This window comes from Notamacropus eugenii, chromosome 7 (genome assembly GCF_028372415.1).
Source record: "Notamacropus eugenii isolate mMacEug1 chromosome 7, mMacEug1.pri_v2, whole genome shotgun sequence".
Classification (NCBI taxonomy): domain Eukaryota; kingdom Metazoa; phylum Chordata; class Mammalia; order Diprotodontia; family Macropodidae; genus Notamacropus; species Notamacropus eugenii.
This window is the reverse complement of record NC_092878.1, coordinates 171,032,818-171,104,906: the sequence shown is the minus strand read 5'-3', so window position 1 is coordinate 171,104,906 and position 72,089 is coordinate 171,032,818. Positions and strand designations below refer to the sequence as shown.

Sequence of the window (72,089 nt, the reverse complement as noted above, 5' to 3'; positions counted from 1 at the left end):
TAGAGTCAGAGGGAATTGTAGAAAAACACAGACTGTGGCCATATTCAAGTATTCTCCTCACCCTCTTGATTTCACTTGATTCTGTTGGGAATGCCTCCTTCAGGTCTTTACAGAGATGTTCTCACATACCTTTGCCCTACAGGGCCGGAAGGTTCATGTTAGGGTTAGGATGTTGTTCTTTTAAACTCTACTCATTTGGGAAATGGTTCATGACATATTGAACTAATTATCTATACAGTTACAGTCTTACCTCAGACAAGGACTCCCAGTGCCCACTCAGGGACAGGAGGGAGGCCTGTGGTGTCAGGATCATGAGACACAACTTCCTGGAGGGGCTGTGAAGACACTTTTCTAAACCAGCACGGGGAATCAATCAGATAATCAGTAGTAATAAATCAGTTAATAAATATTAATAAAGCTACTTACATACCAGGAACTGAGCCAAGCACTGAGGGCAGAGCACAAGGGAACCATCCTTGCCCTCAAGGAGTCTAATGAACTAAGAAAAGGGTCACTATAGAAACACATAATGTGAACTGGCATCACTGTGCAGGGAGCTGGATTACATCAGGGAGATCCTCTTCAGCCAGGAGTACCTATAGAATCAGGGTGCAAAGGGCTTCAAGTCTCTAACAATATCAGGGTTTGTTTCATGCATATTTGTGTGTATTTGATTTTCTGGGAAAATGCACTAAGTATCAGAAGTTCTTACCAATAGTTGGCCCTCATGAGATCTTAAATGTTTGATGAATACTCCATGAATGGATACACCAATAAATATCATGTGTATTTCTGTAAATGTAAAAGGAAAGAGGGGACAGAAAGAGAATGAAAATCATCATCTGTTTCCTTCTCCCTTTTCCCTAAACTACAGTCTTTAGTTAAAGCCTTATTGCCTTTCATGTAGGATCCTCAAACAACTTTTGTAGCTAAAATTTTTATTTTGCTTTCCTGCTTCATCCTCTTCCTCTCAATGAAAAAATAAAAACAAATACCTTGTACCTGATATGCGTAATCGAACAAGACAAGTACAATTGGCCATGTCCATAAATGTACATTTCATTTTGTATCTTGATTGAGACAGAGGGAGCATTGCAATAGTTTTCCAACGGAACTCCCCACCTCGAGTCTTTTCGCTCTCTATTTCATGATACTTCCTTGTTCAAAAACCTTCGCTACTTTCTAATGGTTGTAAAACAAAAGTCACTCATCTTTCTTTGGTCTCTGAATATGTCTACAATCATTCCTCCAGTTCCCTTTCCTATCTTGTTTCATTTTTATTCCCCTTCATATAATCTTCATGTATGTCAAAATGGCTTGTTAACTTTCCTCTATAGACTTTCCTGTCTCCATTCCTGTGGTCACCTTCTACAATTGGTGATTTCCTTCCCTAATTCCTCATTTTGGGGAAGCCTCAAGGTAGCCCTCTGTCCAATCCTTTCTTGATTCTGATTATGCCTCCCTAGATTTGACCACCATGCCCCTGCTGCCTTTTCACTTTCTAAGTGCTCTTAGTTCCTGTGGTCTTCTCATGCTGAAAATTCTCTCTGCCCCTTTGGTCCCTTTCTCCCATTGAAACCTCCATTTTGAGGAGGACCCCAAGATGACCACTATTTCTTCTCTTGACTCTATGTACTCCATCACCATGCCTCATCTACCTTATGACTTCAAAAGTTCTCCTCACCCAAGTAGCCTTCTTCTCCTTGAAGTTCCTTCTGTTTCCCAGTCTCTTCCATTGGTTAGTTCCTCCCAGAAGTTCCACTTTGAGGAGGGTTTTGGGCCAGCCATTCTTCATTCCTCTCCCAAATCTGCCTCTTATTTTCCACTCCCATTACTCTATTGAATAATCTCAGTATCCTAGTGGGGACCTTCCTGCCCCACTATGCAGCTTTTCAAATACTTTCTATATATCATATTTTCTAAAGCATATGTTTTTTTTTTTCAAAATTTGTCATCAGAAATTCTTCCTAAATTCCAAGATACAACTGGCAATTTCTCCCCTCTGCTTTAGTTATGATGTGACCTTTTATATGTAAATCCTATATCTTTTTTGTAACGTATCTTTTTGTATGGTGCATGGTGATGGCTTATACTCAATTCTTTCAAGTTGGCTAGCATTTTTTGTTTTTATTTTTTTGTCAAATAGTGTATCCTTATTGCAGAAGCTTGTGTCTGGGTTCTTGGAATACCTGAGTATTGTTTCTCTGATTAAAACTTCTACTTCTTTAACTTTTATCGGATAGCCATGATGATTGCTGATTTATAGTATAGTTTGAGATCTGGTCCTGCTAGATCTCTTTAACATTTTTTTTTTCATTTTTACCTTGACATTCTTGACCATTTGGGATTCCAGATTAACTTTCTTTTATTGTATTCAATCTATAAATAATCACTTGATATTTTCATTGGTTAGGTAAATGAATTTTTGTTGTATTTTCATCCATTTTGTATGACTTTAATTTTCTTATAAATAATATTTCTCCATTTATTCAGCTCTGTTTTTGTTTTTGAAACAATATATACTGAATAAACCTCTGGTAAGCACCTACTATGTGCCAGATACAGTGCTAAGCACTGGGGATACCAAAGGAGACAAAAGACAGTCGGTGCCTCAGGTAGGTTTCCATCGATTGGAGGAAACAATATGCAGATAAATCAATGCAAAGTAAACTACATATGTATAAGTAAGAAAGAAACTTTCTACAGAAGGTCAGATTTGAGTTAGAAGGTAAATAAAGGAATTCAAGGAAGCCAGGGAGGTCAGCAGTCAGAGTGGAGAAGAGTGTTACAGACAGGGGAGAGCCAGAGAAAGGACCTGAAGTAGAAAGATGGAGCATTCGGGTTGTGGAGCTGCCAGGAGATGAGTGCATGGGGTCAAAGAGTCTGCCTTGGAGACTAAGGCACAAGAGAACTGGAAAGGTCAGAGGGGACAAGGTCCTGAGTGGCTACAGCTTCCAAAAATACCATTTTGTATTTGCTCATGGAGGTATTAGAGAGTCACTAGTATTAATTGAGTAGGTGGGGGATGTGGTCAGGATATATGCTTTAGGAAAATCACTTTAGTGGCTGGATGGATTAGAGTGGGAAGGGATTTGAGTCAGGTAGATCCACCACCAACAGCTACTACAGTAATCAAAGTGTGAGGCGATGAGGGCTTACTCCAAAGTGATGGCAGTGTCTCAGGAAAGAAGGAGGAATATTAGAGGGATGCTGAAGAGGTAAAATCAATAGGCCTTGGCACCATGTTGGATATGAGGCAGGGGAAGAAAAGAGATAATGAGGCACCCAGGACGACTCCTAGGTTGTGACCCTGAGGGAATGGGAGGATGGTGGTGCCCTTTATAGCAATGGAGAAGGGGGGAGGTGTAGGGGAAAACATAACATGTTCTATTTAAGGTATCTACTGGCCATCCAGGTTGAGAGGTCTGAAAGTCAACAGGAGATGAGAGACTGGAGGTCATCAGAGATATTGAACTAGGACAGGTAGATTTGAGAATCATCAGCATAGAGATAGTCATTAAATGCATGGGAACTGATGAGATAACCAGGTAACATAGTACAGAAAGAGTAGAGAAGAGGACCCAAGACAGAACCCTGAGGGACACCTATAGTTAGAGAGCATGATGTGGAGGAGGATTTAGCAAAGAGGAAATGTCAGAGAGGTAGCAGAAAAACCAAGAGAGAATGGAGACTTGAAAGCCAAAAGAGAAGAAATTATCAAAGAGAAGAAAGTGAACAACAGTGTCAGAGGCTGTAGAGAGGTCAAGGAGCAGGAGGGTTTAGCAACTTCGACATCATAAGTGACTTGGAACAGTCTTGGTGCAATGATAAGGTCATCAGCCATATTGTAAGGGGTTAGAAGAGGAGAGGAGCAAAAGTAAAGGTGACTATCATACATGGTCTTTTCTAGGAGTTCAGATATGAAAGAGCCAAGGTGATACAGGATGATAGTTCACAGGGATGGAAGAATAAAGAAAGGGGTTTTCAACTTAGAGGAGACACAGGCATATTTATAGCAAATGAGCCAATAGAACCAATAAATAAAAGTGTGGGGATGACAGAGGGGATAATCTGTTGGAGGAGATAGGATGGAATGGGATCACTAGAATAAGAAGGTGGGTTATCCTAAGTAAGGAGTAAGACTACTGCATCATGTGAGATAGAAGTGTAGGAGGAGTTAGCTACAAGAGGCACCTAAGTGATAGGAGATGAGGAAGAGAGGAAAAATATGTATTAGTGGCAAATGACCTTAATATTTTCTGTAAAATATGAGGCAAGGTTCTCAGCCACGACAGTGAGCAAGTGGTTTTTGCTGTTGTTATATAATGCTTGAGTGCATTTTGGTAAGTAAACTACTACATATTTTATACATTCTGTAGTTAATTTACATAGAATTTCACTTTCTATTTCTCCCAATGGGTTTTCTTGTTAATACATACACGTGGTGTTGATTTATGTAAATTTATTTTATATCCTGTAGCTTTGCTGGAGCTCTTAGTTGTTTCAAATGATTGAATAAACTTTCTATGGTTTTGTAAGAAATCAACACATTATCTTCAAAAAGTGAAAACTGTGGGCAGGGTAAGAAACAAGATGGCGGCACCCTTCACCTCAGTGACATTGACTGACATTCTCCTCCAAAATTCTTTAAAATATTGTATCAAATAAAATTCTAGAACAACCTAGCTAAAAAGGGGGTGAGATATTTTTTATAGTCCAAGACAACTTAGGGGGTGAGAAGAAGAAGGGTAGGGCCTGGCTTGCAGCACACCCTGCTGTAACATGAGTGGTAGTCCTCAGAGGAGGATGAAACAGCAAGAGCAGAAGTTTTGGGTGCTTTCAGCTCAGAAACAATAAAGGGATTGAAAAATTGGGTAAAAAGAAATTATGGGAGAATGCTGAGCTGATACTGGACATAGGACCAGCATTTGCAAAAATATTTTTTCATATACATTTCTGGATCATAGTTCAAGGGCAGAGAGGAGTGCTTGAGTTCATTTAAAATGGAGTAGGAGCCATGGTACTAACAGAGTGGGAAGGAACACTAGAATTCACAGTCATAGGGAAGCGAACCGTCTGGTCTAGGTCCTTCTGGAGCCAAGAGGAGCAAAAGTACTTACAGCTGGGTCCTTTTCAGGAAAAGACCAAAAGAGAGGAAGCACACCTCTCCCTGCATTGCGCCACCTCTGAGGAACTGAAAACTTTCGGATGCTCAACAAGTAATTTGAAAACAGCTATCCAAAATAAATTTTGAAAAAATGATAAAGAGCAGACTAATGAATTGGGGATGCAAATAAAAAAACTGAAAAAAAGAATAACCTAAAACTAAAACAGAAACTAAATTGGATGTCTTAAAAATTAAAGGAGAGAATAATAAAATTACATGCACAAACCATTGAATTAATAAATACTGCTAGGAAGTGGTTTTATAAAAAAACAAAATGAACAATTTATATACTGGATTTTAAAAAGAGAAGAAAACAAAGTTTCTAGTATCAAAAATAAATAGGTTGAACATAACACTAACAAACATGAAATTAAATTAATTATAAGTAGTTATTTTGTCCAATTATAAATCAATAAATTTAACAATTTAAGTGAAATGGAAGAATATTTACAAAAATCCAAATTGCCTAGATTGACAGAAGAAAAATTAGAAAATCTAAATTGACTGATTTTTAGCAAAAGAAATTGAAAAAGCCATATATTGAGCTTTCTAAGTAAAGAGCACCAGAGCCAGACGGATGGACAAGTAAATTCCATGAAACAATTAAAGATTAACTAATTCCAATATTAAATATATTATTTGGAGTGATAGCAAAGAAGGGATCTTACAAATTCCTTTTATGAAACAAACATGCTATTCATATCTAAATCAGAAGAAAATTTTCAACCAACTTCATTAATAAATATGGATACAAAACTCCTAAATAAAATATTGGCTAGAAGATTGCAACAATATATTGCTAAGATTATCGTTATAATCCAGTAGGATTTATACTAGGAATGCAGGGGTGGTTTAATACAAAAAAAACTCAACATAATTTGATTGCATCAAAAATAAAAGTTAACAAATCATAAGATGATGTCAATAGATACAGAAAAAGCTTTTATAAAAATTCAACATTTATTCCTATTAAAAACACTTGAAAGTACTGGCATAAATGGATATTTCCTTCAAGTGATAAAAAGCATTTGCCTAAACCCATCAGCAAGCATTATTTGTAATGAGAGTAAAGTAGAAGTCATCCCGCTAAGATCAGATGTGAAAGAAGGATGCCCACTGTCACCAATATTATTCAATATTGTGTTGGAAATCCTACCAATAACAATAAGAGAAGAAAAATAAATAAAAAGAGTCACAATAGGGAATGAGGTGATAAAACTATCTCTTTCTGTAGATAATTTGGAATATTTGGAAATCTCAAAGACTCAATAGGAAACTGAGTTGAAAGAATGAATAATTTTAGCAAAGTAGCAGAATTTAAAGTAAATCCAAATTAATCATTAGTATTCCTGTGTATCACAATCAAAACCCTACAAGAAGAGACAGTAAAAGACAGATAAAAGATAGTAAAATAGCTCTAGACAATATGAAATACCTGGTAGTACACCTTCCAAAACAAATCACAAAGTACAGAAACAAAAGTATAAAAAATTTTTATACAAATAAAATCAGATTTAAATAATTGGAGAAATATTAATTTTTCATAGGGAGGCAGGGATAATATAATAAAAATGACAATTTATCTAAACAAATTTTTATATTCAACACCATACCAATTCATTTGCCAAAAGATTATTTTACTGAATTAGAAAGAAAACTAGAAATCATTTGGAAAAATTAGCATCCAGTATATCAAAGGAACTAACGAAAAAAATGTAAAGGAAGGAGGTTTAGCAGGACTGTTTCTTAAACTATATCATAAGACAGTAATTATCAAAACCATCTGGCACTGGCTAAGAAATAGGAAGGTATATCAGGGCAACAGAGCAGACGTACAGTTTACAGCACCAAATAAATATAATAACTGTGTATTTGACAAATATAAAGACTTAAGACTTTGGGGAAAGAATTCATTATTGGGTGAAAATTGTTGGAAAAACTGGAAAGCAGAATATAGACCAATATCTGACACCATCTACAAAGATAAGGTCAAAATGGACACATGACCCAGATGTAAAGAGAGATTGTAAGAACATTTCAAGAACACGGAACACCCAACCCCACCCCACTACTGCTAGAAGCTGTGTTCTGGAGGGGAGGTGCCTTCCCTGCTTCCTACAAACATGGCCGTGTCTCCCTATCCTGAGAAACCTCTCCCTCCATCCCCACCCAAAGTGCCCTCTCCAGGGTGAGCCATGACCTCTTAGTGCCCAAGCCCAAAGGCCTCTTCTCAGGGCTCCTTCTCCTCAGCCTCACTGCAGCCTCTGACACTGCCCCACCCTGGACACTACCTAGAGCACCCCCCTCTCCTGATTTTCCTCGGGCCCCTCTGACTGCCCCTTCTCAAGGAGTTCCTGGGGAACATGCTGGAAAGGCAGATGCAGGACAGACAGCAGAGAGCCTTCAGTGCCAGCCTGAGCCAAGAGGGAGCCATAGTAAGATCTGATAGAAAGTGGTGAGGTCAGCACTGCCTCAGCCCCCACCGACACTGTGGGCTCTCTGTCATCTCCATTCCATCTTGGGTGCTGGAGACAGGCGTCCATGGGCACTGCCACTGATCTCTTTACTTGTTGCAATCTCTGCTGCCTGGAAGAACCTGGCTGGAAGTTTATGCTTTTGTAACCAAAGCTTGGCCCACATTGTTCCCTGAGCTTACCCTAACCCACCCCAGCCCATGTGCTTGAGCCTTTGAAAAGCCTGGTCTCTGGTGTTGAGAAACCTGACAACAATGGCGCCTCCAGGCTTTTCTCCCCGGCAAGAGCAGCTGAGAGACTCTGACTGTGCATGAGGGGGAGGGTGGGGAGGGACTGAGAGCCTGGTGGAAATTAGGGACGTCAGAGCTCTCCAAACATCAAAAGGCCTGGCAGGCAGGTTCCAGGGGCTTCATCTTCCCTTCACATCAAAGCAGGTACAGAGGGAAGGAAAAGTGAATGAGGCACAAGCTATCTGTTGGATGCAAGCTGTCTCCAGAAACAACATACACACACACAAACACATACACTCACTCACTAAGGAGACCTCACAATGGTCCCTTTAGGCCCTCCCATCCCAGTGACCCAGGGAAGGAGACTGAGGAAGGACCCAACAGTCACTTCCAAGCGGCCCTGTGGATGGAGTGCTGGGCCTGGAGCCAAGAAGATCTAAGTTCAAATCCAGCCTCAGACACTTCCTAGCTGTGTGACCCTGACCAAGTCACTTAACCTCTGCCTGCTTTAGTTCCTCATCTGTAAAATTTGAATAATAATAGCATCTGCCTACCATGGCTGCTGTAAGGATCAAATGAGATCCTAATCATATAAGCACAGTGCCTGGCACATAGTAGGGTCTTTATAGATACTTGTTCTCCTCCCCATCATGTGGAGGCCCAAGCAGTTTCGGGCACCAGAGGAACAGGACAGCATTGGGAAAGATTCAAATTGTTTCTCTGCCACTTTGCGGTTCCCCAGTGAATCTTGAAGTCAAAGAAACAGACCTAGGGCAATGAACCCCATGGAAAATCAGAGACTTTTAGAAGGAAACAGAAGGGCCTTTGGAAACCATGCACCTGCCCTCCCCTCACATTACAGAGCAGGGAGAGGAGGATTTGAAGTACATAGCCCTCCCCCTCAGCCACACACTGGCCTAGGCACGGAAGTAGCATAGAATACTGACCCTCTGCTCTGTGGGCAGTGCCTGTAACCCAGCAAAATTCCCCTTATGGAGTGTGGGACATGACCTATAGTCTGAAACAGTTTGCCTGGAACATGCCCAAGCCTTGGAGAAATGAAAGGAATTCTGTAAACATAGAATTCCTTAATCAGGGTTACAGATAGCCCCAAAGTTAAAATAAATTCTTTTTAGCACACAAGATTCTAAAGCTTACACACGTGCAGAGACAATGCAAGGAGAGTAAGAAGGGAAGACTCTGCTCCTGCTAGAACTCTATTGGGCTGGGGAAGTCTACTACTAGTGGTCAGCATCCTCAGAAAAGGAAACAAGACTTCCTCTCTCAGGTCACCTGGGCAAATATGGGCACCTCACCAGGTGCCTCTGTGGCAAGTCACCATTAACTGCCAGGGAGAGGCAGAAGGGGAGGGAAAGGGAAGGGAGGGAGAGAAAGGAGAAAAGGAAGAGGGGGAGGAAGAGGGGTGGAGGAGAGGAAGGGAGAATAAGAGGGAGAGAGGGATGGGGAGGAGAGGGGAGAGAGGGAGAGAGGGAAAGAATGGGAGAGAGTAAGGGAAAAGGGGAGGGGGAGAGGTAAAAGAAGGAGAGGTTGCATGGGGATAGAGGGAAGGAGAAGAGGAAGGAGGGAGAGGGTGGGAGAAATGGAGGGGGAGAGAAATGGGGAGGGGAGGGAAGGGAAGAGAAGGAGATGGGGGAGAGGATGGATGGGGTAGAGGAAGAAGGAAGGTGGAGGAGAGGGATGGGGACAGGGAGGAGACAAGGGAGGCATTAAACCCTCTTCATCTCCCTTTGCTGCAGTCCCCAGGGAAGAGCAAAGGAAACCCTGATGAGGGGTTAGCTATGAAGGGTTGAGAGAGTCTGACCCAATCTTCCGAACAACTGGCCTGTTTCCCCAAACTCTTTCTCTGTTGATGCTCCTTCCGTCTTCAGCAGAAGTGCTGAAAACATCACCCTCACCCAGTGAGGCTCCAGTTCTTAGCCAGGACTTGGTCACTCTCATGGAGGTTTCCCAGGTCCCTTCCAGGGCTTCCTTTCCTCCCCACATCAGCAACCAGAAGTGTGACCCTTTGTCTAAGTCCTCACCCCCTTGGGAGGTATATCCTGGATGTCCTCACTTAGAAAACATTTCTCTGCCCAAAGGAGAGATGATTGTTTCTGACTTGGTGCAATGAAAATTCCCACCCTCAAAACATCAGGAACCAAGAAGGGGGGGGGGGGGGGGCGGTGCTGGTTCTGACCAACAATAAGGACCCTCCACATCAGCAGCACCTTGGACAAGATGGGGAAATGTACATGCTCTTGTCCCAAAATGGAAGAGGCTGGAGGTCTCTGCAGTCCCAGATCTTGTCCTAAAAGGAAGGGCAGGAAGATGAAGGGAACAGCTGGTTATAAGAGAGCCAAAGTGACTTTGACAACACCGAGTTCGACCAGGCCCACCTTGTTTCCTTTCTAGAAGCAGGGTCATTTGACTGGTTTCCAGGATTAGTGAAAATGCTGCCCCATAGAGAAAGGCTGACGCTTGAGGCCTTTCCAGAACCTCCCAGAGCCCCCACCCCCATGGCACAGCCTTTGGGGGCCACTGGTGAGAGATGAGGTGGCATCAGGACGAACATCTGGAGTCAGAATGCTAACATGGGCGATATATTCCTTTGAAATACTGGAATTCTTCTGGGGGATTGGAAACTGAATGATTTATAAGTAAAAGCAGGGCACAAGGCTTGTGATTCTGCTCCAGGGAAAAACAAGGCGAATATTCAGTAAAGTATTTATAATTTACATGAAAAAGAGACCCAGGAGAGTCATTCAGTCCATGTCCAGGAGTGGCAAATCTTTAGAAATTAAGTTGGTTTTTATTTTATCCCTTAAATAAGAGAGGCTCAGCAAAGGTGCTTGAGTAGTCTGGTTTCCACACATTTTATTGTCTTCTTTGGCTTTTCATTTGGGGTTTCAGAGCAGACTAGGGTGTGTGTGTGTGTGTGTGTGTGTGTGTGTATGTGTGTGTGTGTGTTCTTGTGCTGGGGATAAGTGAGGGAAGGTTCACAGACGGACTCAGTCAAGCACACTCAGTTAGAAGGGAAGATGTTGAGAGCCCTAACTCCTTGGGTGTCTCTGCCAAGTGATCATGTTCTGACTCTTGTGTGCTAAATTTTCAAAGACCAATCTTCAAACCATCCACCTAAGGTGGGTAGGATAAAGATTACTGTCTCCATTCTGTAAGTGACCAAACTTGAGTGAGCTAAGGGAAGTGATTTGAATTACCCTTGGTCACACAACTCATCAGTTAATTAGCCAATCAATAAACATTTATTTTGTGGTTCAGTTGTGTCTGACTTTGTGACCCCAAGGCCCACAGCACACCAGGTCTTTCTATTATCTTCCACTATCTCCCAAAGTCTGTCCAAGGTCATATTCATCGATTCCATGACACTCTCTATCCATCTCATTCTCTGCCTTCCCCTTTTCCTTTTGACTTCAATCTTTCCCAACATCAGGGCCTTTTCTAATGAGTCCTGTATTCTCATTATGCAGTCAAAATATTTCCATATCAGTTTCAGTTTCAAAATATTTCAGTTTTCAGTTTCAGTATTTGCTTTTCCAGTGAATAGTCCAAATTAATTTCTTTAAGCAACATCTGATTAGATCTCCTTCCTGTCCTTGCAAATATGTAGTATCCATTCCACCTCATAGCCAGAGTCAGGAATAGCCAGGTGGGAAACATTCCTTTTCAAAGGAACATAATGGGGAAATTGAGCCAGGAGGATCACATGCTACACTGAGCTTAGGATTATCTTTTCAGCTTTTCTAGGGGAAGATTTCTGCCTGTAACAGTCACATTTTTCTCTGAGTAGCTTGTAGCATTTCTCTCAGATGGTGGGTTATTGATCATTGACTATTAATGGATTTAGATAACTCAAAACACAATTTGTTATAGTCCCAAGAGCTTTAACTTCAGATGGGAAGTATCAGTGATCAATAATTTGCCAGGACTCACATCTCAAATTTAAAATTGTCCTTGTGCAAAAGTCAATCATGAGAGATCATTTCCATATATTTTTGAATTCTCACTAAAACAAATTCCTTGTTTAGGAACTCCATGACTCAAATCAGCTCCTTAGAACTGCTGGGGACTGTACTTTTTGACAAGCCCTGAGGACTGGTCTGAATGGGCAGAACTCTCCTTTACATACAATACACATAGTAATCAATTACCAGCTTTAGGTTTTAGCATTAAAAATAACTAGCAATCTTACAATTTTCATAAGTGATAGCGAAATTGCTTTAGCTGTAACAAAAACAATAAACTTCAGATGACATCAATTACATATCCAGATCATATAAAATAGTGTGTGTTCATCCCTCAATGCAGAAGAAGGCCATGCCATCAGAGAAATGATGACATGACTTGCACTTGACTTCGTTTTCAGTGAGGGAGGGCTGTGCAGGTCACCAGCCTCACTTCTCCTCCAGAGCCATCTCAATCCAGTGACCAGATATTCATCAGGATGACTGGAGATGACCCAGGATGAGGCAACTGGGGTTAAGTGACTTGCCCAAAGTCACAGCTAGTGAGTGTCAAGTGTCTGAGGTGAGATTTGAACTCAAGTCCTCCTGACTCCTGCACTGGTGCTCTATCCACCGAACCACCTAGCTGCCTCTCATATAAAATTATTGATTGAAGAATGGGTTGTCTTACCAAGTGCAGATGACTGGCTGGCTTCTTTATCTTGACCTATCCCCCTTCACCCTCTCCCCAGAGCTGTGACTGTGTGCTGAATCTGGATACTTCCAGTTGTAGCTGCTGCCCCTTCCCCTCCTTCCTTTTCTCAGGTGGGGGAAGAAAGTCCTAATCTGATCTGGGATGGGAGGAGTTAATAGAAAAGTTCCAGGGTTGTTTGCAGTCTTACTGGGAAGGGAGTGTGGGGGGGAGTGACCTAGATTGTAAGAAGGTGTTTCAAAACTGCTTAATAATCAATGACAAAACCTGTAGAATCTGCTATGATTCTAACTTTTCACTTCTGTGTCCACCCCTTAAAACTTTAGAATGGGACACTGAACCTTTCAGACCAACATTTATAAGATTGGTGCCCTTTCTTAGGATACCTGTAGCACAAACCAATGACTCTATTTCTCTGAAAGCATCTCTTTATGGCTTATCCAAGGAGACACACATACAAAGGAAATGAGAAAATTCACAGTAGATTTGGATATAATTGCTGTCAGTATCAAATTATTGCAACAAATTAGCAGGGGTTGGGGTTGAGTCCTGGGGTCTAACTAGGAGCCCGGGGCCTCCTGGGACTCCCCGCCGAGCAGGGGAGCCAATGCCTGGGGTCCAATGGGGAAGCAGCCCAAAGCCAGGGTCCAGATAAAGGAGGCAGGCAGAAGCATCCTAGGTGGGGTCCTGGGGTGGGGGGAGGGGCTGAGCTTCCAGGGGGCAGGACAGGGAGACAGGACTTATGGGTCCAGACAGGGCCAGAGTCGGGGGGTAGAGTTCTGACTCTGGTATCCAGGTGGAGTCGCTGGGGTGGGTGCTTGGGTGGGGGAAGGGGCAAGGACATGTGATACCCAGGTCTGCTGCAGGGCTGAAAGTGGTACTTTGGCCCCAGGGGCAAAGTCGGAAGGTTGGGGAGGACTTACTGAGGGTCCTGACAGGACTTGGGCGCACCTGGGGGGTAGGGAAGTGTCCAATGGCCAGGCCCTGGGGGGAAGCGTGCACCTAGCAGACCTGGCAGAAACCCACCAGGAGGCTTGTGTTTTGTCCTTCATTCTGCAGGAGGACCATGATATCAGGATGATGACAGGACTTGAAGTTGACTGATTTGCAGGAGGGAGGGCTGTGCAAGGTCACCAGCTTCACTTTCTCCTCCTGAGCAAGCTGGGTCCAGTGGCCTGATACTCATCAGAACGACTACAGATGGCCCAGGATGCAATGGGAGACCCTGGCCCTTTCAGGCTGAGGTCTCATCACACTCTCACTGACTGAGATACGCCCATTCAATGAGTGCCCTGCTGAAAGTTACTCAAGGGATGGCCTCTTTAATAAAGAAAATCAGACTGGGAGAGAAAGACCCTCAAGGTTCCTGGGTGAGAAACAATTACTATTTAGTTATGACATCCACTCTGTGCTAAGGTGGGTGGGGACTTGTCCAGTGTATGACTCCAGAGTGACCCACCAGAAGGTCAGAAGAGGAGAGAGCCAGGGGCTCACGCTTCTGGGAAGCAGTGATGTCAGCTCCCCAACTTCCCACCAGCCTACTCTGGGAGGGGCCTCCTAGTTCCAAGAGACCCGCCCCTCCAATCAGGACCCAGCAATCCCCTCCTCCTCAAGCCCTGCCCTCCATCAGGTGGCCTTGGCCTAACCCTAACCCACCTGGGCCAACCCTCATCTCTGGGGGCTGCCCCTCCCTCACAACTCCCTCCCTCCCCTAGTCTGCCCCTCCCCACCCCCATGCCTCCCTCTGAGCAGACTGCAAAGATCCCACTTGGGCACCAGACTAATTGAAAGGGGAGGGAAGATGGGGCACAGTCAGTGTAGACTGATCACAGGGAGATTTTCCTCATCTAAATGAGAATGAGCTCTCCCATTGGATCATTGGGGTCTTTGAGCCTCAGATCAGATCTTAATATAAAATAGACTTAACATTCGGCATTACGGTGATAGGTTAGGAGGCCAGAATTAAATGTAACTGGATCAGAATGGCTCCGTTCTGCTCTGAATGCAGGGATCAGAATGGCTCCGTTCTGCTCTGAATGCAGCCTAGCGTCACATGAACAGATTGATTTTCCTATGAGATAATGCAGCAATGCATTTCGCCAATCTGATGTCATTTGACAGGCAATGTTGTCTCATGTTCTAAATCTCTAACACTTCCTGTCACACTTCCACAGTCAGTTTTCAGACAGAGAAATTTAAGAAATGCAAATTAAAACAACATCATACTTATCATATTGGTTAACATGACAAAACAGGAAAATGATAAATGCTGGAGATATGGGAAAATTGGAACACTAATACATTGTTTGTGGAGTTGTAAACTGATCTAAAAAAAGAAAAGGACCCACATGTACAAAAATATTTATAGCACCTCTGTTTGTGGGGGCAAAGAATTGGAAACTGAGGGGATGCTCATCAACTGGGGAATAGATGAACAAGTTGTGGTATATGAATATGCAATTGGAGTTAAAAATCTTTCTCGCCTATTGATAGGGCTCAGGTATATTGAGGGAGGCTTGATTAAGGGAGGCTTGTTTCCTATGAAGGCCTACACTTTTGAAGGATTGCTAATTAGGCACTGGGTCAGCAGGGGTCATACCCTGTAGCTCTGAAAAGAGTACATGTACTCAGAAGGGAGGTTTTACTTTGGAGCTTAGTTTACTAAGGTCTATGTGCCAAATGAGACTCTGAGAAGTCACTAAGCACCTTTGAAAACCCAAAAGTTGGTGCTTCTCTCTGGTAGCTATGTATGTATGTATGTAACGGTTAGACAATTGGAAGGTTGGTCTCTGCATGTTGAATGTAATTAAAGTGATTGTTAACCCCTCAAAAGTTGCCTTTCCTTTTATAAATGCAGATCTAAGATCCTGTGATAACAGGCCCCCCTGTGTATGTTGGAGTGCTTATCTGGGAAGACCTGCATGAACTGATGGTGAGTGAGGTATTCTAGACAGTAACAGCAACATCCTTCCATGACTGACTTTGATGATCTAAGACAACTCCAAAAGACTCATGAAGAAAAATGCTATCCACATCTAAAGAAAAATCTATGCACTCTGAATATAGATCAAAGCAGAGTATTTTCTTTTTTTTTCTTATGTTTTTTCCCTTTTGTTCCGATTCTTCTTTCAGAATGACTAATGTGGAAATGTTTAATTTAATCATACATGTACAGCCCATAAAATTGCAGGCCCTCCTGGGGAAGGGGAGTGGAAAGAGGGGGGAGACATTTAGAACAGTTAATTCCTATACAATTTGGGAAAATTGTCAAAGAAGGAGTCCTACCAAATTCTTTTTATGATACAAATATGGTTTTGATACTTAAACCAGGAAGAATCAAAACAAAGAAAATTAAAAACCAATTTCTCTAATGAATATAGATGCAAAAATTTTAAATAAGATATTAGCCAAAAGAATACAGAAACTTATCATGAGAATAATACATTATGACCAGGTAGGATTTATACCAGGAATGCAGAGCTGGCTCAATATTAGAAAAACAATTAGCATTATTGATCATATCAACAACAAAACTAACAGAAAACACATGATTAGCTCAATAGATGCAAAAAAGGCTTTTGACAAAATACAATACCCATTCCTATTGAAAACACGGAAAACCATAGGAATAAATGGAACTTTCCATAAAATAATAAGTAATATCTACCTAAACCCATCAGCAAGCATTATTTGCAATGCAGGCAAGTTAGAGGCTTTTCCAATAAGATCAAGAATGAAACAAGGAAGTCCATGAACACCACTGTTATTCAGTGTGGTATTAGAAATTCTAGGTGTAGTAATAAGAAAAGAAAAAGAAATTGAAGGAATTAGAATAGGCAAATAAGAAACTAAGTTATCACTCTTTGCAGATGATATGATGATATACTTAAGAGAATCACAGAGAATAAAGTAAAAAAACTACTTGAAATAATAAACAACTTTGGCAAAGCTGCAGGTTACAAAAACAAAGCCCAACAGCAAGAGATAGAAAGAGAAATCCTATTTAAAGCTATGGTAGACACTACAAAACTTCTGTGAATCTACCTGCCAAAACAAATCCAGGGACTATATGAACACAATTACAAAGTATTTTATACACAAATAAAGTCAGATCTATGTTAGTGGGAAAACATCAGTTGCTCAGGGGTTGGCCGAGCTAATGTAATAAAAATGGCAATTCTACCTAAATTAACTTACTTATTCAGTGCCATACCAATCAAACTACCAGTTTATTATTTTCTAGAGCTAGAAAAAAAATATCTACTTTTTGATAAACTCAAGGACCCCAGTTTCTGGGATAAGAACTCACTCTTTGTCAAAAATTTCTGGGGAAACTGGATAACAGTTGTGGAGGAAACTGGGCATAAACCAATGCCTGACACCATACAGAAGAATAAACTCCAAATGTATGCATTATGTTGGCATAAAGATTGATCCTGCAAACAAATTAGAGGAGTAAGGAATAGTATATTTGTCACATTTGTGAGGAATGGAGAAATTTATGACCCAACAATAGATAGAGAACATTATGAAGTAAAAAATGGATAACTAAATTAATTAATTCAATTAAATTCTTGTTTCCTATGACGTTCTTTGAGGATTTATCAAGTATGAGCCTTTGGAGTTTCTCTTTGGGCATGATCATTAAATGTTTTCAGCCCATGGAAGAAGCTCCTGAAGAAAGGGGGCACAGTTCTCTATTGCTACAGTGTTTTAGTGAGTAACTGAGACCTCCCTCTCTAAACTGAAGTGCAGAGTGGGGGCAGAAACCCAGTTGAAAGGGAATGAGTAGAAGCCTGGAGCCATGGGAGGGGGGAGGTGCATTTAGGGTTGGGTTCAGACTACAGGGCAGAGGGCATGGGGGTTGAGGATCTGGTCAATGAAGCCACAAGCCCTCTTCTCTTGAATACAGGCGCCTCCTTCTCCTGCTCAAGTGGCTTACCTGAGTGAGGGTCAGGAAGTGGGAGGACACTCTAACCCAATCTAACCAACACTAGTGCTCCTATAATGAACCTAGTGACAGCAAAAGGTCCCCTGCAATCTCCTTGTAACCAGGCTGGCTGCTGGGCTGCTGGTCACTCATACCAGACACACATCTTTCTTGCTAACCCTCTAAGTTGTCTTAGGCTGGAAAAAGTTTTCACCCCCACTCAACCCTGTTTTACAGAATTTGTCTTAAGGCATTATTTTAAACTTGTTGGTAGGGGAATTTGGGAGAACTCCGATCCTGCCTTTACTCCACCATCTTGGCTCTGTACCTCAAGAAGTGTATTTTAATCAAAGTGATAAACACAGCTGACTTAACTGGAATCCATGGTGGGCATTTTATCTGAAAATGGAATTCAACATAAAACTTCCCTTGGTGCTATGAAAAATAGGAAGCATAGAAACATCTTGTTAAGTTCGAATCAGATACATGATCTCGATCCTGCTAGGTACAAATTTCGATTTCCCTTGCTTTGCGATAAAATAGATTACTTGAAATGTCAGTTAGACATGAAATTAAATATTGGCTCTACCCACAGCAGCTTGCTGACTAGACACCAAAAAAAAAACTGGAAGCTGGTTTCCGTATCTTTGCTGTGGTGAATCCTCCAAATCCCACTTAAGTTTGGATTAAATAAACTCAGAATAGATGTACAGTGATGAGTAGTTTTCAGATCGATTCTGAGAGAAACATCTTCAATTTCACAATTCTAACTTCACAGACCACATAACATCTAGATGTTCCAGCAGTTCATAGGTAAGACCAGGGGTCAAGGAGGAATTCCCTTCTTCCCAGGTCAAAGTTCCAAATACTAGACTTGGTTAGGACTTGCATGTTTCACTAACACTTGGCGTAAGCATGAAAGGAAGAGGTGTTAATACCATTGATATCTTTGGCAACAAAGGAAAACTAAACTACTGGTCAGATTTTGGGAGAATAAAGCTCCTCTGGCTGTCAGGCATGTAGGGGTATGTGGTACAGTAGACTTCCTGGGGCCCAGCTGTGTTGGGCATGAGGACATGGATTGGAAGCCAACCTTCTGTTGGATGACTGAGCAAGTCAGTGAAACCTCTGAGCATGTTTTCTCTAAAACAGTGATGGTAACAGCACTAAGCTCCCAGAGTTCATGTGAGGGTCCAGTGACATCATGGATGGAAGAGTGGACCTGCAAAGCAGCTCCTCCTCCAAAACAAACAAAAACACTTCTAAAGCCCTTGCTTTTCTGGATCTCCTTACTCCTCCTGACCAGAGTCCAGACATGAATTCTGAGGAAAATTACTTTATTGACAAGTGATTTCTTTAAACGGAATCATTACAACCAGATCATTCTGTGTCAAAGCACATTTTAATTTCCATCCAGAGAGCCCCAGTCTACCATCTTAACACTCAGACGGTCTCACTGGGTTAGTCCCTCTCTCAAAACTATGAACTTTCACATGTTCGTTTAAATTCTGAACAAAACAAGGCAATTTGATGCAGTCTAAATGATAGAACTGAGTGCATTTAACTCTTTTCAGCTCAGCAGCTTTTTCGTTAATTCTAGTTTTGCCCTCCTCTGCTGACTTTTCCATAGCTTCATGGTATTTCTCCACAGCACTTTTCAAGGTGAGGAAGATTTCCTAGAAGGAAAAATGAAAGGCCATGAGTTTTATTTTGAATAAACTAGAGCTTACCTCAGTATTTCATAAGATCAATGGTCTCAGAATGTATAGGCCCTATTGACCCAGATCACAACCTAGTCACTTGGTCAATTGTTCCAGTCCCTGGGGAGCCAGAGTCCCCAAGTCTGGCCCTGTTCCACCTCTATGTGAGCTTCAGAAAGCAAAGACCAAATCAGCAATCTTCCATCACTCCAGGGCAAAAAACCAAAGCTCAAGAAGCATGGCCCACATGGCACTTATAGCCTGTATAAACTGGGGAAGGCACTTCCCATTCCTGGGCCTCAGTTTCCTTATTTGTCAAACAAGGGGCTTAGGCTCTGTGGCTAGTGAGGCTGCTTCAATTCCACTCCTATGATTTTATAATCTCTAGTAAATCCTTGTACTTCAGGGTGGCAAACTCCCTTTGCTGGTAATCTTATTTATAACAATCCAGGTCACCCAGTCCCTTCTCTTCCCATCATACTTTTGTTAAGCTCTTCCCCATTCTCAATCCCTTCTTTTCATAGTCCATGTTCTTGTTTCATGGAAGCTGGGATCTTGCTGGAAGTCTGGCAATCACTGGCTGTTCATCCTCTGATGCCAGGAGGAAGAGGTCCAAGTACATGCTGTGACGTCACTCCTACAAACAGGACAATCTGCTGGCTGCACCCAAGTCCCTGTGCTGGTCTCCCCTTCATTTCCCTGATCACCATGTGGTCATCTCAATCGTTTCTATTTCTGTCATCTTCATTTTTACGTCCCTTCTCCCACCCAGATCCAAACAGTTCCCTTATACTGCTAAGTCAACTTGCAGAACATCTCTTATCTTTCCACTCCCACAACCATCTGCCCAGGTCAGATACTCATCCCTCTCATCTGGACAACTTTAACAACCCCCTGTCAATGATTTCAGGCTCTTTTCATTCTCATCCATCTTCCACATGGAAAAAATAAATTTTCCTAAGGAAATATTTTCTCTGCCCATGTCACTCTCCTGCTGACAAACCTTTAAGTCAATCCCTTTGACTACAGAACAGAATTCAAACTTCTCAGCCCAGCATTAAAGAGTTCTCCTGTATACTACCCCAAGAAGGCTTACTAATCTCATCAATCTAACAAATTCAAACTCTTGCCCCAGCTGAGCTTTCCACCTTCAGTAGACCTCACACCTCTTCTTGTCCCCTATGGTGAATAAGCATTTATTAAATGCTTAACATACCAAACTAAGGATTGAAAATACAAGTGTAAAAACAAGTTAGCTTTTGACCCAAAGGAGTTTATGTTCTAATGGTGGGGACATTATACCTGGGGAAGCAATGACCAGGAAACTGAGTTATGGTCTGGGAAGTCACAAAGATGGTAAGTGGTAGAAGCCCTAGGTGGTACTCATGTTAGGATGATTTGAGTAAGAAAATTCAACCTCAGACAAAGTGACTCTGGGCAAGTCAAGTAACTTCTGTCAGCCTCAGATTCTCCCACTGCACAACAGAGATTAAAACAGTACCCACACCTCCCAGGGCTGTTGTGAGGAGTGTTTAGCACATTGCCTAGCACGCAACATGGGCTAAAGAAGCACTTATTTCCTTTCCACTCCCCACCATTAACACATCTTTTCCAGGTATATTAATGGTACCAGTGCATTCCATTATAACTCAAAGAGCAGATATTGACATCTTCACTTGGCTTTTCACCCACAAACCTCCCCTCTCCAACAGGGCCTCGGCCTCCCCCCAGGTGCTCCCATGCCTGGTACACATTCCCTCTTTACCTCAGCCAAAGAGAATCTCTCAGCTCAAGTCCTGCTTCCCTAGATTTTCCATTCTAGACATTCTGTGTGTGTATCTTGTGTATGTGTGAGCTTGTGTGTCACTTCCCTGGAAGAATGTCATCTCCTTGAGGGCAGGAACTGTTTCAGTCTGAGGACAAATACTGAAGTCTTATGCTTTTTGTCAATGTCCCTATCACTGGGCTGATTCCTAGCATTTAGTGGATGATTAACAAAGGCTTGTGGACTCAATGTCCTTCACTACCATCACCTAGCATTTGTCAGATTCTTTTTTTATCAGAACAAACACTAATTCAGAGTTGTTTTTTTAAGACAGGAGCCTCAACCAAGCCTTCATTTCTAAGAAATGGACATAGTTTTAATAAGTTAAAAGCAACAGCGAAAACCAAGTATTTGAAGAGATACTGTCTGCTGGTCATGCTTTTAATTTGATTACCAGATGTTTGCAGGGAAAACCATCAAGAACACACCAAAGTTCCCTGAGAGGTTACTCCTTTACTTGGCAGTTACAGTGCATCTACAGGTCACAGCTCTCCTCACCTGGGACTTTCACCTCTCACTTTCAGTGACATCTTGGAGCTGCTGTATTTCATGTCTGACCTTTTGGGCCTCACATTTAATTGCTGTCACCTGTTTACAAATGGCTCCTCTCTTCTTCTGAAGTTTATTACATTCCCTACAGCAAAAACCAAGACTGTGGAATGATGGCTGCTCTTTAAATAAATGTCCAAACAAACGAAAACAAACTTTAAGTGGAAATGCAAGATACTTGAAAGTATTTCTCCTTATTCCTATCAAGTAAAAAACTTTGCCTGAAAAAACTTACAACTGCACTCGATATAAAAACAAGTAATTAAAAAGTGTCAGAATCATTTCATGTTAGTGAATTTTAACACCTAAAAGCAAGTACTTAAAACTCAGGATATACCGCATGAAGTCAAACCTCAGTACAATTCAAATCACTGTCCCAAAACCTTTCTAAATCTGGTCAATGGACTTTTACAGCAGGATTTTTTTTAATAAAAAAGGTGTATAGATAATTCAAGATAATTACTAACGTTTTGTTGGCAGAAGACTAGAAGGTTTTTTTTAATTTCTAAAACAACTACGTTTACATAAGTGGATAGCTCAAGAGGAATTTCACATCTCTTCATTGTATGGTAGAATGTGAAGGCTGACTTTAGGAGACCCTATCTTCTCTTCTTGATAGTTATGCTAAAAGTATTTCTTCAAAATGCTGGTGGTACCCAAACATTACAAATTACCTCCTCCTGCTTGTCAGGGTGAAATACACATCATTAGAATTAATAGGAAGATATTGCATTTGATGAAATGCCAGTTTCCAAATTAAAAAACCAAGTAAGTGATTGATTCTCAGCAGAACCAAAGTGTAGAAATTTTCACGTTATAAATACAAATACTACAATCCGGCACAGAAGCTAGAAAGAACATACTTTAAGAACCATTGATACCACAACTAACTGCACAGGATGTTTTCGCTTCTATGGCCAAGACAGACTGTCAAGGCATTTCTCCTTATAACACATCAACACTGAGCTAACAGCCTTCTAGAAATCTGATAATATTAATGTTGCTGCTTATGAAAAAGTTCCAAAATGGGATCTAGTTTGTCCAATATAGGAAATAATTTGGACAGCTCATAAAACTAATGGAATTGAAATAAAGCACAAGCAGAAGGCTCTTCTTTAACAAATTACTTAAAATAAATGGAATTGTCTTCTTTTCTAAATTGTCTTTCATTTCTAAATGGAATTGTCTGGGGTTGTTAGTGAACTTCATATTTACTTAAGTTTATGTTTTTGACTAATTATGAAAGCAATGATTTTTTTTCAAAAGATCCCAATTGATAAACTACTGATCAATTTCAATATTACATCATGCAGTTGAAAATAGTTTAAATTCATACTCAAGTACTAAGCGTTTATATCATTTGAAATCCTCATCTTTCTTATTTATCTTCAGCTGGGTTTTGGCAAGCTTCTCTTTCTCCTCAATGTAGTCATTGTGTCTTTTCAACGAGGTTTCCTCGGTCTTCAGTTTCTTTAATACAATCTGAGCACTTTCAGCCTGGTCCTCCAGGGACTGGTTCTGTGTAAGAGAAAGTGTTTAGGATCAACCAAACCAAAGAGGGTTCAGGAAGGCGAAGTTTTTTGTTTCTCTTTCTTGTACCCTGGAACAATTAAATACAATATTAACACAAGATTAAATAAACCTTGAGGTGAGAAAACGGAATCTGGACTTTATCATTAACAGGGCACCATGACAGATCTTTAAAAAGGTAAGGAACATGATGAAAGCAGTAGGAGGAAGACTGAGCAGGTAAGAGAACCCTAATAAATGAAATCAACTGGGTTAGGGTTGGAGATTTCAATGTTACCATCAGTGATTATACTTCCAGATTTTATTTGATCTGGTCTGAAATCTGTCCTGAGGGAAATCAGAATGCAGTCTGAGCGTATTCTCCTATCAGGATAACTGTGGTAAATCAGAACCTCATATAAAAGACACTATTTGGCATTAAAAAATATTAGCTGTGTGACTTCAAGCACGTTTACTACTCTGTAATGGGATAATAGTAGCCCCCACCTCCCAGAGTGGTTGTGAGGATCATGTAAATGCCAAATGCTTAACCCAGAGCCCAGCAGAGGGCAAACATTCTATTGTTATTTCTTTAATTAGACATAACTGCCTCATGCTTGGTAACTTCATATGGGTGTTTAGATGTGATAAGTACAGACTGGAGATGAATGATTGTTTATGTAAGGTAATTTAGCCAAATGCTAAATGCTCAATTCAACTGAATTGAGGCCACCTGACTGGTAATGGGTTTTGTTTCAAGTTCCAAATATATAATATTGTTCATGGTATTTTTATGTTTCTAAATGTTCTTATATTGTGAAATCTGATAAACTGTTGTACCTGATACTGTTAGAAAACAATTTCTCTTATAATATGGATGTCAGAAAATCAATTGTACTGTAGAGAAAAAGATAAAAAATGGGTTTGGAAACCATTAGGTCATTTGTATGAGCCTTGCTGACCATGTGCTGTGATATTCTGAAGGAAGGGCTGTAATTATTTGGCTATTACTTAAAACACTTTCTGATGATGGGGGCAAGGGAGGGGTGGTGGTGGCTATTAGGAATCTGTTTGTGGTGGTTAGGAATTAGGAATTCATTTTAATTTCGGATTTATAATACTTAAAGGCATTTTACACCAATTTAGTTTGGATAAATTTCAATTGTAAAGATTTACTTTTACTTTTCAGTTTGGAGGTTTCCAACTAATTTACTTCACAAAAGTTGACTGATTATCTTTTTACACATCAGGATAAATTTTAAACTGTTTCTGAGAAAGAGAAATACTTTTAGAAAGAAATATTTAAGTAAAAATTTTTGCATGAGTTTTAGAAGACCTTCTAAATTTTGTGAGCTAATCTTTTGCAATAATTTGATGGTATTGACAACTCTGCCCAGTCCTGCTGTGATTAATGAGACTTTATCATTTGAAAGGAAACTTGTTTGGACCCTGAATATTCGAGCTCCGTGTTACATGAAAAGAAGAACAGCAGCACTATTAATTATCTGAAATGAAAAATGGCTTGGAGTCTACCTTGTAAATGCCTTAAAGACATCCACTTAAAGGTGTATCCACTTTCACTAGAGATTCATTTGAAAATGGCTAGAAATTGAAAATGTTTTGTTATAAGCAACTTATTTACAATTATAGATAATGAGAGAATTCATTAGAGTCCATCTTCTTACAAAAAAGTCTTCCGTTATTAGTTCTGGAGAACGAAGATCATCAAGTATAAAAATTTGCTTCTAATTTTCAGGTAGCATCTGCGTTTCTTAGATGTATCAACATGACACTTTGTGCGCATTGTAAATTCTTATATAAAAGGTTCCCAATTTGATTTTCTAATAGTAAGGTTTGAGCTAACTCTCACTAATCAACCTGCTTATTGGAAAAGCAAATTTCAGACTGTGCTAAGACCAATTTTGTAAAATATTTTTGGCAGAGAAGAGGAGCTCTACAACTGTCTGAACTGGAGAAGCTGGTTGGCTGGAAACTGCTCTGATGCCAGACCCCGACCAGAAGGCGGCAGTGGATGGTGTCCAGACAGCTGTATGAGCCTTAAATGCACAATTTTATTATGTTTTTACCAGTTTTCCTGTGTGCCTTTTTTACCTGTGAGGCATGGTAGGGGAGGGGGGGTGTCATTGATCACTGCATAGATGTAATGCAATCTATTTTCTTCTTCATTTTCAATTTTGATCTTCACAGTAACTCAGTACTGGTACAAGATGCCCTGGAGCACAGATTCTGTGGGTTGTTCCCCAACTGAATATCACAGTTTAATCAGTAGGCATAACTTCTGAAAAAAAGGTTCTGAACTTGAAACACAAAAGAGAGCATTTTCATTTGCACAGCAAAATACAAAAAGGATCCATCTTTTAGGAAATCATGGCTCTCCACTTCATATCATTCATTTGCTTGCACATTTGGACGCTACTATCCCAGCCTCTAATGTCCTATGGGGGTAAAGTGTGCACAAAGGAAGTCTGTTTTGGAAGTTACACAATTTTGAAAGTCTCAAGAGATAATGCCCGATATTCAGTATCTGGGATAGACGCTAAACAAACAGGGGAAAAAAACATATCCCTATTGCCACCGAGATTATCAAGAAAATCTTAATAACGATCAATGTAAGTGTCTATTATCTCCTCTTTGAGAACTACATCCATGTGCTTTGAGTTCAACCTGAATGAAAATAGTAGATGACTTTGGGGATCCTACTTAAAAGTCTGGCAGAATATGCTAGAGCTTGAATTCAGCTGGCAGAGTCTTGGAGCACCAGGGGTTTACCTCCACGCAGGAAGTGGTGAAGGACTGCTGAGGTGCAGATGTTAGCATTAGATAACACAAACCTCTTTTGAGATCCTCATTAGTTCATCCGAGCTCTCTGCAAGTTCTTGCATTTTCTTTTGATATAACTGTAGCTCCATCTGGAATGAAGGCATAACCTCAATTTCCTCTCAAAAGGCTTCATGTTTCTCAGTCACTTCAAGCTGAAAAGAAAAAAATCTTGGTAGAAATCACAACTCAATCACCTTCTTTATATAAATTGTAGTAATGTCTGTTTGCTCTTCAATAATCCCCGTACTGAACAGAGAATGAAGCACTCTGGAGCAATTCAGCTTCTCAGTAGCAGAGGAATATCACAGTCTCAATGCACACTGCTATCCCTTAATTGCCAAAGTGTTCTTGGCCCTCTTTAACACAAATGAACTCACAATGTTTCCAAATAAATTCTCTAACCCTGGTGATGACACAAATGTCTTATTTTTGGCATTAGAATTACAGAAGAACTAGCAGCAGTGACACTAAAACCCTGCAGGTCTTGGAGCATTATATATCGAAGAGTAAAAGAACTGGGGTTGTGGCTGAAAATATCATACTCAGCAAAATTAAGCAAAATACTGAATTAAAAAAGTGGACCTTCAATGAATTGCCAGACTTTCAGGATTTTGTTGCAAAAAAAGCCTGAACTTAATAGAAAATGATATACAAAATCTAAAAGAAATATAAGGCACATATCAGACTATTTAGAAGGGACTCAGTAAGGACAGACTTTTACTTTTTACATGAGGAAATGTCAAACATGTCTAAGATTGTTATTAGCAATTAGGTAGTTCAAAAGAACGACTGAGGTGGACCTGAGTATAATGGGATTGTAAAATGTAAAACCATTTAGGAAAAAGTAAAAAGAATAATTGTCTTAGACAAAATGAAGTGTGAGAAGAACTGACAGAGGAATTCAATAAGGATGGAGGCTTGGGAGCTCTGGAGCCCTGCTTGCATCGAGAATGGGCTAAAGAGGGAACCATACATACATACACACATGTGCTCACATACATACATACATACATACATACATACATATGGTATGTCTTCTAAATTCAGAAAGAAAAAAGACTAAGAGGGAGAAGAGAGAGAAGCTTATTCACATCAGATCTGGGCTAATGAGAGAATACATACACTTAGAAGGGAATAAAAGTCTTCTAAATTTATAAAGAAATAAGAGGAAATAGGTGAGGAAAGAGGATGAGGGGATAGTACAGAAGGGTGTCTAGAGTAACAGGAATGGGATAAAGAACACATATTTGGAGGGCTATAAAAGTTTTCTAAATTGAGATAAAAACAAAATAAGGGGAAAGAGTGAGGGGGAGGATAAGGAAGGAATCTTTGGAGAGGGGAAGGTTAAGTAATAGAAGGGCAAGGTAGAAGTAAAACAGGATTCAGGAAGAAATAAAGATCAAGAGTAGAATTTATTAGGAATAAAAAGCAGTGGGAATGATCATGACCTCAGACAAAATTAAATTAAAATAGCTCTAATCAAAAAAGAATACAGAAACTACATTATATGTCAGCCATATTAATCAATATTGTTTTAGACTAATTAAAATAACTAGACAGTATAAGGTTGAAATCGAAAAAATTAAACTGGGAGAAGAAAACCCTCAGGGTTTCTAGTCAAAAGAGAAACAGTTACCATTGACAATCACTCTGAGCCAGGAGAGCCCAAAATATAGCCATTAAGTGGAGCTTGGGCAGGGATCTATTGTGGTCCAATCTAGAAGCTTCAGAGTGAAATGGAACAAAAGAAGGAAGGAAGGAAGAGAGGGAAGGAGAGAGGGAGAAAGGAGACAGGAAGAAATCTAGCCAATAAATCCTCATTCTCTCATAGTACAGCCTTACATAGATACATATGAATGTATATGACTATATATGAGGATGATATAGATACACATATGTAAGTATACATATGTTTGCTTATACGTGATATATATATGTGTGTGTATAGGCGTGTGTGTATATATATATATATATATATATAATGTATATACGTGGGGGGATGTGTGTAGGGGGATGTGCATGTATGTATGTGCTTAATTGTAGCCTTCTTGGGGGAGGGAGATTGGGGGGAAGAACAAAGTAAAAAGTATACAGCAGAGAACAAAAGAAAACCTCAAGAAAAAAATAAGATGGACAGCCCTGAGCACAACCTATAGTATTGATTATATAGGCTTCCTTGAAAAGGAAATTTAATGCTATATATTTTGAATCTTCTGTTGCGTTCTGCTGTACAAATGGCAATGCTTGTTTCTTTTCTTACTTTGTATTTAAGTTTTAGCATTTAAGTCTATGTTTCTTTTCCTTTTCTTATTGTGTATTTAAATATTTAACTTTAAATAATTTTTTTAAAAAATAAAATAAATGATTTGGAAAAAAGTATCGAACAAAAAAAAAAAACCAAGTAGACTTACTCTAAGTAGTATAAAAAAATTAACGCTAAAAATTGTCTTGATATGTAATCAAGGAAAAATATTATTAAAAAATAATAAAACTGCTTTCTCTAAATTACTCACCTTTGCAGTTTTGAGTTTCTGCAGTGTCTCTTTCATTTTCTCAATGTCATTCTTTAATTTCTCTGGAGAGTCCACAATTTTTGTTTTCAAAATCTCCCGTTCTTCTTTCAAAGTAACTAGTGACAATTTTAATTCATTCTGTTGAGGAAAGAATATTAAAACTTGGATTAGACAATCTATTTGGGAGAGCAGGGTTCTTTCCCCACAATAATGAAGCTCAAGATGGATAAACCAAATCAATGGATGGTCAACCGGGTAACACAAAACCCAAACTGTCTTTAGCCATGAAGCAAAGAAACCACTGGACTGAGTCTGAGGCTGCAAATCTGAGTTCTGGCCACAAACTGCCACTCACTCAAAGTGTGATCTTGGGCACTTCCCTTAAAATAGGTCATGTTGTATAAAGCAATAATTATCAAAGCAATCTGGTACTAGCCAAGAAAGAGAAAGGTGGATCAATGAGTAGATTAGGTACACATTATATTAAAAGACCATAGTAATCTAACATATGATAAACCCAAAGATCCAAGCTTTTGGATCAGAAACTCATTATTTGACAAAAACCACTAGAAAAACTGGATAACAGTATGGCAGAAACTTGGTATAGACCAATATCTCATATCATATACTAAAATCAGGTCAAAAAGGATACATGGATTATACATAAAGGGTGACACCATAAGCAAATTAAGAGTCTATGGAATAGTTTACCAATCAGATCTATGGATAAGAGAAGGACGTAAGACCAAAGAAAATACAGAGAGAATTACAAAAGTAAAGTATGATAATTTATATATAGAATTGGAGTATATACAAAATCATATAAAAATTATTGTTTAACAAAATTACATTACAAAAATGTAAAAGATAATTTTTCTTATGTAAAGTTTTATTACATAAAAGCAACCCAAATTACAGGAAAGCAGAAAACTGGGAGAAAGAATTTACACTATCTCTGAAAAAGGCCTAATTCTCAACTATAAGGAGGACTGATACAAATTTATAAAAATAAAAATCATTCCCATTTGATAAATGATCAAAGGATATTAAGAGGCAGAGTTTAGACCAAAAAAAAAAACCCACTATCAATAGCCATATAAAATGTTCTAAATGAGTATTGATAAGAGAATTGCAAATTAAAACTACTCTGAGGTGCCAATTCACATGTATCAGACTGATATGCCTAAAAAGGAAAATTATAAAGTTGGAGGGGATGTGGTAAAACTGAGACATTGTTGGTGTTGTGAACTGACCAACCATTCTGGAGAGCAGTTTGGAACTGTGCCATAAAGCTGTGCATACCCTTTGATGCACCAATACCACTGCAAGGTATCCATGCCAGAAAAATTTTTGAAAGGGGGAAAAGAAAAAGAAAGGGCTTATTTGTACAAAAATATTTTTAGCAGCTCTTTTCATGGAGGCCAAGAACTAGAAATCAAGGGGATGCCCGTCAATTGGAGAATGGCTGAACAAGTTGAGGTGTATCATTGTGATGGAATACTATTGAGCTATATGAAATGATGAGCTGGTGGATTTTAGAAAAACATGGAAAGACTTTGGTGAAATATGAAAGTATGAACACAACCAAGAGAATGCTGTATAGAGGAACAGCAACACTGAATGATGAAATTCTCAGCATTACAATGATCCAAGACAATCCCAAAGGACTAATGATGAAGTATACTGCATCCAGAGAAAGACCTGATACAGTCTGAGTACAGACTGAAGCAGGCTATTTTTTTACTTTTTTTTTAAATTGAGACTTCTTGAACAAAATGACTAATATGTGTTTTACACCATCGCACATGCATAATTCTGTATCAGAACTCTTTAAAAAGACTTTTAAAAAATGCTTAAAATTTAACATGTAATTGAGGGGGTAGGGTTGGGAGGAAAAGAATTTGGAACTCCAATGAATGTTAATAAATTTTAAACACACATAATGACCACAACAATGTAAATGGAAAGAGTAAACCACAAAACCAAAGGAGAATGTTACACAATTACAATAAAAATAAGCGTGGCTCCGAAGAGAAAATGTGACAAGATGTCTTCCCCAATTCCTCCAGAGAGGTGGGAGGTCCACAACGTGGGCCACTGTATATAAAGACTTTTTTTGGATGTAGTCTGTTTTTCTGCTTTTTTCTTCTTCCTCTTTTTTTTCTTGAAAAATTATGTTACGTAGTGTTGGGGGTGTAAGCTCAGTTCCATGTGGACAGTCTCGGGCAGGTAAAGGTGAGGAGTTCTCATGAGGCCCCCCCAGGGAACAGCAGGGAATTGAGGTGTGAGACCGGGCTATCTCGTGCATTTCCGCCTCTTCCCATGGGAAACGTGCTGAGAGAGAGCATCCCTGCCCTCAAGATTGGCCCGGGGTCTGAGCACACCTATTGTTGTCTAACAGGCACGGTATTCAGGTGCAAACTATGTGGCGGGAGAGCTTAAGTAGGGTCAGGAAAGCCTGAAGGTGCTCTTAGCTCTGAGGGGCCCTTAGAGGGCAGAAGGCCCCTCTCCTCTCTCTCCTCTCCCCCTCTTCCACTCTCCTACTCTCCCATTCTCCCACTCTTCCATTCTCTTACTGTAAGATCTTTGCCTCCTTGGGAGATTCCTCTCTCCTCAGGAAGAATTCCCCCTGCACATGTAACCAAGACCCTGAATAAAGCCTAGGCCTTGTTCCACTCTGGAAAGTCTCTTCTCTCATACGTTTATCTGGTTTGGCCAGCCAAAGACCTGCGATGGGTAAGGTAAGACTCGGGTAGCCCTTAGGCCTCTAGGCCTGGCAACGTAGAATGGCAGTCTGGGAAACATAAGGGAGTGGGATATGAGGAAAATTTTAGGTGCTATAGAAGCAGAAAGTTATCAATAAAAATTCAGATTAAAATTTTTTTCCCCTCAGTATCCTAGGTGTAACAATTTAATTTGTGGAAAAGCTTTGTGATTTAATGTAACCAGACTTGAATTTCATGTTCTCCTCTATGCTTTCTTTGTCAAGCCTCTCTGTTTCCCACCAGGCTACACCATCATGCCCCAGAGACCCCTTCATCTTGGACCCCTGCCCTGGAGCCTCCTCCTTGGATCACAGGACTCAGCCCAGAACTTCCACTTAAGGACAGCATCCAAGTCAGGTGGCTCTTCTCCAACATGTTTCTCCCCCCACCCCTTCAGAACAGGGTGAGGACTGCTTATCTTTTTGCTTGTGTTTCCAGGGCTGAGCACAGTACCTGGAACATATTAAGAGCTTAATAAGTGCTTGCAAAGTGACTTTCATCTTAGAGATGAATATGTTGAGGCCCAGACACAAATGACCTTGGTGGCACTACAAAAAGTAGAACTCACAACTCCTAAGCTCCAGTCCAATACTTTTCACAATACCATGGCTGTTGTCACTTTATGGAGATTTTGTTTTAATGTTTCAACTTGGAGAAGAAATCCTTGTGGACATGACTGTATTCATCATATAAGGAAATGTTTGTTGTCCAATGAAAGCTCCATTTCACCTTGACCACCCACAGAGCTCCAATGTTCCTCCATCTGACTTCCCAGGCTCAAGGCTGCAAGTCTAGTTAAATGAAAATTAATGAAAATGTTTACCAGACTTTTAGTGATCTTAGAAATATCCAGCCTTTTCTGGGAAATTCCTTCTTGTATTGTTACCTAGGTCAGGAAACAGTAATTAATAATTGTTTAATAACCCAGACAGGACATAGCTTTAATAACACTCAACTAGTACCCGCACATGAATGGTATAATCATTATAAACACAGCAACTATGCATTTATCAGGTGACCCAAGGATGATCAGGCTGTGGGATATGGATTCACATTAACTAAATTCCTATGTGGTAACAACATACCAGAATCCTAATTCACAAATTTAGCATGGGGGCGGGGGGGCAGACCTGGCCCTAGAACCCTTACTGGTCATGTGAATAGGGCATTCGCTATCTCCTAGCAGGTAAGTCATTTCAGGAAATTAGATGACAGAAGAAATGGAACAGTTGCTTGGTGGGCATAGTATCAGAACAAAGGAAGGTACATATTCTTGAAAATCGAATCGAATGTTATAATAAAATATCAAAATAATAAAATATATATTTTATGATGTGTTTTTATATGTAAAAATAAACATATAACAAAACACTCTCTTCAACTTCATGGCTATTTTTATCTAAAGAATCACTAGCAGCTTCTAGAACCAGAACACCCTCATCCTTGAGAGGGCTGAGAAAACACTAGTAAATCCTTCCTCTGGTTCCTGGTCTAAACTCTATCTGTGAAGGTTACCACTGCTCTGTTAGGACAGCAGAGCACAGTCATAAAACGCTGAACATGAAAGAGACCTTATAGACCATCTTGACCAAGTCTATGAACTTGTTTTTTATAAAAAATAATTTGCTAACTATTAATTCAACTTAATTGATTCCCTCTGTAACTCTATAGATTTTATTTTATATGTCAAAAAAAATTCTTCTGATAAGTTTTTAGGCTTTCACAGAATGCCAAGAGTCCACAACGCAAAAAAAGGTTAAGAACTTTAACCTATGCACTTGACAGGAATTACATTTTTCCACCCATTTTACCTTATGAGGAAACTGAGGTCCAGAATGTGGAAGTCATGTGCCCTAAATCACTAACTCCAGGCCAATAAACCATTTTTAATGTCATACTTGATAATGTCACCTGCCTAAGGTTGTCTGATGGTTTGGGAGGTGCCCTGACTTTCTGGATTGCATCTTGGAGAGACCCTCCATCTTCCCAATCCGCCGGGTAGATTACTTCTACATCTAGATAATCTCTTCTTTTAAAATGATCAGGGAACCTAGAGGTGGAGCCCCAAGTTTCACTTTCCAGGGTCATGATAGCTAAACTTGATTTGGGCAGGTGAAAACAAACAAAGCCCCATCAGCCCAAAGGGTTTGAAGAACAGGGTCCTACAGTTTTTTGATGAAATCTGTTCAGTGTTTGCTGCAGCTCTTGGATGTCCTCTAAGAGCTGCTTGAATTCAGCTTGCTCTTCAAGTGGGACAGAGCTAGGAAGAAGGAAAGAAATCAGGCCATAAGAGCACCCACTCTTGCCTTTCTGAGGCTGAGAAATGCCCATTCCACCACATAAAGATCATTTTAAGTCTATAAAAAAATAGAAAAGTTACTTTGCTTGAACTAGATCTGTGACTTCACTGGGAAGGAGAGAGCTAGATGAGGAGCTTCCTCTATCAAGGCAGGTCAGGCCTTTGCAAACAATGGTTTGGAGATGCACACTGCCTGGGCACTGGACAAGGGTCCCCAGAGCATCAGAGAGGAGACCCAGGAAGCTAGAGTTCATCAACAGATGAAGCCATGGTGAGTCTCACTGTTTCTTATTTAACAATCATATTATTCCCTCACATCTAGAGTCAACAATTTCTTTAGCCATTCCTTTACCAACAGGTATCTTATGTTGCTTCACAAAATTATTGCTTTAAATACTTTCATGTGTATGGGATTCTGCTTTGTGTCCTTTGACCTCCCTGGTGTACAAACTTGCAGTGGGATTTCTGGGCCACAGTAAGGACTTTCTATGTCAACCACCAGAATCAAATATAAAATCTTCTATTTGGCATCTGAAGGCCTTTATAACCTGATTCACTCCTATCTTTTCACACCTTCTTCATCACCCTATATTCTGTATTTCAGGAACAGGGACCTCCTGGTTGTTCCTTGCACAAGATCCTTCATCTCCCAACTGTGTATTTCTGTGGCTCTCCCCCAGGCTTGGAACCCTCTCCCACCTCACCCTTGAGGAGGCTTTCCTCATTTTTCTTAACATTCAGGCCTTCTCTTTGTTAACTACCTCCACCTTATCCTTTATCTGCCTTATTTTAACATAGCTCTTTACATACTCTCTTCCACTAGACTGTGAGCTTCTTAAAAGCAGGAACCACTTTTTTTTTTTTTTACCTTTCTCTGTGTCCCCAATGTCGAGCAGTGTGTAGCACACAGCAGGAACTTAATAAATGCTTGTTGACTCACAGTAGTCCTGTGACTTTTAAAATTTTTTAAATTTTGAATTCAAGTTAAATGAATTTTGGGACATTGTTCCAAATGGCTTCCCAGAGTGGCAAACCCCAATTCATAAGCCCCTCAGCAATGATGGTCCCATTGCCCTCTTTGGTGTTCTTGTCATCCTTGCCAACCTGAAGGTTGTAAGGTAAAACCTTCAGAATTGATTTCATGTTCCTATCTAATTCTGAATTTCCCCCTTAGTGGTGGTTGATGGCTTGGAGTTCTTCCTCTGAAAACTAATTCCATAGAGATGTTGGTCTTTCATCTGCGAGACCAGTGGCAAAGATTTTCTTTCTCAGTTAACTCTTCTTAATAGTACTTGTTTACACAGATCTTTTTACATTTTTGTAATCAAAGTTGCTCATTTTAGCCACTCTGAACCTTTTCCTATCAGTTACCACATTTGCTTTCATGTTCCAAACATCAGAAACATCATTTTTTCTTACCTGTAACATATTTTCTAAACATCAGTTCATTTGGAGCTTTACCTTTCCCAGTTCTCTTACAATTTATAAGTTTGTATCACTCTGGGGTTATTTAGAACAAGACAGTCAACAGCTTCATCAAAAAAGCCCAAAAATTCACTGAAGACAAGAATGCCTTAAAAATTAAAATGAGCCAAATGAAAGAGACACAAAAACTCCAAGAAAATCATTGGAATTTAAAACGTGGAATTGGGCAAGTGAAAGTTATCAAACTTATGAGAATACAAGTTATTCCTCAATTAATAAATGGTCAAAGGATATGAACAGGCAGTTTTCAGAAGAAATCAAAGCTATTTTTAGTCATATGAAAAAAATGCTCAGGGGTGGAGTCATGATGACAGAGTAACAGCACAGACTTTATAGAGTGCTCTCACCAAGCCCAGTCAAATAAATACCTGTAAAAAGACTCTAAACAAATTCTGGAGCTGCAGAACTCAAATGGAATGAAACAAATATCTAGCCCAAAACAAAACTGGTATGTCACCAGAAAGTGTCTATCATGCCACACTGAGAGCAAAGCATAATCCAGTGTGGGTCATGCCAGCACAGATAGGACCTGACCAGGGCCTTGAGGCAACTGTAGAGATTTCTAGACTTCACAACCCTAAAACGCTGAGAACAAATTGGAAGGTCAGTGGAAAAAATCTGTGGAACCTGTGTGAGAGAGTAGAGGGGTCCAGCCCCAAGACAGCAGAGTGGGGAGAGGGCAGAGGAACCCACAGGAGCCACTTTCAAGCATTCTTGATGAAAAGACAAGAGCTGGATGGAAAATTTCACTTTCAAACACAAGAATCAAGAGAAGCATGAAATGGTAAGCAGGAAAGAGAAATCATAAAGGACTTACTAAAGTTGAACTGATTACATTCCAATATGGAAAGACCATATTTGCAACTCTTGAGAGTTTTCTCAGTATTTGGGTAGTTGGAGGGATTATATGCATTCAGACAGAAGGCAAAGGGTGAATTGAATAGGTAGGGATGATATCTAAAAAAAATTAAGGGGTGAGAGAGGAATATATTGGGAGGAGAAAGGAAGAAATGGAATGGGGCAAATTATCTCACATAAAAGAGGCAAGAAAAGGCTTTTTCAATGAAGGGCAAAAGGGGAGAGTTGAAAGGGAAAGAGTGAACCTTACTCTCATCTCATTTGGCTTAAGGCAGGAATAACATGTACACTCAATTGGGTATGAAAATCTATCTTACACTACAGGAAAGTAGGGGGTAAGGGGATGAGCCAGGGGTGAGGGGGATAAGAGAAAGGAGAGCAAATGGGAAGAGGGGGTAATTAGAAGTAAACACTTGAGGTGGGATAGGGTCAAGAGAGAATAGAACAAGTGGGGACAGAATAGGATGGGGGAATTATAGATAGTCTTTCACAATATGACTGTCATGGAAGTGTTTTGCATAACTATATCTATATAACCTATACTGAATTGCTTGCCTTCTCTATGGGGATGAGTGAGGAGGGAGGGAGAGTAGTTGAAACTCAGTTTTAAAAACGAATGTTAAAAATTGTTCTTACATGCAGCTGGGAAGATATACAGTCAATGTGGCATAGAAATCTATCTGCCCTACAAGAAAATAGAGAGGATGGGGATAAGAGAAGGTGGGGGTGTGATAGAAGAAGGGCAGATCGCAGGAAGGGGTGATCAGAATGCCCGATCACTTGAGATGGGCAGAGGGGAGAGAAGGGGAGAAAATTTGGAACTTAAAAAATCTTGTGGAAGTGTCTGTTGAAAACTAAAAATAAATTAAAAAAAGAAAAATAGCAGGGGGAAAAAAAAGAGTATTAAGACAGAAAGATTCAATACCAGTGGAGAATGTAAGAGGGAAGGGGGGAATTGACACTAAGGTTTAGAGATGCAGGATTTTTCAATGTCAAAGAAGATTTTGTACTTGGTGCTAGAGGTAATCAGGAGTCACCAGAGTTTATTGTGTTAGTGAGGTGGGAAGGAGGGAGAGTGATGTGGTAGGACCTGAACATTAGTGTCCAAATGGAAGATAGATTAGGGGAAGAGACTTGAGGCAGGCAGGCCCTAGTCCAGGGGTGGGGAACCTGCAGCTTCAAGGACACATGAGATTTTCTAGGTCCTTGGGTGTAGCCTTTTGATTCTGTCCAAGTTTTCCAGAACAAATCCTTTTATGAAGGCAATTTGTTCAGTGAAGTTCAGATTCAGTCAAAGGGCTGCACTCAAGGACCTTGAGGCCCACATGTGGCCGCAAGACCACAGATTCCCCACCACTGCCATGGTCTGTGGCTATGGCCACAATCTAAGAAGCTGGATGGAAACTGGAGAAAAAAATAAGAAGGAATACAGTCAGAAAAGACTTAGACTTTCATGCTTTACCATCTCACCAAAATAAAGGGCTGATCAGAGTTCATGGTCCTCTCCAGACTATGGCAGCCCAATCTGACTCTATCCCAGTCACCTCTGGAGGTGAAGAGACAGTTCTGGGGCAGGTTTTTTCTAGCCCTCTTACTGTCCCATTGACCCCCTACAGACCCCTGAAGGGGATTATGACCAGAAGCAAGACAGATAAGGTCTTTCCTAAAATAGATGAGAACTAAAACACCAAAAAACAAAGAAAAATGCTCATCATCTGGTTTAGAACCTCACACAGAAGGTCTACAAGTCACAGCTCCAGAGCGGTTTTCTTTCTCCTATATGACTTATGAACCTGGATTACAGGGATAAATAAAAAATATATATAATTGGGATCAATTGGTCAGAAGAAAAAAGTCTAGAGTAAAAAGAGATGAATGCAGAAATAATTTAGGAGGACAAAGTGATAGCTCTTGGGCTGAGCAATGTGACAAAGCATCCCTCGAAAAGTGGCCAAAGAAGAGATTATATAGTGAAAGTCAAAAGAAAATTTTTTTCTTTAAAAAGAAAAAAGCTGACTTGCTCTATACAATATTAAGAAGCAGTTTCAGAACACGTACATTTACCATTCAAAATGTTAATAACTGCTTACAATGTAAGTCTTCTACTTACTCAAGCTGCTCCAGTTTCATCAATGCCTCCTGTTGTGCTACATCCAGCTGCTGCATCTTGTCCACGGAGGATTTCTGCAAAAGCAACTTCATGAATTTCTATTAACCCATTTCAATATAACCTGTCACATAAAAATCCCAAAATCTATCATTTGGTTACTGGTCCATTCTATAGCACACATCAGAAATTCTATCTAAGACCAACTGGGAGCTTGAAACAAGAGATTCTTGGTCACATGAAGGGAGGATATCAATGAGACCAAAAAGCTACTGGGGGATATAAATTTTCAGGTCATTTTGAGCATTATACTGTAGAGCAGCAGAACAAAATCAAATTCATCTTTCACTTTGGCGTTAATTTATTCAACAGATATTAAGTATTAAGAACTACCACTACATTATGCATAGGGAAAACAAAAAGACTTCCTGATTTCTGTTTATAAAACAGTAAGTGTACATATATCTATCTGTTTAAAGAGACAGGAATATGGCTTCCAGAGTTCATTCCTGGCCTCCTCTCCAACAAAAGACCACATCTAGTGAAGTGTCTGGCCCTCCCTAGTATATTTCCTGGGGAAGAGAATATTACTGCCATTTTTGTAGACCTGACAGGAAAAGTGGCTGCCTTGGACTGATTTGTATATGCAATACACCAAATATGAAATAACGTAAACAAACTTAATTAGAAGTCTAACGTAATCAAGGCGAATCTAAAATAACCTACTCTGATTAGAAACATGAGTCTCTCATGAATCAGTTAGGTACCTTAATTTACAGAATATTAGACTTATCCTACAATACTAGAATCAGTTCAGAAGTCTTTAAGAGTACCATGCACCCAGGAAATTTTTGTAGACCTAAGAGTGGATTACATAGTTAATGCCCTTATTAAAAGAATCTGCTTAGCACGTGTGGAGCCAAAGAGGACAGTAGGCTCCGCTTCTTTTCTTTCCTCTCTCCCCTCCCCCTCTCTCCCCGCTTGTACTTCTACTTCCAATCCCTTAAGCTTAGCCTCCTTAGGAAATCTCCCCCTCTTCCTCCTAAGGAAGACCTCCCTGCACTTGTAACCCAGACCCTGAAACAAAGCTCAACCCCTGTTCGACTCTGGAACGTCCTTTCTCTCATACGTTTATCCGGTTTGGCCAACCGAAGACCTGGGACAGGTAAGAAAGACTCGGGTAGCCCAATACAGGCCTCTAGGCCTGGCAGTTGGCGCCCCAACAGGGATTGGGAGCGTAGATAATCCTGGGTGCTTTTGGGGTACACCAGGAAGGGGCTGTGAAAGAAGCGAATCCCGAATCCTAGATTCGGAAGGAGAGAAAGGGGAGAGAAGCTTCCCAAACCCCTGGGAAAAGGGTGGAGATGGGGAATCTATTGCCAGTAATAAAGCCAGAGGAACAGGAGGTCTGGGCTGAGAAACTTCACAGGGAATGCAGGAAGGCGGGGGTCACAATAGAGTTAGATGACCTCCGAGAATTTTGTAAAAGGATTTGGAAAGTCTCTCCTTGGCTCAAGCAGGCAGGAATATCAAGAGAAAAATGGGGAGCGGTCAGAGAGCAAATGACTGCTCATGAGCAACAATACCCTGGGGAGCTGGAGGATTTAGATTTCCTGATATTCGGTGTAATTAAAAGCCTGCTGGAAGGGCCGGAGAGGCCAGGGCGGGATTGGAATGAGAGTGGAAGCGGAGAGAGGGGAGGGGAGAACACGGGAGGGACGGAGAGTCCAGGCAAGCAGAAAGTTAAGCGGAAAGTTAAGGAGCGTAAAGAAAAAATAGACTCGGAGCTCCATCTAGCGGATGGAAAAGGCGAGGCAGGGGAGAATACACCGTGCCTTCCCTCCGCGCCTCCTTATAACATGCTCCATTGGTCAGACAGTTCAGGGCCACAGTCCAGTTTGGAAAAAGGAATAAGAAAGGCTATAGAGAATGGAGAAGATGTAGGGACATTTCCTGTGTTAGAAATAGCAGACCCCAGTGTCCCCGGTGGGGTTCGGAGGAGCCACATACCTATAGAGTGGAAGAGAGTGGCGACTCTTAAAGAGGCTTGTACCAAGCATGGCCCTAATTCACCCTTTGTCATAGCCATGCTTGAAACTCTCAGTGGTCAGTTCGTTCTGACTCCTAATGACTGGAAGAGCTTAGCTAGAGCCTGCCTTACCCCTGGGCAGAATGTGATTTGGGTATCAGAATTTTCTCAGAGGGTAAAGAGCACTACCGGTGGGCTAGGGGCTCAGGCCCCCCAGGCTTATCAGCAATTTACAGGAACAGGACAGTTTGAGGCTACAGGAAATCAATTACAGTACTCAGCCTCCGATTATGTCTTGATTGCAGGAATGGCTATTAGCCACCTCGGGATGAGGTTATCAAATTTTTAGTAAGGGCCATTGCTGTTGCTCTGGAGTCCCCACCCTTGAATTGGAAGTCAGACACCCCGATTTGGGTGGAGCAATGGCCCCTGACTCCAGAAAAACTTCAGGCATTACAAATACTGGTTAAGGAGCAATTAGCACCCTGGAATGCTCCTGTGTTTGTTATAAAGAAAAAATCCGGGAAATTCAGGTTCCTTACAGATGTTAATCAAGCATTTGTAAGCTCCTGGCAGCTGCTATACCAAAGTAACCAGCCACTAAGCATTCTTATCAATTTTACCTTAAAGGCGATCCTCGCTAAACAAAGAAGGGGAGATAGAGATCGCCTAATACAATCAGAGCTAAGATCAAGAGGCCTAATACAATCAGAGCTAAGATTAAGAGGCCTAATACAATCAGAGCTTGATACAGCTGTCTCAAAAGGCTCACATACTACTCCAGCTATTAGACATTTTAAGATACTAATATGGGGTCGAGGGTATGTTTGTGTCTCCACAGGAAAAGGTGATGCGTGGATTCCCATTAGAAGGATCCGTAGGTGTAAACCGATGTCGGAGACCCCGGAGAGCCCAGAGACCCCAGAGAAGGATCATACACCACCTGAGCCTGCTGCTGACAGCTTTAACCTTGCTGCCCAAAGAGGAGGCAGCACTCATCACAACCGCAGACACTGCTGCTGACAGCTTCCCATCTAGGCATCTCTTTCCACTGGCTGAAGGATCACAAACCCAGGACACTTGGGTGGGGAGGAGGTGACCAATTTTCCACCTGTATAGATCCATTTGCAAGATTAAGGGAGTGGTGGTGTAAGGCGCCTACACCAGCTGCTCCTCTTAAAATATGCTTTGGGATTAGTTGATTGCACTTCCCCTGTTGTAACTCAGCCATTTAGTTTCATCTTTGTTTTATTTGATGCCTCCCTTTGTCAGTTGTGCTAGCTGCAGATTTCTGTGTGAATGAAGTCTTGTTGTAGGGTACTCATATGCTAAAGGCCTTCCTAATCCACTCAGCCTCCAGCCACTGTTTGCTCCAGAGCCAGGTGCGCTCCGCGCATAACAAAGAAGGGGATATGTTGGGATTGGAAGCTCAATTCCGTGTGGACGGTCTCGGGCGGGTAAAAGTGGGACTTCTAAATCTTAGAGTCTTACGAGGCCCTCCATGAACAGCAGGGATTCGAGAAGGTTAGACTGAGCTAGCTCGGCTAGCTCGGGTATTTCCGCCTCTCCCCGGGAGATACGTGATGGGTGGAGTCTCCCTGCCCTCGAGGTCGTCCCGGATTGGAGCACACCTAGTTACCTAACAGCACGGTATTGAGATGCAAACTGTGTGGCTGAAGATTAAGTAGGATTGAGGAAGCCTAAAAGCTCTCTTAGCACGTGTGGAGCCAAAGAGGACAGTAGGCTCCGCTTCTTTTCTTTCCTCTCTCCCCTCCCCCTCTCTCCCCGCTTGTACTTCTATTTCCAATCCCTTAAGCTTAGCCTCCTTAGGAAATCTCCCCCTCTTCCTCCTAAGGAAAACCCCCCTGCACGTGTAACCCAGACCCTGAAATAAAGCTCAACCCCTGTTAAAAAAAAAAAAAAAAAGAATCTGAAGAGCTTATCTCTTATTAGGAGAATCTTAAGAGCTCAATGGGGCCTTAGGCTTTCTAGGCTAACTACCACCTACAGCATCCATTCCCTTTAGGGCATTTTCAGGAGCAAGTTATAAAAAGCATCGATAAAACTTTTTTCAATATTCAAAAACACTTAAGCTAAAGACTCATCTAGACTTCCCTCTGCACCTCCTCTCTCTGCCCCTGAAATTATACCTTATAAGAATGTTAAAAAACAGCTGAAAGAAAATTCAGGAAAACCAATCAATGTACTGAAGACATTTAACATCCTATGCAATGGTCTCTACCTATGGACCCTGACTTCTGCCAAGGGAATTTGAAACTCAAGATGCACAAACTCTTGGAGGGGAGCAAGAATCTTCATAATTTCACAATTTTCATCTCTAATTTATTTTTAAGTTACTGTTCTTTCCCTTTACATTTTTCTCCAAAGTGCATGTGATTTTTCTAGATCTGCTGACTTCATTTTGCATCTGTTAACAGAAGTCTTTCCAAGTATCTCTTCATCAGACTAGTGGCTTCTTCCAGCACTGACATTCTACAAGTGCAATCATTCTCTTTTTCTGTCTTGTTAAAAGCATCAATATACATATATTCTGCCTCTGAGAACAGTTTGGATTGTATGCCAGAAATTGATAAATATTATATATTGATTGTATGTTTTAGTGTACAAAAATTCACAGTGAAAACAAGACTTTGCTGTTTTTAAAGGAACAATAGACATCTCTTAGGGCCTCGGCAGCAGGTGGGGTCCACAAATGTACAGCGCAACCTGCAATGCTACACTTTTTTTTTTTTTATTTCAATTCAGCATATATTTATTCACTTTCTACTCAATGCCAGGCATATGACAGAGCCAGGTGCTAGGGTGGGGATGTTCACTGGATCCTGGATTCTTCATTCTTGATCTCAGCCTACCTAAGGCAGTTGATCAAGACCCTAGTGACTTTTCGTTGTCATCTTTTTTTTTATTTAATTTTTAACATTTATTTTCACAAAATTTTGGATTACAAATTTTCTCCCCTTTTATCCCCTCCCCCCCCAAACCCAAGCATTCTAATTGCCCCTGTGACCAATCTGCTCTCCCCTCTATCCTCCCTCCATGCCCTCGTCTCCGTCTTCTCTTTTGTCCTGTAGGGCCAGATAGCTTTCTTGACCCCTTAACCTGTATTTCTTATTTCCCAGTGGTAAGAACATTACATTTGATCCTAACACTTTGAGTTCCAACTTCTTTAGCTCCCTCCCTCTCCACCCCTTCCCCTTGGAAGACAAGCAATTCAATATAGGCCAAATCTGTGTAGTGTTGCAAATGATTTCCATACTAGTTGTGTTGTATAGGACTAACTATATTTCCCTCCATCCTATCCTGTCCCCCATTACTTCTATTCTCTTATGATCCTTTCCCTCCCCATGAGTGTCAACCTCGGATTGCATTCTCCTCCCCATGCCCTCCCCTCCATCCTCCCCCCCACCCTGCTTGTGCCCCTGTCCCCCACTCTCCTGTATTGTGAGATAGGTTTTCCTATAAAAATGAGTGTGCATTATATTATTTCCTTTAGTGGAATGTGATGAGAGTAGACCTCATGTTTTTCTCTTGCCTCCCCTCTATATCCCTCCACTAATAAGTCTTTTGCTTGCCTCTTTTATGAGAGATAATTTGCCCCATTCAACTTCTCCATTTCTCCTCCCAATATTTCTCTCTCACTGCTTGATTTCATTTTTTTTAAGATATGATCCCATCTCTTCAATTCACTCTGTGCACTCTGTCTCTATGTATGTGTACGTGTGTGCATGTGTGTGTGTGTGTGTGTGTGTGTGTGTGTGTGTACTCCCACCCAGTACCCAGATACTGAAATGTTTCAAGAGTTACAAATATTGTCTTTCCATGTAGGAATGTAAACAGTTCAACTTTAGTAAGTCCCTTATGACTTCTCTTTGCTGTTCACCTTTTCATGCTTCTCTTCATTCTTGTGTTAGAAAGTCAAATTTTCTTTTCAGCTCTGGTCTTTTCATCAAGAAAATTTGAAAATCCTCTATTTCATTGAAAGACCATTTTTTCTCCTGAAGTATTATACTCAGTTTTGCTGGGTAGGTGATTCTTGGTTTTAGTCCTAGTTCCTTTGACCTCCGGAATATCCTATTCCATGGCCTTCGATCCCTTAATGTAGAGGGTGCTAGATCTTGTGTTATCCTGATTGTATTTCCACAATACTTGAATTGTTTCTTTCTAGCTGCTTGCAATATTTTCTCTTTCACCTGGGAATTCTGGAATTTGGCCACAATGCTCCTAAGAGTTTCTCTTTTTGGATCTCTTTCATGCGGTGTTCTGCGGATTCCTTGAATATTTATTTTGCCCTCTGGTTCTAGAATCTCAGGGCAGTTTTCCTTGATAATTTCATGGAAGATGATGTCTAGGCTCTTCTTTTGGTCATGGTTTTCAGGTAGTCCCAGAATTTTTACATTGTCTCTCCTGATTCTATTTTCCAGGTCAATTGTTTTTCCAATAAGATATTTCACATTATCTTCCATTTTTCGAATCTTCTCGCTATGTTCTGTGATATCTGTCTTTCTCATAAAGTCCTTAGCGTCCATCAGTGCCATTCCAGTTTTGAAAGATCTATTTTCTTCAGTGAGCTTTTGAATCTCCTTTTCCATTTGGCTAATTCTACTTTTGAAAGCATTCTTCTCCTCATTGGCCTTTTGAACCTCTTTTGCCAATTGAGTTAGGCTAGTTTTCAAGGTGTTAATTTCTTCAACATTTTTTTGGTTCTCCTTTAGCAGGGAGCTGATCTGCTTTTCATGCTTCTCTTTCATCCCTCTCATTTCTCTTCCCAGTTTTTCCTCCACCTCTCTAACTTGATTTTCAAAATTCTTTTTTAGCTCTTCCATGGCCTGAGCCCATTGGGTGGGCTGGGACACAGAATCCTTGATTTCTGTGTCTTTGCCTGATGGTAAGCATTGTTCTTCCTTGTCAGAAAGGAAGGGAGGAAGTGTCTTTTCTCCGAGAAAGTACCCTTCAATAGTTTTATTTCTTTTCCCTTTTCTGGGCATTCTCCCCAGCCAGTGGCTTGACCTCTGAATATTCTCCTCACACCCACCTCGCCTCCTGGTCCTCCCAGCCAGCATTTGGGGACTGAGATTCAAATGCTGCTTCCCGCCTTAGGGCTTTTGGCAGGGGCAGGGCTGCTATTCAGTGTGAGAATTAAGTTCAGATGGTCAGGTTGGGGCAGGGCCGCCTCTCAGGCTCAGTTCCCTCAGGGGGTTTATGCATAGACCTTCCACAATGGATGCAGGCTCCCGCCCGCTTGGGGAGCCCCTGTCTGCAGCCGCCTCTCAGCTTCTATCTCCCGGGGGGGGGGGGGCAGAGCCATGGGGGCACCCCACTCCCCTCTCAACCTGCCAAAGAGACTCTCTCACCGACCCTCATCACCTGTGGGGGGGGGGGGGGCTTGTGCCACCGCTGGAGATCCCATCCCTGAAGCCTGCTCAGATCTGTACCTCTCGGAGCCGTGGCCTCAGCAGGTCTGGGCTGGGCTCCGCGTCTGCAGCGCGACGGACCTTTTGCGAGAGGTTTGCAGGTCCCTCTGTGGGTGGAGGGACCCGCGTGGCCACTGGAGGTCCCGTCCCCATAGACCGCTCAGATCTTTTCCTCACGGTGTCGCAGCCACTGCAGGGCTGCACTCAGCTCCCAGTCCCGGCGCCCAGTCCGCAGCACGAAGGACCCCCCGCGAGAGGTTTGCAGGTCTCTCCGGAACAGAAATCTCCCTCGCTCCAATATTCCGTGGCCTCTGGGTGCAGAATTCACCGTGAGTTGCTCCCCTGTAGCCGATCTGTGGGTTGTGGGTTCGGAGCTATGTGTATGTGCGTCTTTCTACTCCGCCATCTTGGCTCCGCCCCTTTTTTTTTTAATGCATAAAATCTCTTTATTCAGTTACTAAGATACAAATTCGTAATTTAATTCTCTATGAACTGATACACCCAATGACCAATAACTTGTTGTTACATGTCCAAATACATCTAAATAACTGTATTCTTTATAGCCAACTGTAATCATTCACATATTCTATGATCCTTGAAACTTAATTTTACAAGAATTTCAAACTACCCATAAATTCTTCTATCAGAGTATTTACGAGAAACAAAAAGGAATCTAAATGCTTGATTTTATATATTCATTCAGAAGGTGGTAAGCTTTTACGATAAAAATTAGAAGTGAATGTTCACAGGTGTCAGGCCTAGAGGCCTAAGGGCTACCCGAGTCTTACCTTACCTATTGCAGGTCTTCAGCTGGCCAAACCAGATAAACGTATGAGAGAAGAGACTTTCCAGAGTGGAACAAGGGTTAGGCTTTATTCAGGGTCTTGGTTACATGCGCAGGGGGAATTCTTCCTGAGGAGAGAGGAATCTCCCAAGGAGGCAAAGATCTTACAGTAAGAGAATGGAAGAGGGAAGAGGGGAGAGGGAAGAAAGAAGAAAGGGAAGAGGGAAGAGGGGCCTTCTGTCCTCTAAGGGCCCCTCAGCGCTAAGAGCACCTTCAGGCTTTCCTGACCCTACTTAAGCTCTCCCGCCGCATAGTTTGCACCTGAATACCGTGCCTGTTAGACAACAATAGGTGTGCTCAGACCCCGGGCCAATCTTGAGGGCAGGGATGCTCTCTCTCAGCACGTTTCCCACGGGAAGAGGTGGAAATGCACGAGATAGCCCAGTCTCACACCTCAATTCCCTGCTGTTCCCTGGGGGGGCCTCATGAGAACTCTAAGGTTTAGAAGTCCTCACCTTTACCTGCCCGAGACTGTCCACATGGAACTGAGTTTACACCCCCAACACACAGGCAGTAATTTTTCATGCAATTCTTTTCAAAAGTTCAGTTTACATGGTAACTTTTATAACTGAGATGACTTGTATAAGCAGCTTTACGTGTTCAAGTATTTTGCATGATGTCTGATGTGATTGTTAACAAGAGTTGCTATGAAGTAGTAGTTATGATCATATCCCTCTTGCAATCAAAAAACAACTGGAACTTTTCACTCTGCACAGGAAGCTATAAAGTTGTCAGGAAGTAATTGTCCATCTTTAAGGAACTGATCAACTTTGCCTTGATCAATTAATATGTCCAATTGAGATTCTGGATAAGATTTCACAAGATGAGTAGCATCATGCACCTCCCACTTACTTTGATCTGATCCAAAATATCCACTGAAAGCCTTTCCCCCCCAAGGACAGAGGATTACAGATTGAAGCAAATGCTGACACAGATTTCCAGGATTCTTCAGAGCACAAATCAGAGCTTCATGGCCTCCCATAGAATGTCCAAAATAGATATATTTATAGATAAATCCTATAGTTGGTTGTCCAAGATTCTTCAGTGGCATTCATGTAAAAACCAGCACCAGCACCAAAGTCCCAGTTATCATCTTCTTTAATATTACAGCCACGTGGACTGGTATCTGGTGCAACAACAATGAGGCCATGCTCTGCTGCAGCTTGACAATAACCAGCTTCTGTGATAAGATTTTGTTCTGTGCAAGTTAAACCAGACAGCCAGTAAAGTACAGGACATTTTTCAGTTTCTCCATTTGGTGATAAGCAGATTCCAAATTTCATTTTGCATTTTAGTTCCATACTGTCATGCTCATTTCTAAACTTTCTGAAACCCTTCAAAGCAGTTGTTGCTGGAAATGTGTTTCAAGGCCATAGTTTCTTTGCTATTCAGGTGCTACTATTTTCCTACTTACTGACACAAGGTGACTAGAAGGAGGTGTACTGATCCTAGATCGAGGCAGCCGGCAGTAGAGACCACAGGGGGTGGAATGCTACACTTTTTTTTTTTTATTAAACTTTTAATTTTGGGTTACAAATTTTCTCCCCTTTTCTCCCCCTCCCCCCCCAGACCCAAGTTTTCTAATTGCCCCTGTGACCTATCTGCTCTCTCCTCTATCCTCCCTCCCTGCCCTTGTCTCCGTCTTCTCTTGACCCCTTAACCTGTGTTTCTTGTTACCCAGTGGTAAGAACATTACATTTGGTCCTAACACTTTGAGTTCCAACTTCTTTAGCTCCCTCCCTCTCTACCCCTTCCCCCTGGAAGACAGGCAGTTCAATATAGGCCATATCTGTTTAGTTTTGCAAATGATTTCCATACTAGTTGTGTTGTATAAGACTAACTATATTTCCCTCCATCCTGTCCTGTCCCCCATTACTTCTATTTTCTTATGGTCCTTTCCCTCCCCATGAGTGTCGACCTCGTATTGCATTCTCCTCCCCATGCCCTCCCCTCTATCCTCCCCCCCTTCCTGCTTGTGCCCCTGTCCCCCACTCTCCTGTATTATGAGCTAGGTTTTCCTATCAGAATGAGTGTGCATTATATTCTTTCCTTTAGTGGAATGTGATGAGAGTAGATCTCATGTTTTTCTCTTGCCTCCCCTCTTTATCCCACCACTAATAAGTCTTTTGCTTGCCTCTTTTATGAGAGATAATTTGCCCCATATAACTTCTCCCTTTCTCCTCCCAATATTTCTCTCTCACTGCTTGATTTCATTTTTTTTTTTTTAGTATATGATCCCATCCTCTTCAATTCACTCTGTGCACTCTGTATCTATGTATGTGTACGTGTGTGCATGTGTGTGTGTGTGTGTGTACTCCCACCCAGTGCTCAGATACTGAAATGTTTCAAGAGTTATAAATATTGTCTTTCCATGTAGGAATGTAAACAGTTCAACTTTAGTAAGTCCCTTATGATTTCTCTCCGCTGTTCGCCTTCCTATGGTTCTCTTCATTCTTGTGTTAGAAAGTCAAATTTTCTTTCCAGCTCTGGTCTTTTCATCAGGAAAATTTGAAAGTCTTCTATTTCATTGAAAGACCATTTTTTTCTCCTGAAGTATTATACTCAGTTTTGCTGGGTAGGTGATTCTTGGCTTCAGTCCTAGTTCCTTTGACCTCCGGAATATCCTATTCCATTCCCTTCTATCCCTCAATGTAGAAGGTGCCAGATCCTGTACTATCCTGATTGTATTTCCACAATACTTGAATTGTTTCTTTCTAGCTGCTTGCAATATCTTCTCCTTCACCTGGGAACTCTGTAATTTGGCCACAATGCTCCCAGGAGTTTCTCTTTTTGGATCTCTTTCATGCGGTGTTCTGCGGATTCCTTGAATATTTATTTTGCCTTCTGGTTCTAGAATCTCAGGGCAGTTTTCCTTGATAATTTCATGGAAGATGATGTCTAGACTCTTCTTTTGATCATGGTTTTCAGGTAGTCCCAGAATTTTTACATTGTCTCTCCTGATTCTATTTTCCAGGTCAGTTGTTTTTTCCAATAAGATATTTCACATTATCTTCCATTTTTCGAATCTGCGCGGTATGTTCTGAGATATCTGTCTTTCTCGAAAAGTCCAAAGCTTCCATCTGTACCATTCCAGATTTGAGAGATCTATTTTCTTCAGTAAGCTTTTGAATAGTCTTTTCCATTTGGTTAATTCTGCTTTTGAAGGCATTCTTCTCCTCATTGGCCCCTTGCACCTCCCTTGCCAGCTGAGTTAGGCTAGTTCTCAAGGTGCCAATTTCTTCAAGATTTTTTTGGTTCTCCTTTAGCTGGGAGCTGATCTGTTTTTCATGCTTCTCCCTTATCCCTCTCATTTCCCTTCCCAGTCTTTCCTCCACCTCTCTAACTTGATTTTCAAAATTCCTCTTGAGCTCTTCCATGGACCGAGCCCATTGGGTGGGCTAGGGCACAGAGTCCTCCATTTCTGTGTCTTTGCCTGATGGCAAGCCTTGTTCCTCCCCATCAGAAAGGAAGGGAGGAAGTGATTTTTCTCCCATAAAGTACCCTTCAATAGTTTTATTTCTTTTCCCTTTTCTTGGCATTGTCTCCCCCTAGTGGTCTGACCTCTGAATGTTCTCCTCACATCCACCTCGCCTCCTGGTTCTCCCAGCCAGCGTTTGGGGACTGAGATTCAAATGCTGCTTCCTGCCTTAGGATTTTTGGCAGGGGCAGGGCTGTTATTCAGTGTTAAATTAGGCTCAGGTGCTGAAGTCAGGGGCAGGGCCGCCTCTCTGGCTCAATTCCCTCAGGGGGTTTATACACAGACCTTCCACAATGGATCCAGGCTCCCTCTCGTTTGGGGAGCCCCCGTCTGCAGCCGCCTCTCAGCCCCCACCTCCCGGGGGGGCCCGAGCTATGGGGTCACATGCTCCCCTCTCAACCCGCCAAAGAGACTCTCTCACCTACCCCCGTCAGTCACCTGTTGGTGGGGGGCCCGTGCAGCTGCTGAAGATCCCGCTTCCGGATCCCTCTCAGAACTTTGTCTCTCGGAGCCGCGGCCACCGTCACAGCCGCAGGTCTGGGCTGGGCACCGTGTCTACAGCGCAACGGACCTTTTGTGAGAGGTTTGCAGGTCCCTCTGTGGGTGGGGGGACCCACGTGGCCGCTGGATCTCTTTCCCACAGTGTCGCTGCCACGGCAGGGCTGCTTTCCTCTTCCCGCCCCGGCGACCCGACACGAAGGTCCCCCCGCGAGAGGTTTGCAGGTCTCTCCAGAACAGAAATCCCCCTCGCTCCAATATTCCGTGGTCTCTGGGTGCAGAATTCGCCCTGGGTTAGTCCCCTCTGCCGTTCTGTGGTTTGTGGATTCAGAGCTATGTGTATGTGCATCTTTCTACTTCGCCATCTTGGCTCCGCCCCCCTACACTTTTTCAATCAGTTGATTATTTTCCTGAATTTTTCTAAGTAGGATTGCCTTACCTTGGTCACTTTTTTATCTTCTTTTGCCTATTGTGAAATGTATTCTTTGAGATGTAAAGAATGAGACATTTTTTTCCAATCTCATGGAATTAGTTTCTGACATATCAAGTTTGTTCTCTGCCTTCAAACCAATGTCTGTGTTATTACTTCTGCCTCACTCATTAGAAGTATCACTTCAGAAGGGAAGTAATGAGGACAGAAGCTTTGCCCCATGGTAGCAATCACCTGTGTCCCAAACACTAGGACTCAGTTCTATCTTCTGAGCTCCCCATTCCCATCTTCTTGCTGTTCTAGGCTCTTTGCTGAGATAACACAGGACTCTTTTTTATCAAGCATTGGTCCAATTTCCTTGACCTTGATCCAAATAGTTATTTGGATGTGACTATCAATTTTCTAATTTTAGTATTGCAGGTTTAATTTTTTTGCCTCTTGAAACTTCTGGGAGGTTTTAAAAAAATACATGCACATATATGCTTACATGAGCTGAAATCTTAGATTTGGGGATACAACTACCTATCTCTCCCTCTAACTTCTGCCATTTGCTCTTTATCCTATATTAGGGGGCTAAGCATCAGCCTTGCCCTCACATTAGTCCTTCAAATACTTCTCCTGTCATCAAGGCTGATCTACAACACATTCCAGTTCACAGAATGCTTCCTAGACATTACCTTGTGATCCTCAGCCCACTGAGACAAGATCTTCCTGTTAATGTTACCTTACCTTAAATGTTAGTGCTTTCTGGACATTTCCAAGCCATGTCACACATCCATTTTCTTAAGTTAATATCTGCCTTTCTTATTTTTTAAAACAGAACCCTAAATGGGGGGGAGGGGTGGTGGATTATTTTTAACATTCCACTACATGGCTACTTACAGTGCCTATGGAATAAAGCTTCCAATTCTTGGCCAATCACTTAAGATTTTCCATACCCTGACTCCCACCAACCTTTCCAACCTATTTACAAACCACTGACCAAGGAGATTCTTCTTCACTGTTTCTCTAACTTATCCTACATCTGGAACATGTAACTCTCCTACTATTTAGAGTATGGATGGCTACCTTGGAAAGAGATTTACTGTTGGGGTCCCCTAGACCATTTACAGGAACCCCTGACCCCGACCCAAGGCTCTTGTCCAGCAAGAGGCCTTGATCTCGTGAGTAATGAAATGGGGTGGGAGACAAAGGTGGTGAAGACTCCGTTTTATTCATCTAAAGCACATGCATATATAGTTTTACCTACATACATTCCTAAACCCTATGTAGGACTTACCACCTATCACCTTTCACATTGAACCTATCACCTATCACCTTCCCTGATATGGGTGTCTTCTCCACTGGACATCCCGAGCCAGGACAAAGAACTGCCACGTTGCAAACAAGGACGAGACCCTTCCTCCTGAATCCATCTAGTTCCACCCCTACTGACAAGCCCCTAGGTTATCTAGGCAGCCTTTCAGTGTGGTGTCCTGAGATGGATAGAGGTTGGCTCTAACTCGTCCCGTTACAATTTACAAGTATTTTGTAGGGCTCAGAAAGGTGAAAACATTAGTCTGAAGTAACTTAACTCAGTAAAGGATTGGTCAAGAAGAGAGCCAAGACTTAAGCCACAGGATTCTTCTGGGGCTGCCCAATGATCCCAACAAGACCCTCACTTGTAATGGACCTCTTATTATCTCCACCCAGGGATTTCCACTCAATCTTTAAGAAGAGGCTCAGAGAGCACCTCCTCCAGCCTCCAGTTTTTCCCCTTGTATTTCTCACAGTCCTTTGGTTCCTGCCTCTTCTGGGTTCTATGCTCCATTCTGTATTCCTTTGTCATTGTCTTATCTGCTCAAATTGATTCTAAGTTATTGTGGGGAACAAATTGTCTCAGACAACTGGCTATTGCTTAGTGCCTTAGAAACATGGAGTTTAAAAATATTAAATTAACTAGTGGAATCTCTTGCTGTTCATTGGTTAAAAGGACATCTACAATTCAGAAAATGTTTGTGGAAGACTGCTCCCATATTAAACCAAAAAAGGAGGCTTCATCTTACATGTTCCTGTAAATATTTCATGTATGTTTCTCGACATGATTCTCTGAAGTGAATGAAGTTGATGATGGCACTTAAAACTCGACATGTACGTTTTCCTTCTGAAAAATAAAGCAAGATAATGTTAGAGTCAGCCTAATTCTTGTGGACCTCAAGACAGCCTAAAACTGTGAATTCTTTTCCCAGTTGTTATCAAAATAGCCATTCAGCTTTTAAAATAAAGAATAATGCAGTTTTCATGCAGTCCATAACTAACCTAATTCCAAAACTAAGGTTAGATTCAACAATTGCTTTCATATTTTTTTTCTTTAAAATTTTACAACCAACTTGCTTGTGTATACAGAGGGATGATGGTGGGGTAAGAAGAGAGGTGCAACATTTTTTTAAAAAATGAATAAATCTTATCACTTTTTTTTATAATTTTCTAATAAATTAATAACTATAAAAGTGTTATAAGATAAATAGCATTACTAGAAATTCAGACATTAGGGAAATATCTTTTCTTTATGCCCATTCTTAATGTCACTTTCTGTGGAAGGCTCCTCCTCCTACCACCTCCTTTTCCCAATGTCCTCCACATGCCTCTTAGCCTACACCCCATGGCAGTCACAGACTTTCCACCCAACAGCACAGACTTCTTGGTGATCATCTCTCCAATCATAAGGTTTCAGGAAAGCCAGGCTTCACTTCACCCTCTCCATCACAGGCTCCTCACCACCTGCCCCGCTGCCAACAGAGTCTTCCTTCTAGAATCATTTCTGCACATTTCTCCAAGGTGTATGGGTCCATCTATGCCCCCACCTCCGCCCCCTGCCCCATTCATCATCTGTCATTTTCCCAAAGGGCTCTTCCCTGACACTGCTCTTTTGTGTGTGAGATTTTGCCAATCAGTAAGTTTGTTGAGAGCAAGGAGAGTCTTTGCCTTTGTAATTTAGGCTCACAGTGGTTAGCATATAGCAAGCTTTTCATATAGTAAGCTCTCATTCACTGTGCTTGGCTTTTATCGTTCTAACAAAAATCAGATGTTTTCTTTATTAAGGAAGTGTTGATCTTGGGAACATAGTAGGGTGCTTACTCCTGTTAATGTAGCAGGGTTTTCTTCTGCAGAAGGGGTTGGTTAGGGTGCTACAAAATAATAATGGGCACAATTTATTATTCCCTATAAATGTTAATTTCTTGATAGTGAGTTGCCTGTGGTACTTCTGTATATGCAAGTAAACAATGTTTTAAAGATGGATGTAGCTACGAACAAACTTCAACTTACTTGGGTACAGAATGTCAGCAAACTTGAAATCATTCACCCGGCAAATGCAAAGAAAAGGTTCCCTGAGGACTGAGATAAAACCAAAATTACCAATGCAAACTATGGATGACCTGCACTTGATGTTCCACTTCCCCAGCTTTGGGAAGGTACCACCAAGCCTAGATACTGCAGAACCTGTGCAGACCATGTATGCAATGCTCCTGGCTCTCCCCCTCCTAGGTGACATTATTCACATAGCCCCTTATTCCTACACAGTTTTTGTATTGTCCATGAGGAAGTAGAATCAAGAATGCCCTGGGTTCAAATGTATAACGTCTGACTAAAAGCACAGGCATACAGCAACTTTTCTGAGCCATACTTTCTTATTTGTGAAACAAAGGGGAAACCACGTGGCCCAGTGGATTGAGCAGTGTACCCAAAGTCAAAAAAACCCAAGTTCAAATTCAGCCTCAGATACTCACGAGTTGGGTGTCTCTCCCAGTAAAGTTTCCTCATGAGTAAAATGGGAATAGTCATCACACCTGCCTCCCAGGTTTGCAGTCATTATAAAATGATGTAACATTTTAGAATTCCTTTTATAAATGTGTGCTACCATTATTAAAGAGGAGTAACACCCTAAGTAGTAATTCACAGGTTTGTAGTAAAAATAAAAGATAATATATATATAAAGGGTTTTGAAAATTTTCCATACAATTTATGGAAATTAATCATTATGTTAGACCAGGAGAAATATTGAAAAATGGTAACCATGCCCAGAAGATCTTGGTCCAACACCTGAACCTAAAGTTTACGTGTCATAACAGAAACTCCAGTTGACTTGGAGCTGAAAACCCTTGGTATGAGTCCCTGGCTCTCTCTACAAACCTGTGTCACTTGAGGTAGGTTACTGTATAAATCTTAAATAATCTCTTATCTTAGTCTGCCATTCTAAGTCTAAGTCTTAGCTACTGGTGGGCATGTGCTGACATTTTTGTTGCCAGACAACCAGCTTTCAGAAGAATGAGCATCTACCACCAAAAAGGCTGACTTCATAATTTTACCTTTTAGTTATATTTACTACATAAGTATTTAAGAACAAGCTATTGATTAGGTTTCCAAAATGGTGGTCAAGGTGGGAATCAAGGACCAGCCCACCAGCCCACACAAAGGAATCAATTCTGAAATCTGACAAATTGAAAGTATTCTTAAAACCTGACACAACTGTCTTCCCCTAATAATGGAAGCTATTTAATCAGAATACTTTTTACTTGAATAGGTTATGTCTATGAATCTAAAAGTCCAAGTGGAAGAAAAATAAAACCTTTCCTCTGGGTTTTAATTTTTAAAAGATTAAATTGAAGCAACAGGTAATGGAAAGTTAAAAGAAAACACATTTTACTTACATATAATTAAACAAGTTAAATAATGGTAAGAAGCCTTCCATTAACTGTGGATACATGACTTCAGCGCATTTAGGGTTAGGGTTAAGAAACATAAGCAATGTCAGTTGGGCTGCGATGGTAGATAACTTATTTTCCACTCTCAAGAGACTCCATCAATGATCCCACAACCTCGGTGTGAACAAAATCTTTAATGTACTGTGGTTGGTAGGCAATGGCTATGCCTCCACACTTTACAAAGGAAGAAGGAGGTTGGAGGGAAGCCAGGATGTCCCCTTCTTACCCCTTAGGGAGTTAGAGAATAAAGATTTCTTTTCATGCAAACTTTAGGCTTTATGTTGGGGACATGGTATCCCTCTGGACACATGAAATCCTGTAAGCCTCTATCAATCACTATTACAAGCATGTTCTCCCAGGGGAAAGGGACATAAGCTTAAATGAATTTAAGTCAGTCAGTCGATAAATTACTAGGCCCCTCCTGTTTCCTAGGCACTGTGCAAAGCAGCCTGTCCTTGAGAACTCACAAGAGAGGGAGGCTTGGGAAAGTCTTCTTTTAGAGACTGAGGTTTGAGGGAAGTCAGGAGACAGAGATGATGAGGGAGAGAATTCCAGAAAGAAGGGACAGGCAGTGAAAATGCCTGTAGTCAGGAGATTAAGGGGCAGCTAGGTAGCACAGTGGATAGAGCAACAACCCTGAAGTCAAGAGGACCTGAGTTCAAATCCCACCTTATTAGTTGTGTGACCCTGTCTGCCTCAGTTTCCTCATCCATCAAATGATATGGAGAAGGAAATGGTAAACCACTACAGTATCTTTGCCAAGAAAACCCCCAAACAGGGTCACAGAGTCGGACATGACAGAACAGGATATGAAGAGTCTTGTTTGAAGAATGGCAGAGACACCAGTGTCACTGGACTGCAGAGAACAGAAAAGGAGGAGGGGCTTTAAAGGCCAACAAGATTCCATGTTTGATTCTGAAAGTGCCAGAGAATACCTGGAGTTGACTTAAGGGAGAGGGGAACCTGTGCTGTAGGAAGATCCCTCTGGCAGCTGAGGATGGGCTGCAATGGGGAGAGATCTTCCATTGGTTTCTCTGCTGGGTTTCAGCTCCATGAAACAAGCCATCATCCCCCCCCACCCCAACCCCTCCACTGCCCAGTGCCTTTACATGATTGAATTTGCTGAATAGAAACCACCTCATAGACTATTTAGGTAATCTAGACATGAAGTGATAGGGTGGTAGTAGTGTTAGAAGGGAGAAGGTGGTGTCTAAGGGTCTCAACTCTAACACTAGCCCTAAATGTGCCTTGGCAACTTGCATCCTTGCTTTGTATCCTAAGATAAAAATAAGTCCCTTCCTTTCTAACCCTAACCCTGATTTAGGCCAGGTCACTTATACCTAGCTTTATCAGAGCTTCCCAAGCTACCCAGAACGAAACACACTGAGTTCTGTTGATTGAGATAATGAGTAATCCTAGGCAATCGGTGAACATCTATTAAATGCCTGTTATGTGGCAGGCATGGAGTTAGACACCAGGAATACAAGAAGAGGCAAGACAGTCCTTGCCCTCAAGGAGGTTACGAGAAAGTGCTTGCTTCATTTTTGACTTTTTATACCTGGTACCCAGCACAGTGTCTGGCACACAGGGAAGGCTCAAAATGGATCAGATTCAACCTACAAACTGAAGAAAATGTAAACACTGAATCAACATTAACCAAAGAATCCTAAAATACGTCTATACACCCATCTATATACATATACTTATGCACGTATATGAACATAAAAAATGAGATCAGTTTACAGGGGAGAGAGCCGAGCATCCAGAGAAGTGACATAACTCTTGTTAAACCCCACACAAGCAGAGAGAAGCTGACCTGGAAGCAATCAGAGCCCAGGATCTTCTGATGCTAACGCCAGACACATCTTCCAAATTCATGTTGGAAGATTTCTGAAAAGACAAGACCTTTCCTCGACTTCCATTCCCCTTTGTGTGACTCTCCTTGAGGACGGAGACAATTGTGGTTTTGGTCTGCATGTCTCCAAAGCCAAGTGCAGGCCTTTCCAGAGGCAGGTCCTACCACAAAAGTGTCTAGCTGAACCAAATTTGGGTTTTCTATGTAGCACTAATTATGGGAAAATCATTCCATTTGAAAATACCAAACACCCTCCTGTTTTCTAGTTCTTTTCAATTATACTTACGCTTTTGCCAGATTGGACCTGATTGGGGCCGATTTCTTGTGAAGAAGGCAAGGACAGAAGTTTGCATTTGCTTACTGTTATGTCTAAAGACATCTAAAAATAACTTAATGGCTTTAATAATATCTGATTATGTGTGATCTCCATGGTGGGGTTAATTCTACCTTCAAAAAGGCATCAATATTCATCTTAGTGAATCTCATGTTTGGTCACTTGAGCAGAATTGAGAAGGTTGAACTTCAGTTGGACTGAAACAGAACGTCCACGCAAAGAACCGACTGTGCCCAATGGGAAAGAGAGGAGCTGCAAGATTTTTTGTTTCATCTTAATGATGGTCTCATTTCTGCAGCATTTTACACACACAGTATTTACCACTCATTATCTCATTTGAGCCTCCAAGCAAACCCACCATGTGAAAAGCTTCCAGTGGTATCCCATACACAATTTGTAGGGTTCGCATGAAAATCTTGCGCACGACTTCAGGCTGCAAGAGAAAAATGTCTACCTTCAAAATTCATCTTTGTAATATAAAAGAAATCCCATAATTCTTATCACTGAAATACATACTGCAGTATTTTATGGTGACTGGAATATTCATTGAAAAAGGTAAGAACACATAAATTACTCAATTCTATTCTCCCTCAAATTTGTTCACTTTTTACAATCGCAACACATTTTAGTATGGTGAACTCTATAAAAACAATGAATGTTCAAGACTTAGAACCATATAGGTTGCTTAAGCTACAATAAAGCAAAAAGGTCATCTGCAGATACCCACAATTTTCTCCACAAAGAGAAACAGGGAATAGGGTCTAGCTGGCAGTCATGCAAATTTAAAAAATGCAACACTTCTGACAGGGAAGTCAAACATAGTTTAAGAAGAGAGGACATAAGAAGCAGTTCAGGGACATTAATACAACCAGTGTTATTTGGTGCCCTGATTTACAAGTGAACATCTTGTGCCAGCAGGTTTCAATTTATTAGGATTCAGCAGGCCAGTGAAAGCCCTACCTTCTACCCCAAAAGAAATTCTGTCCTGTTGAGGGTCAGGGTGGAGTGCTGTTGACAAGATCAAGAAAGACCTTTGGGGAACCTGTTCTTTGAGATGGTGCTCATTATCATCCGGAATGGCTCTCCATGCCCCCCAGATGTTGCTGTCTCCAAGAGACAAACATGGGAATTACAGAAAACAAGGGATATGTAAAATAGATGTCCTCTAGGCTAACAGTCTTTAAAGACAATAAGACTGGCCAAATCACAGGAACAGGAGACGAGCAGAACGTCACATAGGCTTGCAGTTTCTGTCTATATATACCCTAACCCTTGGATCAATAAACAGAATTGGTCTATCTTTTCCCACCTCTCGTGTCTCTTTCTTCTTCACCACATCACCAAGCCGGGTAGGGACGTGGGCCGTCTGCTACCCTATCCATTTTCCTAACATGATGAAAGTTTTCCAGATCTTCTTTCAACTAGACCAATCCAGAGAATTGTCACATTAGGGAAGGGGTAAAGTGGAGACTGGTAAAAATCTGACATCCAAAATGAACATTTCAGCCCACAGCCAGTCTGAATACTAAGCCCAGCCTCTGACACAAACTAGCTGTGTGATCTTGGGCTAGACCCTTAAAGACTTGGGGCCCTGGGCCAGAGGCACCAACCTCTCAAGAGCCAGAACCAGAAAGAAATGTCACTGGGAAATGTTTAACAAAACAATGCTAATTTGTGATTTTCTAAGTCAACACATGACCAGCAGAGATCTATTTCTCGAATTTGACACCACTATCCCACTCCCCAAGACTGAATTAGACAGAAACTACACACCCACATTTTGAGGAAAACAACTTATTTTCCCACATCTAATCACCACTGGGAATGGGAAAAAGTAGCCCCATATACCATTTCAATGTTATTTCAAAATAAACTAGGTACTGGAAAATAGACTCTGTGAGCACTGAACAAGCAGAGGTCATTTTCTTTGGCTGCTCTTAAGAGTAGTTGACATTATGCCTACTTAGTTACCCATGTCATCACATTACATGAACACGTTTAGTACCTTTGGATTTGGAAAAAATGTCATTCTTGGAAAGGTCTTTGCCGTCAGCTCTCTTCAGTACTGAATTCTGGACATGAGGCACAATCTCAGCTGGAGTCAGTCTAGGAAAAGACAGGGTTTCCATGCTGTGGTCCACCTGTCATTGTGATAGGGAAAAAGCAGAACATAGATTAGAAAGTACCTGATAGTTAACAGCATGCCTCAGTGGCGTAAGGCATCATCTGGAAGCTGAAACAGGCATGATCCACATGCGGGAGCAAGTATGATTAAAGATCTGTAACAAACTTAGTACTACCCCATCTATCAAATTGTTCTATCTACGTGTACATCCACACAAATAGATTTCAGGGAATGATAAAAGCACTTTGGATTGTTACTATGAGCATAAAACTGAATTTCATCTGCCTTCTTCCTGAGAAATGCAGCTTTTAGGCCTTCTAACAGGCAAATTACTACCCGGTCTCTTTCCTCTATCCTTGATGGGGTTCAGACTCTGGGAAACTCCTTGAGTTCCCCTTGAATCTTCCCATTTAATCTGGCCTTTCTTACTCAAATCTAATCTTCCCATTTTTTCCAGCACTTTCAGGAAGCTCATAGAATTTCATTATCATTCTGTTCAGGTCTCTGTTGCACACCCCCCAACCCTTGATCCCATCAAAACCCCATTCCCCAGGCTGCTGACCACTCCCATCAAGATTCTCATACTGCCCTTATCAAGATCTCTAGATTGACCCACCTGCTTCCCACCCAAACAGCCTCCAGCTGTTTCCAGTCTTTGACCCTCCTTGGATTCCCTCCTTGGACTTTTCAAGACCCTCCCTAAACCCCTCCTCCCATCACCCTACACTGCCATACCACCCACAATCCCTCCTGTAGTCTTTTCTGTATTTAGTTCTATCTCAACTCCATGAAGGTGCTTAGATTCGATCCAGCTCAGACTATCTAGCTTGTGAATACAAGTGTTACAAATGTTTAGGCTCCTTAAGAGCCAACCCAAGATGGGGAATCTTTAATAAACTTTGTTTTCTTTGACTTTGAGAAGGCTTGAGTTGAATTCATTCAAGCAGACCCAGACTACCGGTATTTTGGGGTCCCCAGCACCCAAAAACCTCATCTTCACTGTTTAAATAATCCCATCCTGGGTCACTAGTGGGAACAGCCGCTGTCCCGGTGGGGGGGGGGCGGAATATTGTAGGATTACTGCTCACTCAACCCCTAACTTTTGGGATTGCTCCCAGATCCTCCTCAACTGTAAAGCAGATAGAAAAAAGAATATGTAGATCCTTCCAACAAAGTTCATATTGTAGAGATATGTCCCTAAAACCCTCAGTAAGCCCAGAGGGGTCTTCCAAGGATCTCCCCAGTTTCTCTTTAACCTGAATTAGGTCTGAGATGGAGAATGGGACATGAGGCACTGTGGGGGCAGGGGCTTGGTTAGAAAGATAGAAGTCCTGGTTTTCATGAGGAAGAGACTGAGGGAATGCTGACTGAGCTGGATGGTGGCACAAGGTCAAGGGATTGGGCTGGTAAGGGGAAAGATCAGCTGGCACCTGAGGAGATGAAGGGGTTATAGGCGATGATAACCCAGAACTGCTAGAGGTGGGGCCTGAGGTCTGAGTGAATGTTCCCCCAGAGAGAACATTCCCCAGAGGGAGGCACCTCAGTAAGACCTGTGGCTGAGAACTGAGCAGGGGTGGCCAAGGCGGGAGGGGACGTGGGAGGAGACATAGGGTAGGATACATGGAAGGTAAATAAGGCAGGAATCGAGGGGGATTAGCATAGAGAAAAAGGAAATGGAAACCAAAGGAAAGAAGGGATGTCCAAGAAGGGGGAGGCCAGGGTTGGGGGAGGAAAGGGAGAGGCAGGAGAGGCTGAGGTGGGGATAGGAGTTGGGTGGTAGAAATGGAGGTAGGGAAGGAGGTGAGGTCAAGATCCTGGGAGTCATAAACAGGGGATCATCCAAAAAGTCCAATTCACCCCCTTTGTCCTTTTGTGGGGTGGCTCTAGCTACAAGCATCTTACCATCTTTTCTAAGAATGGGATTCTCAGAGAGCTTGACAAAGGCCCTTATGTAAGGTACTTCTATCCATTTTTCCTTTTGGAGACAATATAATATGAAACTGTAAAAGAGTATTGGATTGTAAGGTCTCAGAATTGGGCCATACTTCATCATCCTCCAGGTCACACTGAGGCCAAACTGTTGCAAAAGAACACCAATGAGAAGGGGATAGGGGGAGGCTTACATACCTTCTAGTCTTGGCAGAATAACTTGAGATTACCAGTTATTTTCAATCAGGGATCCTGAAATACCAACACTCTGGGTCCTGCTCAAATGAAATTTAACTCAAGACTTCTTTAAATCAAATACTTGTCACCTTGGGCACCTCTTATTGACAAGAAGGCCAGAATCTCAGCTAAGACAAGTCTGTGTTAAATTGAAAATGAGCACATTCAAGGAGGCCAGATGGAATTTATATACCAGAAGTCCATGGGGGGGAAAGATCTACAGGTGATCTAGTGGTCTGGGAGAATGGTGTTAAGGAGGATCTTGATGAGATTGGGGTAACTAGTGATGTAATCTAGAGTGAGAAACAGCTGGAGGCAATCAGGAGATATCAGAAAATGCAGGGCTTGGGTAGGATATGGGTGGGGCAATCGAGAGGTAGGTAGCAGATAATAGAAGGCCAGGCTAGGCCAAGGGCAACCGATTTGAATGTGAAAGGTCAGATTAAGTGGGAAGATTCAAGGGGAGTTCAAGGAGTTTCCCAGAGTCTGAACCCCATCAAGAGGACTGGCCCTAAATTTTCTCTCTTCCCCTCCCTTCCTCCCCCCAACAATTCCAAATGCCTTTTGGCACCAACTTTGCCATAACCCAGGTTCTCTTGGTTCTAGTTCAATCAACGAATTAGCATTTATGGGTGATTTCTAGGTACCAGGAGAGATGTTAAATCCTGGAAAAACAAAACAAACCCCATCACCAGAAGGTTACTTGTAATGGATGATACAAGGATCATATTAATCTAATCGGTACATATATGTACAAAGGAGGTGGGAGGTAACCTTACAGGGAAAGGTGCTCTAATTAGGGGGCTTGGGACATCTCTTCACCTAACCCAAATACTCAGGGTGTAAAGCCCATGCCTGGGGGTGTTAATGTAGTCTGCTCTCCCACAATTCAGAGAAAAGGAGTACTTCCCAGACCTCCTCCCTAATCTGAGATTTACATACCTCCTCAAGTAGAAGGTTAACTCCGGGAGCTCAGTTTTTTTTTTTCTATAGTGTTTTGATATAGGGCCAACCTGCCATTAAATCTTATTCCCTAGTTTTCTGGATGAGGTAACCGAGGCATTCTATGATTAAATAACTGGGCATGATGGTACAAGCCTTTAGTCACTTCTGTTGAAGTGGCTCACTGGTAGATAACTCCAATTCAGGCATTCTGAGTACCACTGAAGCTAAAACCCATCAGGTGCTACACCAAATCTGACATCATATAGTAAGTTGCCAGGAGGGCCACATGGCTACCTAAGGAAAGGTGAATCAGCCCAGGTTGAAAAAATGGAAAAAGAAATGGGAAACCACTTCAGTATCTTTTCCAAGAAAACCCCAAATGGGATCACAAAGACTCAGCCATGACTGAAAGGACTGAACAAAACAGAAATGCTTCCATGCCCATTGGCATTAGGATCAGGTCTGGGTCTTGCCCCTCTACCTCTAACCTTTAAGAGATAAGGAAACTCATTTTCCAAACTAATCATGAATGACTTTCCCAGTCCAAACTGATCACTGTCTGAGGTCCACTTGCCCAGTTCCCTCTCTGTTCTACACTATCTGGAGCCTCCGGGAGTAGTCATTCAACAAGTATTTATGAAGCTTCCCTGGCTTCCTTCAAGTCCCAACTCAAACCCTGTGTTCTATAGGAGAACTTACCCAATTTGTATTAATTCTAGTGCCTTCCTTCAATTATTTCCTGTTTATCCTGTATATACCTTGTCTATCTGCCTGTCCCTGGCTGTCTCTGTCTCACTGTCTCTCTTTCTACACATATATGTGTGTGTGTGTCTGTGTGTATGGAAATATAAATTTGTTTGTTGTCTTTCCCATTAGACTGTGAGTTGCTTAAGGGCAGAGATTATCTTTTTGCCTCTTTTTTCATCCCCAAAACTTAGCAAGTGCCTGGCACATAGTAGACAAATGTCAAGAGTATTGGGGTTGTAGAGGTGGGGGAGGGTATATCAGGCTTAAGGTATATGAAAACTGAAAAGGTGGGAAGGTAGATTGTGAAGGGTTTGGAGTAACAAAGGATTTTATATTTTATTCTAGAGGTGATAGGGGCATTTGAGTTTATTGAGTGGAAGAGGTGACATGATCATCCCTGTGCTTTAAGAAAACCATTTTGGTGGCTGAATGGAGAATAGACTGAAATGAGGAGAGATCTGTGACAGTCAGAGCAACTAGTAGGCCATTTCAATGGTCAAAGAGTGAGGAGATGAGAGCCTTGCACTAGAGTGGTCAAAATATCAGAGGAGAGTGGGTGAAATCAACAAGCCTTAGGGACAGATTGACTATGGGCAGTGAGGGATAGCGAGGACCTGAGAGGAGACATAAAGGTTCCCCTCTACATTACTAGGCAGGGTAAGAGAGTGGGAGGGAGGGTATGGGGAGAAAGATACTGAGTTCAGTTTTGGACTAGTTGAATTTAAGATAGATTTCTGGTTCAAGATGTCTGAAAGGTAGAGTGGAGGTTTGCAGAGAAGTTAAACAGGATAAAATATGGCATCTACGTGGTACAGTGGATAGAGCACCAGTGCAGGACTCAGGAGGACCTGAGCTCAAATCTCACCTCAGACACTTGACACTCACTAGCTGTGTGACCTTGGGCAAGTCCCTTAACCCCAATTGCCCCATCCTGGGTCATCTCTAGTCATTCTGATGAATATCTGGTCACTGGATTCAGATGGCTCTGGAGGAGAAGTGAGGCTGGTGACCTGCACAGCTCTCCCTCACTCAAAACAAAGTCAAGTGCAAGTCATGTCATCATTTCTCTGATGGCATGGTCTTCTTTGACAAGGAAGGATGAACACACACACACACACACATTACTGATGAGGAACTAAGGGAAACATGGTTAAATGACTTACCTAGGGTCACTTAGGTCAAAAATATCTGAGGCCAGATTTGAACTCAGCAAGAGCAATGTTTCTGACTCCAGGCCCAGTACTCCATCCATTGTACCACAGAGCTGCCCCTTATGTGTAAAAACATATCTCAGTCTATCAATTTGATATTTATGCTTTCTAGATGAATTTATTGTCTCCTCCAATAATATGTGATCTCAGAGTGAGTAAGAATTGTTTTATTCTATTTACACCCTCAACACCTAGTTTCATGCCAGGGTACCTGGTAGGTGCTTTGCTGGTTGACTAATCTAGGACAAGAAAAGCCACAATTCTGATGCTTATTAAATATCCCTTGCTCCATCTATAGCTCTGTTCTTCTGCAATATCTGCTGGCAATGTAAAAGAATTAGGCCCCACACAGAGGGAGCACAAAATGACTTTTCTAAGGTATTGCCACAGGCATTTTAATGAGATGTTGAATTAGCTGACTGGGGGTGGGGGGAGGAAGCAGGACAGAGTTACTTGTCTTTGCTACAACCAGAAGAAAAATTCCTTGTGAGTCTTTCCCGGATTACTTATTATACTACCACCATTTTCTTAGTGTCTAGCCGATCTGCTGATTTTTTCTGTTTTGTGAAGTACAGTGACACTGTACACAGCCCACTGAAGTCAGGTCAATCAAGTGATTTCATTTCTATTCCTGGTGCTCACCACTGGAAGGAATATTCACTGAATTTGTCAGGCTCTTGCTTTCAGCCATTAGGCAATGCCCTTGATGTGCTATGGGAATGGTGAGCCTGAAACAATGCACTTCTCCTATCATATGTCTTCCACAGCAAGTGATGGAATAGAATAGACATGTTTAGCTTGAGAAATCACATTGTTCCTGCTGTTACAGTGATGTCCAAGGGTAGGCTGCCCCTGATAACCTAAGTGACACCCCCAAATTGGATACTGCTCAGAAGCCAAAGGAAAGCTTTTGTCTTTTACACAATGACACACAACAATCTAAAAGTCCCAGGCTCCTTATTTATGCAGCACTGCCTATCAAACCCAAGGTGACATGTTAACAAGCCTCTCTCACTTCAGTGGCACGAAGTGTTCTCCTCACTGCTGATATCTTAAAGAATATTCCAGAGGGAGAGGCATGGTATGGGGCCAACAAGGCCATATAAACTAGTGCTATGGAAAACAGGGGGAGAGGCCTGGAGCTACCTGGAACAGGTATTCTCACAGCTCAAAGGCTTCCCCAGGGCTGTAACAACCCATAAAGTCAATCTTTAACAACTGAAATGTCAAATAACCAACACACTTCACAGACTAAACTGAGTCTTATCTATCTGAGTCTTTATTTACAAGGCAAACTGGATACTTTGGGAGGGGCCTGAAGTTGTTCTTGGGTTGTTTCTAATGTAGTATCCAAAACACCTGCTTTATGGAAATGGTAAGAGCTAATGCTTAAATAGTATCTTGTGGTTCCAAAAGTCTTCAAGGTCAATTATCTCCTCAGATTTTCACAACCCTGGCAGGAGGGGCAGTGGAATTACACGTGTGTATGTGTGTGTGTGTGCACGCATGTGTGTGTGCATGTGTGTGTGTAATGCATTATTTACTTATTTTTTCTCATGACCAAAATCTCTTTTCTCTCCTTTCTAGGAGGCCCCAAACTCTTACGTACACTTTGTCTTTCCTTGATCTTTATCAGCTGCATGCAGACTTCCCTTACTAGAACAGTGTCAGGAGGCCCTATATATTCTCCCAGGATTTTTAAAGAGCAATTCCAGAAGTCTTTCCACTATTGTTGTTTCACTACAAAGACTGTAGGGTGAACTCTCAAACTATACTGAGGAGGCAAGAATACCATGCACAATGTTTCAGTGGACCACATCATTTCACATTAATATTATTAATGTATTATCTATTAGTTCTGGCATGAAATCAGGATTTCCTGCCATACTCCTTATTTCCAAAGACAGACCTGGTCTAACTCAGCTCTAGTGTACCAACCCTAGTTTATGTCTTGGTTAAACACTTTCTTACACAAATACTTTACTCATAAGGTCTATGCTCTGATCAAGTCCTTATTTAGAACCAAGACACATTACGTGAATTAACCTACCTTGATGCTTCTGGATGCAAAAAGAGAAAAGTAACCAGGGGAACAAAAGCTTAAGATATGTAATATAAAATCTGTAAGTTCACTGTCTCATTTGTTGAACTTCTGACTCTTGAAGGGGATCAGGACTTGCTCTTGAATCCCCAACCTCCAGATTTGTTAAATTACGCTTATCTTGAAGATGTTTCTCCACCATACACCAAGACGACTACAATGATGTCACAGCGTTGAAGTCAATGGATAGTTTTTGTCTGGCTGTGGTTGATCGTACCAACGCTAATAAGTCACCCTGTCCAAGTGAGGATCATGCTAGCACCTACTTTTCAGGCTTCTTAGGATATTTAAAGGAGAGAATACTGGTAATGCATGCATGAGCTATATAAATGTTAACTATCATTATCACCACCACCACCACCATCAGATTCCAGCATTTTCTTTTCCTCAAGGGGGATTAATCCTACCCCACAGTCATCTCCAAAAAAATGAGAGAGAGGATTCATGGGAAGGAAAGCATTAAAATTGCTGAAATGTTGGCTTTTTCTCTTGCAAATCTGCTGGGTCTGCTTCATCTTCCTCAGTTTGCTGACTAAAAGGGCAAGCTTCAGGGGTCTGTCTGATGCTCTGGTGCATCAGGTTTCCACAGCTCAAGAGCAGCCTGCTTCCATCCATTCTTTATAAAGCCTAATTTTTAGCTTTTTAATCCAAATTGTAGCTGATCAGGGACAGATCACTTTCATTTATTGCCACTGATATGAAATACAACTGCCCACGTGCAACAATAATTCCTCTTTCTGTGGGAACTAATGAATGATTTTCCATGGTGTAACACTATTCAGAACTCCATAACTGATTAAATACCTCCAAAACACTGGCAAGATGCCATCAATTATACATATGGGTATATTGCAATCTATTCATAATATTACAAAACTCATATATTAGTTTATTGTTAAAAGCAAGGAAGAAAAAATCAGATATACAACAGGACTCGCATCACATTTTTTTTTTTTGCATCATCCACTGTATGGGTTTATAGGCAACAGATAAACCATGTATATTTGTCAGAGTCCATGTTTTTATAAATGATGACTTGCACATAAACTCACTTAATCAGACTAAATCAGAGATGCAGCTTGCACCTTAGGAGAACAGAAGAAGTAGTCAGAGGTCCTGAAAACCTTCCATGGCCCCCCTTAAATGAATGCCTTCCCCTTTTGTTGATGACCCCCAGTTATCTTGTATGTTTCTTGTTTGCACACAGTTGTTTGCATGTCATCTATCCCCATCGACTGGAAGCTTCTTGAGAACATGAATGTCTTGTTATTTTGTATATTTTCATTACTTAGCACAGAGCTTAGTACAGAGTAGATGCTCGTATATGCTTACAGACTGACTGATGACCTAACTGTGTATTATTCCATTTGTTCCTCATTTCTGCTTTTCACTCATATTTCCTGGAACAGGAGTCACAAACCACTGGCATTCCAGGCTATCTCTGTTCTCTGAAAAGCAAACCCTTGATTGATGGTGCAGTGTCTAGTTGGGCCTTCTTTCCCTCAAAACCCCATGTAAAGCAGCCATTGATTCTAGATGTTGTATCCTAAGATTGTGAAGAATTTCTGAAGAAAGACATTTTGGAAAAAGAAACCCATAAATTTTGCAGGAATTAGTACGTGGCCTTGTAGGAGATCTTAGTAAATGGGATTGGGATGAATGAGAAAGGAAGGTCTGATAACATTGGGCAAGATGAAGCCTTCTCTGAGTCTTGATTTCTTTTTTTATATAGTGGGAGGGGCTAGACTGTCATATGGACTGTCTCTTCCTATTCTGTTCTATGGGTCTGTAATTAGGATAGGAAATGAAAGAGGCCTTCCTTGTGGCTGAGGAAATTCCAGTCTCATCTTTACATTTTTAAAATGTGAAGAATAAAATGAGAGGAAGAAGTACAGAAGTAATGATGGTAGCAATAGCATACTGTCTCTGAGCTATTTTATTAAAAATGTTTGGAATATTATATTTTATCCTTTATTGGGAAGTTGTGTGGCCTTGAATAAGGATAAGTATATTTTTGTGATTTCAAGATGAATTTCTTTAAAAATTTATTTGAGATTCCTCTGACTGCTGTGAGGATTGGAGAGATGGCAGACTCTTGGAAAAATAGATTTTATGGAGAGAGGTGTTTGAATATGTGTTCAGGATGCTGCCTGCAGTGGCTCATGGCATCTCAAGGTGGAGGCTTTGAAAGACTGTGGGTGCCAACTTCAATTACATTTGAGGTAAGCTTTTATTAATTTATTTTCCCAGAGTATAGGAATCTAATAAAGTTTCCTGCAAATGGGCCAGGACCTTCCAAATAAAGGAAGCCCACTACGGTGTGCCTGTGTCCTCTAGAAATCCTGGAGCAGGGTAGAAGCCTTTTCCTACCTTGAAGACACATGCTGTCACAAAAACACTTTCTGCATCTAAGTCCACCTCAGCCCCTGAGTTCACTTTTTCCTTTAACTCTCTGCAGGATTTCACATCCTCAGATTCCCTGAAAATGCCTTTGTTGAGAAGCCCTTTTTGATTGAGAAAGTAAATCATGTTCTATTGGGAGGGAGAAAAAGTAAAACAAGACAGTCACACACACTGACAAGTGAGTATGTTTTGTACTTTCTGGCAGTCAAAGACTAGGTCCTGCCTACTAACATTCCTGGGAAGCTGAAACTCAAGGTATATCTACACAGGGCTGTAATATATGAGACCAATTCTTTTGGATATTCTAAAGCTTGCTCCCCTGCTTATGTTCCCTGGCTTTCTGTACACAGTTAGTAGAACCATATGCTATGAACACCATCCTTATCACAGCTCTCCTCGTGAAACTACAATTCTCTTGGATGCCCTTGATAGCTCATCCATATTCCTCTGTCAGGCTTTTAAAAACCAAGAATCAGCAATGGTGCCATGGCAAGAAAACAAGTTCTAGTCAGAAACCCTTTGGTAGGAATATTAACTCAACTCTGGTACTTGTTATTACATGATCCTGGTGCTGGAGAAGGGCGTGCTACAACCCATGGGGTCATGAATGCTCAGACATGGCTAAATGACAGAATAAAAGGGAGTGTGATCCTGGGCACAACACTTTAAACTCCCTGTGCCTCAGTTCCCTTGTCATGGGGTTGGACTGTTAGGTGGCCTCTAAGATTCCGTCCAGCTTTCAGTCTGCAATCCTATTGATGATCTATGTTGATATGGACCAACTCCTAGCTTTCTCCATTACTTTGCAACCTGGATCCAGTCTTTGCTGAGCAACTTCATACTTCGCATGGACAGTGAAAGTGGGGACCTCTGAGGTCCCCTCTAATTCGAAGGTTCTCATTCTACTCCTGCATTTCTCTCCATCTCCATTTCTCAAAAGTTTCATTCCTTCCGCCTTCCCTGCCACAAATCATCCCCAAACACACACACACACATGCACACACATGTAAACATGTTCCCATCCCTCCTGCTTTTCAGCTCCCTTTTATTTTTTTTCTTCTCTTGGTAGAATGTAAGTTCCTTAAGGGCAAAGTCTGTCTTTGTGCTTCTACACATCTGCCTAGTGTTCCACACAGTGCCTGGCACATAGTAAACACTTAATAAATACTTCTCCACTTGCTTATCTTGAAAAACTGTTTCAAAACTTTTCCTCCTAAAGGAAACCTGATTTAATCATATTCCATCACAATCAGTTTTACATCCTCTCAGCACTTACAGACTCAGCATCACCAGTGTATTAATTGGCACTTACCGCATATTGCTACATGAAGAAATCTTCAATTTGTATCCTATATGTAGGTGCTGTTTCATGTCTATCTTTCTATAACGACAGCTATAGTAGACAAGACATAAGTGGGGACTTGGGAAATGTTATCTAACACTTTTATATAAGCACTGATTTTCTAGCACCTCTATTAAGGTGGGGGCCCCACCTTCTACTAGGACAGAGATAAGACCTGAACCTGGGATTTCATTGATATAAGAAGTTTCCTGCTGAGAACTCTCAACTAAGGTAGGAGAGTACCTTCTCTACAGCTTATGCTCCTTTTTCAAGTACTATTTTCTTTTCTCCCAAATACATGCAAAAAATTTGAATATTTTTTAAGTTTTGACTTCCAAATTCTATCCCTCCCTTCATCACCAAGATGGTGGACATTCTGAAATAGGTTATAGGTGTGCAATCATGAAAAATATTTCCATATTAGTCATTTTATGTGAGAAGACTCAAATAGAAATGAAGAAAGGAACCAAAGAAAAAACACATGACAGAAGCAAGGAAGCAAGGAAGGATAGAGGCAAGGAAAGATGCACTTTGTAGTTTCTAAAATGATGCTGAGAAATTTGGTGAGTTTCTCAGTCACCCAACTAGTTTGAGTTTGAAACAGAACGAAACTCGATTTTTTTTAATCTTTCTATTCTGAGTGCTTAATGATTGGATTTGAAGATCTGTGACTTGTTCTGCTTTAAAACCCCTAGGCTTTAAATAAAAGGAATCAGAATGGTGACAGGTGACTGGGCAGATGAAAGATGGTAGAGTAGAAGAACAAACCTGCTGTAACTCTCCCCTGCAGATCATAAAATACCTTTACAACATGACTCTAAACAAGTTCTGGAGCAGCAGAAGCCACAAAATGACAGAGTGAAACAGATTTCAGGTGGAAGTCAAACTGAAAGGGCAACAGCAAGACTCAGAGTAGAAAGCAGCCTAGCATGGGTGCGGTGCCACAGAGAGGACTGAGGCAGCACTTAGGGTGCTGAATCATGGGTAGCTGCTTTGGTATTTCAGATTTCTCAACCCACAAATGCTAAGGACTGGTTCAGAAGTTAGTAAGAAAACTCTTTTACCTAGGTGAGAGAGGAGCATGGTCAGGCCATAACCCCAACCCCAATGCAGTTGCAGCCACTGCAGCAGCAGCATCCACTTTTGGAGCCCTAGGCCTAAAGATCCTGGGGAAATCCAGTGGCCGAAGTAGATCTCCTTCCTGAGTGGCCATCCTGGAGTGATGAGGAGTGCTGGCTTGACAAAGCTGGTGGCAGAGGTGGAGAGGGAAACCTACTTGCTGTTCCATGGCTGAAAAGAGTGTATTTGGTGGCTCTCAGACCGGAACACAGGCTAGGAGAGGAGTAAACTCCTCTACCTTGATTTTGCCACCTTGGAGGAACTGAGAATTTACAGATCTCTAGAGATATCTCAGAGAACAGCTGCACAAAACCTCTGAAGTCTAGGGTAGTATAACTTCCACACAGCAAAGGACTCAAAAG

General features: G+C 41.5%; 2 pseudogenes; both read right to left on the bottom strand.

Moving 5' to 3' along the window:
* Nucleotides 1–18,887: 18,887 nt before the first annotated feature.
* LOC140513080 (kinetochore protein Nuf2-like) lies at nt 18,888–62,022 on the bottom strand (annotated as a pseudogene).
* LOC140513081 (S-formylglutathione hydrolase pseudogene) lies at nt 46,182–47,704 on the bottom strand (annotated as a pseudogene).
* Nucleotides 62,023–72,089: the final 10,067 nt, after the last annotated feature.